At 37.5% G+C, this 72,089-nt stretch overlaps 3 protein-coding genes and 2 long non-coding RNA genes across 6 annotated transcripts; 3 read left to right on the top strand and 2 right to left on the bottom strand.

The window, feature by feature from the left end:
* Positions 1-8,997: 8,997 nt before the first annotated feature.
* LOC133830263 (uncharacterized) lies at positions 8,998-11,352 on the top strand. Its single transcript, XM_062260195.1, has 3 exons — positions 8,998-9,278; positions 9,668-9,895; positions 10,015-11,352. Exons 1-3 carry the CDS (start codon positions 9,096-9,098, stop codon positions 11,209-11,211), a joined length of 1,608 nt encoding a protein of 535 aa, XP_062116179.1. The 5' UTR covers positions 8,998-9,095; the 3' UTR covers positions 11,212-11,352.
* Positions 11,353-34,915: 23,563 nt separating this feature from the next.
* Positions 34,916-37,968, top strand: LOC133828895 (uncharacterized). 2 transcript variants are annotated; one of them, XR_009891367.1, is made up of 4 exons: positions 34,916-35,063; positions 35,146-35,224; positions 36,659-36,724; positions 37,776-37,968. It is a non-coding gene; the product is annotated as an uncharacterized LOC133828895 (long non-coding RNA). The 2 variants fall into 2 exon arrangements; XR_009891366.1 differs by lacking the exon at positions 36,659-36,724.
* A 9,253-nt stretch (positions 37,969-47,221) lies between these two features.
* LOC133830261 (tryptophan aminotransferase-related protein 2-like) lies at positions 47,222-53,693 on the top strand. Its single transcript, XM_062260193.1, has 5 exons — positions 47,222-48,526; positions 50,344-50,647; positions 52,505-52,785; positions 52,889-53,196; positions 53,266-53,693. The coding sequence occupies exons 1-5, from the start codon at positions 48,243-48,245 to the stop codon at positions 53,445-53,447; spliced, it is 1,359 nt and encodes a 452-aa protein (XP_062116177.1). The 5' UTR covers positions 47,222-48,242; the 3' UTR covers positions 53,448-53,693.
* LOC133830262 (uncharacterized) lies at positions 53,317-55,003 on the bottom strand. The gene is made up of 2 exons (XR_009891979.1): positions 54,654-55,003; positions 53,317-53,512 (listed from the first exon to the last, which is right to left on the bottom strand). It is a non-coding gene; the product is annotated as an uncharacterized LOC133830262 (long non-coding RNA).
* A 7,795-nt stretch (positions 55,004-62,798) lies between these two features.
* Positions 62,799-63,907, bottom strand: LOC133832037 (uncharacterized). The gene is made up of 2 exons (XM_062262428.1): positions 63,320-63,907; positions 62,799-63,227 (listed from the first exon to the last, which is right to left on the bottom strand). Exons 1-2 carry the CDS (start codon positions 63,905-63,907, stop codon positions 62,799-62,801), a joined length of 1,017 nt encoding a protein of 338 aa, XP_062118412.1.
* Positions 63,908-72,089: the final 8,182 nt, after the last annotated feature.

Genomic DNA, 72,089 nt, shown 5'->3' with positions numbered 1-72,089 from the left:
ATTTAACGAGCATATCATCGACATACACTTCCATGTTTCTCCTGATCTAGTTAGCGAACATGTTATTGACCAATTTTTGGTACATAGCACCGACATTCTTAAGCCCAAATGGCATAACTTTGTAGCAGTATACGTTATGCTCAGTCATGAAGCTGGTATGATCTTGGTATGCAGGGTTCATCGCGATCTGGTTATATCCAGAATACGCGTCCGTGAAAGACATGAACTCGTGACCGGCGGTAGCGTCTATCAACTGATCAATTCTAGGTAATGGGAAACAGTCTTTAAGACATGCCTTGTTGAGATCGGAGAAATCCATGCAAGTTCTCCACTTCCCGTTTGGCTTCGGGACCAGAACGGGGTTGGCAACCCAGATCAGGTATTTTGCTTCCCTGATAAATCCGCATTTAAGTAGGCGAGCTACTTCTTTCAATGCTTTCGACCGTACTTTCCCCAAAGCCTTCTTTTTGGGGAATTTACAGGCACAATCTTGTCCAAGTTCAAAGTATGCATTATTATACTCGGACTGATTCCCACCATATCTTCATGTGACCAGGCGAAGACGTCTAGGTTCTTCCTCAATAATTCGACCAGCTCCTTCTTCCTTTCAGCTCAAAGACTTTTCCCAACTTTTACAACTTTTGAAGGTGTTTCTGGGTCGATACTGATTTCCTCGAGCTCCTCCACATCTTTGAGCTCAGATCTATCTTTGCCTATTCGCGGATCAATGTCATCCTATTGGGCGACCTCGTTATCCCTTTCACGAGGTTCTTCTGTCCCATGGGTAACTTCCATTTCCCGGAACTCCTCACCTTCTTAGTCTATGACCATTGCCTGCTGCCCGGGTTGTGATTTTCCCTTCATGGCTACGCTATAGCATTCTCAGGCGGCGAGCTGGTCTCCACGTACTGTGCATATCCCCGAGGCTGAGGGGAAATTCATTGCTAGGTGCTGTATCGAGATGATGGCTTCAAAAACAATCAGTGCAGGTCGTCCCAAAATCGCATTATACGGAGTCGGACAATTGATTACAACGAACTCAAGTATTTTAGTAACAGTTCGTGCATCATCCCTTAGCGTAACCACCAGTCTGATTGTCCCTATGGTTGCCGTCCCTTCACCAGAAAATTCGTACAATGTCATTGAGGTTGCCTTTAGATTGGTCACGGATAATCCCATCTTTTCTAGGGTGGACCCAAAAAGCACATTTACTGAACTTCCATTGTCTACCAATATCCTTCGTACCCTTCGATTAGTGAGTTGCACGGTACCACCAGCGAGTCATTATGTGGGAATTGAACGTGGCTAGCGTCTTCTAGTGAAAATGATTGGTTGTTTTCCCAACCGCTGTTGTTTTGATAACTGTTGCTCCAGGATAAATTCCATATCGTTATGAGTTTTCAGCTCCTGTATATACCTCTTTTGGGCTCCACTGCTCATGCCTGCCAAATAAGGTCCTCCAGCAATAGTAATTATATCTCTTCCTACTATTGAAGGAGGGTCGACTGGGTTCTGATTCATCTGAGTCCTCGGTTGACCTATCAGAGTTTCCGGAGCTAGACGAGAATTCTGCCCGGTAGATTGATTGGGAGCCACTTGGCTTCGGTCATACTGGGCTAATGGTCTAGCCCGAGTGAGAGTTTCAATCTCATCCTTCAGTTGTCAGCAATCATCGGTATTATGGCCGATGTCATTGTGGTATCAACAAAACTTTGAGGGATCTCTCTTCACCCTCTGATGTCTTAATGGCTCTGGTTTCTTCCACGGAAGGCGATTGGAGTTTGCCAGAAAAAAATGTTCACGTGTATCTATTAGGTCAGTGTAGGTGGCATAAATGGGCTTGAATTTTTTCCCGGACTTGTTTTTCTTTGTGTCGTTCTGGTCGCCCTCACCATTCCCTTTCCTTTTATTGTTTCCCGCTTGGTTATTCTAGGTAACAGGTTGAGCCGTAGCTGCCCCGCCTATCACCGCTCCAGCGGGCTAAATAGGGGCTTGGCTGGTTCCTGCGATATCACACCGTGCCTCTTCCAAGTTTATCCACTCTTGAGCTCGGTCCAAGAACTCATCTACACGTTTAACCCATTTTTGCTGGAGCTCCTGCCATAGATCGCCTCCCACTAGGATTCCTGTTCTCATTGCCATGAGTTTGGAGCTATCATCAACGTCTCTAGCTCGTGTTGCAACATTGACAAATCTGCTCAGATATGATTTCAAGGACTCACTAGGTTGTTGTTATATGTTGGCCAATGAGTCGGCCTTTATGCGAGTTTCTTTTGAAGCTCAGAACACTCTCTTGAACTCGGAAGACAACTTTTTCCAAGAGCTTATTGACTTTTTTTTGTACTTTTTGAACCACTGTCTGGCAGGTCCAATCAGAGTCGTGGGGAACATAATACATATTAGGTCAAACCCGATATTTTGGGCCACCGTCAACATGTTGAACATCCCGAGGTGGTCGAATAGATCTGTGTTTCCATCAAATGTTGGCATGTTCGACATCCTGAAGCCAATAGGATACGCAGCTGTTGCAATGTTCAGGGCGAAAGGTTTGAGCTCCTCATCAGAGTTACATTCATTAGTCCCTTTTCCATATAAGAGCTTATTCATTTGCTCCTCCATCAAGGCCAGTCACTCAAGGGTTGAGTCTTTGATCTCTAGGTTAGTTGGGAGTTATTCACCAGCTCCCATCCTATTGTGCGCGTTTGATGGGTTGTTGTCCCTCCAAGTTCATGCTTGGTTATGTGGGACATTCCCATTGCCGCGTACGATAGACGAACCTCCTTTGTGTCAAGTATAACTCATGTCATCATTGCGAGCTGGATGCTTCCTTTGTGAATTCAGATGATCACGCAGGATGTGGATTGAAACAAGGACTTTGTGCTGAACTAAGACGATTCCTCAGGTCACTCTCAAACCTGCCTCCACGCTGGCTCCCCGTCCAGTAACTTCCATGTGTGAAACTTACATTTCACGGCTGAGGTCGAGGACCTGGATTATCAACACGTTCCCGTGGGACGTAAGTGTCTACTGGCGAGGGAGGATTTCTCCTACTATTTCCATGAGCTCGAGCGTCTCTTTGTGGGCACGGTGGTGTAGGATGTCTAACCGGCGATGGCGGATGTCTTATTGGTGAGGCTATCATTGTTCCATCAGGACGAACTAAATTAACCTACCTTGGTTCTACCTCGATGTCCCAAGTTATCTGTGCCTAGGGTTCTGATCGTGACGCAGGAGGATTCGTTGGGGTGTTTTGTCTCCGTGAATTTGTCCCAGCTTGCCTTGGTGGGTTGTTATAGGCATTCCTGGGAATCTGTATGGAAGGCACAGAGTTGGGGGTCGTAGTTCTAACCGACCTACTGACATGCAAATGATGGTTCCTGTAACGCCCCATGTCACTATGGTTGCTTCCTGGAATAACATCTGGCCCGACAAACCAACACAAGTCTTTTCAGTGTGCTTTGTCCTCACTCGCACGCTTCCTGGGAAAACTTCCCAGGAGGTCACCTGTCATAAGATTGCTCCAGGTCAAGCACGCTTTACTTTGGAGTTCTCAAGTGATGGGCTATCAAAAAGAAGATGCATCTTGTTGGTATAGGCAGTACCCATCAATCCATTTAAGCCCTCTTCAACTGTGTAGTTCCATACCTACACAGTCTTAGAATCATCACACTTAACCTTCCCTAGGCGGTGTGGGATTGCACAACTTTACCCGGCCTTTCCCCCTACGAATCATGAGATACTGAATGTCACAGTTCCTGTAACGCCCTGGATAGCCAAGATCGTTACACTGTGTGTTTATAAAGGTGCAAGACTTGCTAATCTAGTCACTTAGTTAGAAACGTGTTACTGAAACTATAATTGAACTATGGTTAAAAGATTAAGGTCACAAAAGTTACATTTCATATAATCAAACATTTTGAACATGGGATCCCAATAGTAATAACGTTTAAAAGACAGTTTACAAAATTTCAGGATAAAAGTACAGCTACTAGCCACTCTAAGGGCAAAACAGACATTTAGGCTTTCCCCGTCCTGTACTACTCCTCGGCCGTGGCAGCCAATCAGCTGACTATGTACATTCAGCTTCAAAGTTCTCCTGCTCAGGACTGGTCCACTTTACCCTTGCCTTTACCTGCACCACGTAGCACCCATGAGCCAAGGCCCAGCAAGAAAATAGAATAACATAGCATAATCATCAATTAAACAATCAGATAACTCATATAGTATGATCATATATTCAACAATCCAAAATATTCACATAATCAGGCATTCAGCATACCAAGCTCATCAATTAACATTAATAACCAATTCACATATATTAACCAGGGTCGACGCCCTTAGGTCGCACCCTTTATTTATCCCACTGACTCCGGCCCGCTTAAACCGAGCTTAGTGAATATTAAGCTGTCCTCAGCTACCAGTGGCCGAGTCGCGCCATGTGCACAAATATTGATTCTGGCACTTTAAGGTCATTTATCATATGTCCCATGGCATAATACCATCTATGACATCATATAGATATAGGGAGCTCTTAGTCCCAACATCATCACAAAACTGGGTGCAGTTTTCTTACCTTTGATTTCGTTAGCTTTAATAAATGAAACTGACCTCCAAGCACGATCCCTTCCGGGCCCTAGCGTACACAAAGTCACAGCCATAAGTTAGAACCATCACTAAAATTCAATTCCAAAACCTAACCTTGGAACCAACCCCGAGTCCTCGGAAAGCCCTAATTCCACCAAACGGGGTGGTGGAATCAAACCCCGAGCCCCCGAGCAAAAACCCTAAGAAATAACTCAAAAACCCTCTTCTAGAAACAAGGTAGCGCTACAGCGCCCTAAAGTGGGCGCTATGGCACTACAACCAGAGCCAAAAATTCCCCAAGCACCCAAGCCTAGCGCTGTAGCGTCCAAGGGCTAGCGCTACAGCGCTACTTCCAGAGCCAAAATGCCCAGATTTGTCTCCTTCGAATTTCCTCAAACCAAAACCCCCTAAAACCTTTCCAAACTTCAACCAAACATCAAAACAATCCTACCATCATCTATAACTCACCCCATAAGTCCCAACCGTATGAAATTCAACCACATGCACCCAAAAATAAAGAAGCTACCATGATTGAGCTGAAAGCTCAAAACTCAGCAGAACGACAGAAATTTCAGAACTTCAAGACCAGAACTTCATACCTTTGATGGAGAATTTTGACCTAGGTTATCTTCCACACCTCCTTAGCTTTGACTCCTCAAAACCTCAGCCTTAATTCCCTAGAATTTCCATCAAAATTCAGCTCAGAAGACCATTTCAACACCAAAAACTAGAAACTGAAAAACAACATTGAAACTTACCTTAATTGGATGACTAATTCCTGCTGAATCCTCAAGCTTAATCAAGGTCCCAAGTGTGAAGCCTTAGCCTAAAGCCTCCTCTGAATTTTAGCTTCAAATTCCAGAAGAATTGGTGAAGAAAATTCTAAACCGCATAAGAGAAAAGACCCTGTTTTTCCCTTCTTTTCTTTTCTTTTTGTCTCTTTTGTTTTCCTTCAGCTTCTTAGATATTCTACACATTCCACTAAGGCTAAAAAGCAGAGTATAACTTATCCCTTATTAAGACAAATGACCACATTACCCTCCCAATAATAACTAAACCTTTAAATCATTCTAAGGGCATTTTGGTCATTACTCCAAATTCCCGCTAATTCCTCGAGTGTCTTTAATATTTACCGCTTACTTCCTGACACCTAACTAATCACCAATTATATTCCTCAATAACAAGTGGTCTCCAATATCTTTCCTAAATTCCCAGAAATACCCCCAGACTCACCCCGAGCCGGGTATAAATTCCCACCGTGACTTTTTCGCTAAACCGCTCACTAGGATCGCCTCGAGTCACAAGCTGTTACTATATCCACATAATAATGTGGTCTCAACAATTTATCACAAATATTTACATTTATGCCCTCAATGGGCCAAAATTACGAATATGCCCTTATAACCTAATCAAGGCCTACATGCATACTAGTACACATAGTCATGCATCACATATATCCAAATAATCATATAAGCATGCTTATCACATAATCATGCATTTAATAATTTAAATCATACATAATCCAGTTATGCCCTCCCGACACACTAATCAAGGCCCTTAAGCCTTATTAGTAATTTTGGGTCGTTATAGTTCCTGTGATGATTAGTGGTCTGAGCACTCCGGTGATTTCGCTCTGAAGGTACAGAGCTCGGAGTGGCGGTCCTGACAGAACGACTGGGTTTGGACCCACTTCGCCTCTTTCTGACATTAGCATCGCTTGCAAGAGGAGGTAACCAAGCTAGGATCTCCTCAATCTGTCTGTTTATCTTAGCGAGATTGCTCCTTAATTGGGCATTCTCCATCTCGATGGCTGTTAGATATCCTGGATTAGGATTTGGTGGGCGTGACACTGAACTCCCAGTGTCGTCTTGGCCCACTAGTTGCTTCCCAGGACATTGTTGAACATCCGGGCCCTTTTCAGTGGGAACAACTCTATGATCCGCCTCTTGCCCACCAGGCTGTTCCATTTCATTGTCATGTATCGATCGAGTAACCACCATGATGAATGTCGAATGAAACTTGTAAAGGATTAAGCACTAATTTCCTCTCAACGAAAGCACCAAACTGTTGACGCGATTTTTCGGCAAAAGTGGATTTAGAAATCTAATAAGAGTATTAGTGTTTATTTGCAAATCGTTATGAACTTATATGAACCCTTTCGTACACACATAATTTTACGCGGTTCAGTGGTTAAAATCCACCTAGTCCACAAGACAATATTATTTCTCTCTCACAATTTCTGCAGAGTTTCAGTATTAAAAAAAAAGGCAGTCCTTTTTCCTATCTATAATCCCTGATATTTATAGTGGAATTTCCTAGACATGTTTAGGTAACCAAATGCATAAATATGGTATGCATTTAATACAGATTTAATTTACATTTACATAGGGATACTATTGCCTAACAGATTATACTCCTGCTATCTCAAACAATAAATGTGTCATACAACCTGGACATTAATGAGCGTATAGAGTGCCTCCGAATCTCCCAGGACCCTTCAGTATGCGTCATGACCAGGTTTCCACGTTCTGAACATATTCAGAGCGCCCTAAAGGGGATTTAGTCACTACATGTCTCGAACTAGACTATCATCCTAAGAGGCGACCTGTCAATTACCTGAATGTCGCGCTGCCACATCCTAACTCGAGCTGCTCACATCATCATTAGCTAGATGTTCTACTCGTATGCCTTTTCCATATATTCATCTACCAATTGTATCCCTAGCTGAGTGCTTAAGCCCGTGCTAATTTTTAGGGTACAACATATTCTTTAGGATTTTTTTTAATAACTTTTAAACAGAACATAAGACTCTTTTTTGTAACTCACTAAGTTAGTTGGTTGCATTAAATTTGTGTTATATCAAAAAATTTAGTCATATAAAAGGTGAGCAATTGATATCTTGAATGATTTTAAAAGTAACAAAAATGTTGCTTTTAAAAGTAACTATGTAGTATACTAAATCGCATAATTTTCTAATAAGTTATTCATGGTAACTCGGAATTATAATAGCAACTTTATATACTATATGATAAGTAATTCGTTTCTGAAATAGGTTTGAGGTAACGTAAAAATATCTTAAATAATAAGATATGTAGATTACATGAGTGACTAAAAAACTCTTTTAAAAGTTACTGTGTGTATACTAAATTAATTTTTATTAATAAGCTATATTGTAACTTGTTATACTATATGACAATTCATTAATTTATAAAATAAGCTTGATGGGCACCAAAATGTATTTTAAATAATAAGACACTATAATATAACCTAAAAATAACTGAGTAGTACATTGAAACGTCTCCAAATAAGTTTTGGAGACAATCAAAATAAATATGAAATAATATGATCTAAAAATAAAACTTTTTATAAAAAAGTAACATATCATTATCTTATTCATTTGTAAGGAATCAAACGTTAACGTTTTACAACCTATAAAAACAAAAAAATTTGGGAAGTTGGATTTTTTGAATTCCATTGTACTTTGCTGACATGGCACGATGTATCTCTTTTATATAAAAAGTGTGTAAATAATGAAATTTTTTTGTTTTAATGATTTTTTTATTTTTTTTCCGTTAACTTTAGCATAATATTCTTATATTTAACAAAATATTCTTATATTTAACAATATATTGTAAACATGACTTAAACTTAAATAAATGAATAATTAAACAAATTAAAATGGGATATTTTTTTAAATATTTTACAATAATAATTATTTAAATAAAATTTAATTGGACTTAATATTATATTAAACATATAATATATAGTATTTTGTTGTCACTGCCCAATTAAAAAACTAGAACAAATATAAACTTAAACAAAAATTAATTAATTAAAATATGATAATTTTAAGATAATAATTAATCATATTTATTTAAAAATAATAAAGACATACATATCATTTTTTTTATCTTATAAATTTGTGTGATAGTTTGTTTTTTATCAAGTAATTTGAACTCTTTTTTCATCATCAAATTCGCCAAATCATACTGCAAGATATATTAGAAACTAAAAATAATTAATACATATATACTATTGTATACGCAATGACTTTTTTTATTCTTATTTTATTTATATTATTAATTTCTTTTTAAGTATTATAATTTTTATAAATATATATTTATATCAACATGTTTAGATATTATATATGTAGATGTTATTGATATAAATATTTATATATTATAGAGTATATAATTATAATTCATTCTATTATATATATATTTTTTAAAAAATTCGCCAATTAATTTTGATTAAAATTAATGACAATATTTATAATTTTAAAACTAAATAAATTTGCATTGAACTTTGCTTATACATAAATTTAAAAAAAAAAATTATGACTTTTAGAGTAAATATCCCAAAATACAATAAAACAAAAAAAATATGACCCAGAAAAAACAAAATGACGGACGCTGCTTGAGACACGTGTCATTGAGTCGATTGCATCCGCTATCCCTTTTGTTCAACTGAACCTTTTCCGTTTGGTTTCTCGGAAAACGGAGGAAAATCTCATGGGATTCGCCGGTGAAGATATGAAATCGTCAGATTTTATGGATAAGCGGATTGTGGAACTTTCTCGATCCGATTCCGACGAATTCTCATACGAAGTAGGCAAGGACGATTTCGATTCCAACTTCGAATTTCACTCTACACGACCTATCGTTCCACCCCGCTCACGCGATTTCAGCTTCCAGGTTTGCTTTGAATTCCATCGATATACTTTCGCTTGAGTTTTGATCGATATAATCATTTTCGTGCTATAATAATTAATAAATTTGGAATTCGGAATTGGAAATTTGCAAATTCAAGTAAAATTGTTGAATTGGGAGTCAATACCATGTACTGAAGAGATGATCTGAACTTGAATTAATCCATCAGATTATGATATTAGGATTTATACTTTGAGCTTGACTAATACAGAAATGGAGGGATTTGTTCACTTAATTTGATTTTCTTCTAAAACCCATATTCAAGTTGTTAAATTTATGTTTCCTTCATTTGCAAGTAATAGCTGTACTTGTTTATTAAAGAATCATTGTTTTATGGGTTATATGTTGAATTTGTGAAATCTGGATTTGAAAAGGTTGGGACCCCTAGTGATGGAGGGCTACTATCTGTGATTGATCTCAAAATGGAGGAGCATTTTAAGAATTTGATACATGTTGTGGAAGGTATTAGTGTTCGAATGTGTCAACTAGAGAATAGAACAAGAAAAATAGAGTATTCCGTTGAGGAATTGAAAGGGTCATCTGAGTTTAACCATGGAAAATCTGGGGCAAAGTTGAGGGAGCTAGAGAATATTCTCACTGAGGTATAATTTTATTGTACTGTTTCTTTACACATTTTTGTTTTCATTAATTTGACCAAAATTAAGGCGACCTTGCTCCATTCTTAACACAATTCTTCTGAATTGTGGGTAAACTGTCACAGGTTCAAGGTGGTATTCAAGACTTTAGAGATAAACAAGAGACATCACAGGTGCAACTGCAGTTGGGAAGGCTTCAAATGTTAAAAGATTACCAAAAATCACAAGACCAGAAGACCAAAATTCACACTAGTTCATGTCAAGGTCTGGTATCAACTGTCCAGCAGCATAATAACCAAACAAATATAACTGCTGAAACTCCTCCACAACAATTTCCTGTGCTGTCATCTGTCCAACAACATAGTAACCAGTCAAACCAAAGTATTGTTACTTCTCTGCAACATTTTCCTCCCGAACATCACAATGTTCCTCAAATCCAATCTCATCAGAATTTGCCTCCTATGCCAACAGCAGGGCAATTTCTAGCCCAAGCATATCAGAATCAAAACACTTCTGTTTTGCAGGCAGAATCTAATTTCTCACTGTCACCACCTGTGTTTAATTCAGAATCTACACAACAGCATCACCGTATGCCCCCAATTCAGCAGCCACAGTCAACATCTATATCACCATATCAACCTTACCAACAAGCTCCACAATTTCCTCTGACGTCACAATTACAGCCATCGCCTCTACTAAGCCCTTCTCATGATGTTGATCCACAAACCTATCCTTCATTGGCTCACATTTTTAAAGAGGTCTCTTACATGCCACCTCAAAGCTACAGCACAAGCATTCATGAGACCTATAATGCACCTGGCTTTGCTCCTCCCACCAAAGAAAGTTATTCTAGCTCTCACCAGAAGATAGGTAATAATCAACCTTCAAGAACTTCAGAGTACTACTATCCTGAGCATGTTCAACCAAGCAGAGATTCTAGTTTTAATGATGTTTATTCACATTCTGGATTTCCTTCCCAGTACAGCAAATCAATGATGAATTCTTCAGAACCCCCACCATTTCTTTCGGCCCGTGATAGTGAAAACAGATTCTCACAGCCACTAATTCCCAAGGCATTACCTCGTGCATTGCCAATGGCCTCTGAGGTGGATAGTGGATCAGGCTCTAGTGAGAATGGAAACAACATTCCCATTGAAGATGTTATTGACAATATTGTAGCAATGGGATTCCGGAGAGATTTGGTGAGAGCGACAGTCAAGAAAATAACGGAGAATGGGCAGTCAGTAGACCTTAATGTCGTTCTGGATAAGCTCATGAATAATAGAGAAGTCCCCAATGAGATTCATAAATTTGGTCTCTAGTTGTATCGATACCGATACTTGGATATACTTGTACAGGGTATTGAACAATATATAAACTTCTTTTACCAATTACTGTAGGTTTTTTAGAGAACGTTTTGATGTAATATGCAACCAATGCATACATATTTGAAAGTTAGCATATGAGTGTACGTTCTAGCCTGTTGCTTTAACTTCCAATGAACAATGTCAATGAACTAAAGCTCATAACCACAGTGACCATGGCTCAAAAACTACAAAACCTTGTCAAACACCAAAACCACTAAGCCATTTTAGTGTCAGTTACTGAGTATGGACCATTACCTTACCCTGCAACTTGAGAAAGACTCATCATTACTCTTGGCCCAATAAATCATTCATTCCTTAGGAAATAGCATTCTCAAGAAACGAAATACCCTTTTTCTGTAATTTCACATTCACAGATACAGGACCACTGGCTGGTGACCCCGCTATGATGAAACGCAGAAAAAGTGAGACGTAGAACCATGTGAGCTACAAACTTACAAAGGGCTGGGGTGGGGGGTGTAAATTCACTGGAGGAGATTATTGTGACTGAGCTCTCAATATCACAATATCATTAATACAAAGGTCCCAGTTCGTTTCAAAGGCCCAAATTTGTTTTTCTTCAGCAGAGCTGGATTTTGTGGACCCTCAATGATCAGCAAGAGGTCCAGGCCTTTTTGAACTATGGGAATGTAGTTGTTTCATCCCTTTCATATATTTATTTCATGCAATTTGTCCACAGAGACTAGACTTATTGCCTTGCCAATTTCTGAGGCCACCAAATTAAATCGAACCAAAAAAAAAAAAAGAAAAAGAAAAAAAAAACCCACTGACACTGTTTAGTTGGACTTGGTAGCAGTTGACAGTTGACAGTTGACGGAACCCTTTTATAGCATTATGCAATTTTTACATCTTTTCTCTTATCTTTTACTAGGTGACTCCTTGAGGAACAATAAAATATAGATTAATTATGATTTGATGTGTAAAATGATAAAAATAAATTGTTATTAAGAACCAAAGATATTTACAACTCATTTCATGAAGAAAAAAAAGCATATGTGAAATCATAATCAGAAATATGTTAGGTAAGTGGTTCCTAAATGGTTCGCTGAATTCAGACAATGTTCTGCATAGGACTCTTTATCAACATGGCTGAATATTGACTTATAATGACCAACATCATCATGGGATAATCATCTCTATTAAAGTTTTATGTTGTTTATAGTATTTTTCATAAGTGGAAAAATTAGGTCCAATGCTTACTTTGGCTCAATTTCTTCTAAAATCATTCAACTTACTCATCTCAATAACCATTTTCTGTTGTGTCCAATTAGGCTTCCATATTGATTTTGCAATACCCAATACGTGTCTCAATTTGTAACAACCTATAGTGCATTTGTTTTTGGGTTTGTTTTCACTTTTACATCTTAAAGAAATGTCAATTTCCTTAATCAAACTCGAAATGATGCCTAAGTTATGCTAATACTGTAAATTAACTATATAATCACAACACGTAAGCTCTAGTTTAATTAAATATCATTGATTGACTATTCTCTATTTGTCCTTATCTCTTAAGTTTGTCATGTATGCTACAACAAATTAGCTATGATTTAGTTTTGACACTTATAATTAAACTATAGTATTCTGTTAGGAATATTTACTTGATAACAACGTTTCCTATTACCACTAAGAAGTTAAAAATATATTAATAAACCAAACAATGCATTCAACTAAATTAATCATAAAGATTTTTATAAGGCAACATTACATAAATTGTGCTTGTTAAATTTAATTATTTAATTATTTTAAATTATAATAAATCAGATTCAATTTTAAATTCAACAACACATAAAATGATACTTCTATATTGTTAGACAATATTTAATTTTCATTTATATTAATCTGTATATGTAATCGTTAATTTAATAGGATATTTTTGGATTAATTTTTTTAGTTGAAATATTAAAATATAAGTATGAAGTAGTAATCTTCCATAGTAAGGTGAATCATAAATTTACAATCTTATAACAAAATTTTAAAATATATATCTAATATGTATAAATAATTAAGTATGAGAAATTTTAGCTAGTGATTGTATTTTAGAAAATCACTTCTTTTTTTCTAGGTCATTTTTCACTATTTGCATAATGATATCTGTCTAAAATTTCGAGCAGCCGTCTAAAAATTTCAACCAGCTTTCTGGAGTGTCGGATACTATTTTGCAAAAAATTATCAATATTAAGTCAGATTGCAAAATGACTTCAAAAAATAAGTCATTTTGTCAAGGAGCTTGTTTTTAATCACTATTCATATGTATTTTTATTAGTATTTTTGGTATATTGATAAGTTGTAAATTTATTTTTTTACATGACGATGTATAATGTAATTACAGAAAATCTCGCGCGTATAAATATTGAAACAAGCACACGTGCAACAAGCTATTTAAATCTTGTATCATTTATTCAGAATTTCCTGAAAATTTGTGGGAGGTCCTCTCTAACTCCATCATACACCTTAATATAAAATTTAGAGTTGCAACTTATTTTATATACCCATTAAGTATTATAAATGTATATATTTCCACATCCACATGTGTGAATTGAATTTGATTTGATTTATTCAATATGAAATGAGATAATGATTTTCTGATACTGTTTTCCATGCTAAGAAAATTTGCAAAATATTATCGAAAAACACTTGGAAAAAAAAATAGAAAGAGAGTAGGACAAAAAAACATTAACTTATTATTTTTTGCCCCCTTCTTGCACCGAAAAAAAAAAAAACTTACTGATTAACGCCCAGAGGATAAAAAGGTTTAAAGCACAGAGAGATCGAAATTAGAGGAAAGAAAAAGGTGAAGATAGAAACAAAATAAATTTTCTCGATTGCCAAACAGAAGGTGGAAAGTTAATAATGCATGCAAAGAGGCAAAAGGGAGTTACAAATACAAATGGTCAACTTTGGAAGAAGTAACTGATTTTGAAAGATGGCAGAGAGAGAAAGAGGAAACTTTTGATTCATTCATAATTTTGGATTCCCATTTTTTTTTTGTTTGACAAAACCAAATACTTTTTTTTTTAACTTGTTAGTAAAAATATTATTTCTATTTAAAAATATATATATATATATATAAAAAGGATTAATACTTTTATTTTCGCAAAACATATAAATGTTACTTATCTTTGTTAGTGTTTATACAGATGCATACGTAAATCTAAATGAAAGAACAAATAATGAAATAATGTGTACCAGTCATGCGTTTCTATATGCTCAAAAATGGTCACTATACTTAGATTTTATCCATATATAGAGTTTTATCATAGCTTAGTTAAATTAAATTTTAAGAACATATGTTTCCCTACATTGTGATATTAAAATCTAAACCTTGAATTTAGATTTTTTTTCTTCTTTGAAATTACTTTTTGTTGCTTATGAATTACAAAACTATATTCCATAAACAATGAAATGTAAAAAAAAAAAGTCTACAAAAATGTGACAAAATGAGAAACATTGTGATAGATTTTATCATGCTTTTGTTGTTTAGTAAGATTAATTTTCGGTTACAAAGTTACATTTACATATATATTTTTTTTGCAGCAATATTTTTATTCATTTTTATTAGTTACATTGACCTAAAGAAATTTGAAAGAAGAAACAAATTCAAAAGTTCCAATGAATATTAAATATCCTGAAATACTTTTTTTTTTCTTTTAAATGTATGAATTATCTACAGGGTCTCGGAATTTTACTTAGCTAGATAATAGTAGTAGTAGTAGTGGTAGCTTGTAGTATTTTAGTTTTCGTGATTATTGGTTCAAGCTGGAATTTAGTTGGAAACTCATAGAAATAGTTATGGATTTTACAAGTTTAACCTATAGTTTAGAAATATTAATTTTAACATAATGTTTGATTAATATAGCTGATCCTAGAAATATTATTTATTGTAACCTAAAATTTGGATAGAATAATTAAGAACGTGACACTTGACACATGCATGTTTATTAAGGATTTAAGGATTTTAGATGAATAAATTAATAAAAAAAAGAAATAGAAGGTCTAGAACCTTCCAAGAGCTGTTAGGATCACGTTTTATTCAGTCAAAGCTGTTTTAACAAACTTTAAGTGTACTGAATGTGCAAAAACGTGTTTAATATATCAGTGTATGCCGATATATCACAACTATAGGGGTCAATATGTTGCCTAAGGTTGATATGGAAAACACGTCGACTTCGCACGAATGAAACTACGAAGGCTCGGGGCATAAGGGTAGGCGATATATCGTCTATAGGGGGGCGTTATATCGGCCCTTTGGGGTATTTTTGAAACTTTGTGGAACCGAATTAGAAACAGCCTCAACAACTTAGATTTGCTCCTGAACATTTTTGACTGAGTTATGGGCATCTGTTGAACAGATAATTCAAATTTATTCCATTAATATTCATTTATTTATTCTTTTTAAAAGGGGTTAGTTTCACTCCTTGAACTCTATAAATAGGACCTTTCACTAAATCATTTCATTCATCATGCAAGCATTCTTCAGAGCCTCCAAGCTGCTAAGTTTAGTCTAGAGAGAAAACACTAGGGTTTTGGGATTAAAAGCTTTCCAATCTAAGCTTTTCTAAACACTTGGGAAGTAAGATAGAGTGACATTTCAGTATTGAGGTGTATATTGAAGTTCTAGTCTATCCAAGGTATTCTTATCCTCAGAGTAATTTCATTATAGTTCTTTTATTTTCTTTTAGATCCTAACTTGTTATTATGGCTTTTGTTAGGTGTTTACGTTTCTTGAAACTTAAGGTTTTCGGTAAGTTACAATCGTGATGGTTTAGATCTTCTTTTCATCTCCAATATCCCAGGTTTTGGTAAGGAAAATAGGTTAGATTGTATGTGTTATGATATATTTATATGCTATGTTATGTTTATGTATATATGTGTGTATATGCTTTATGTGTAGTTACTTGGGAAATATAGTTGCTGTAACGCCCTATTTCCTTAGAGCCGTTACTAAGTGAGTTTAAAACGTGTAATTAACTCTCTAATCGAGATTTTCAGTCAAAAGTGTAATTAAACCATAAACAAGGTCTTATACGTTGAAAATAATTCCATTCATTGAAAATCATTAAGCGTTTAACATTTGGGATCCCAAAATATAGTTTAGAAATATTTACAACTCAAAAATATAACTAAAGTCGGCTAAACGACAAAATCTTGGTTTAGTACAATCATCTCCCAAAAATACTCCTGGCCATGGCAGCTAGGCAGGCCAAACATGTACGCGCCGCTTCACGCTCTCCGTACTCATGGTTGGTCGACTTTTCCCTTGCTCTTACTTGCACCATAGAGCACCCGTGAGCCGAAGCATAGCAAGAATACTCACACAAGTAGATAACATATTCATTTCTATCATTCAACATACAAATAAACTGCCAATGGGCTAAACATAAACGGCCATGCCATCCTAGGCACTTTACCTGGCCCTGGGTTCGCGGTCTACACCGTGAGGATATCCTAGGTATCCTATAGGGTCTCACCCTGGCAACTCGCACTCCGCGTGCTAAACGCTGCTCCCGGCCCCTTGCCGTTCTCGGCCCTCGCCGTTCCCGGCTCTTGCCGTTCGTTCACATATATGCACACATAGCATAATTAAAAAATACTTAAACATGCATAAGCACAATCAATGGGGCTATGCCCTACAACAAAATCAAAATAGGGTCGTGCCCTGCAACATAAACTATAGGGCCTCGCCCTGCTCTACGAGTACAGTAGTTCTCTTACCTGTGTCTCGAGCTTTCCAAGCACCGATGTCCTGAGCACAGTCCCCTAGTCCGAGCCTCGCTGAAACCCTAGTCACAATGCATCAACAATATCCATCCATCAAATTATAACCCATTAAATAACTTGGACCATAGTTCTAGTCTCAGGGACCTTGACTTCTATCAATTTGGGTGATAAAATTCATCCCGAGCCTTAACTTTTGGATTCCTAAGCCTAAAACCTCATTTAAGCCCAAAAGCACACTAAGTGCCGTGGCCCCATGAACCCATGTCGCAGCTCCAAGCTCAACTAGAGGCCCAGGCTCATTTTTGCCTACACGCGTCGTGGCCCTGCCTGTAGGGCGCCGCGACGCGCCTCTATTTTCAGGCTGCCCAAATGTTCTAAAGGGCCGTGACTCAGCAAGAACAATGCTGCGACCCGACCCCTCGAACCCAGAAAAATCCTCCATTTTTCTACCAAAACCAAGCCAATTTACCCCTCAAATCAATCTAACATATCACAGAAGTCCTAGAGTAGTCTCAGCAACAAAACCTAACAAACTCTAGCTTTAAAAACTCATCATATCTCAATTCCAATCTCCAACTTTAAAAGCTTAAGAAATCTAGAAACTCAGCCAAATAATCACATAATTCAATGGTTAGAATCACAATTAAACATTTACCTTAGCCTCTGATTGAATCCACAAGTTGAAACTGAGCTAATTCCCAAGTTTAGAGCTCCAATTCCTAGCTTAATCTTCAAAGTCTCCCCTTGGTATTGCTTAGAGAAGATGAGAGAAAAAAATTGTTTGGGTCGGTTTCTTCAAGTTTTTGAGTACTTCCTTGGTTTTGTTTTATTCAACTTAGTCTCTAAGGTTACCTCAAAGGCTCGGGGTACCAAAAACGTCCCCGAGGGAAAAATGGTAAATTTCCCAGATATCCCCTCCTAAACGCTCTAACTTCAAATATATCTCCAAATATTTATTTTCATAACCCGATAACCCAATAAAACATCTATTGCCCGAAATACCCATCGATTCGCCCCGAGTCTGGTATTCGACCCTGTTGTGACTTTCTAGCTAACCGCTCCCTAGGACTGTCTCGGATCATGAAACACAAATATATCCCAAATATATCACAATATTCACATTTATTACATTTATGCCCTCAACGGGCTAAAATTATAAACTTGCCCCTAATACCCAAACGGGGCCCTCATGCATATTTGATTCACCTAAACATGCATTTCTAATCACATATTCATTAAATTCACAGATTAAGACAATAAATCACTTATTTCCCTCCAGGCACACTAATCAAGGCCTTAAGCCTTATTAACAAATTCGGGTCGCTACAACTATCCCCTCGTCACAGAAATTTCGTCCTCGAAATTACTTGAACAACTCAGGATACTACTCCCGCATCTCTGATTCAAGTTCCCATGTCGCCTCCCTAACTTTGCGGTTCCTCCACAGCATTTTCATCAAGGTGATGGTCTTGTTCCGCAAGACCTTACCCTTCCGGTCAAGAATCTGAACCAGCTTCTCCTCATAAGATAAATCCTGGTCTAGCTCCAAATTCTCATAACTCAGTACATGCGTCGAATCTGATACATACTTTCGGAGCATGGATACGTGAAAAACATTATGAACCCCTGATAAGGCTGGAGGCATCGCCAACTTGTAAGCTACCTCTCCAACCCGTTCCAGAATCTCGAAGGGGCCAACAAACCTAGGGCACAACTTGCCCCGAACACCAAACCATTTCACTCCCCTCAAAGGTGAAACCCTAAGGAACACATGGTCACCGACCTAAAACTCTACGCTCCTGCGTCTCAAGTCCGAGTAACTCTTCTGGCGACTTTGGGAGGCGAGCATTCGAGCTCTAATCTTGTCAATCACCTCATTGGTCCTTTGAACCATCTCAGGACCCAAATATCTCCTCTCACCCGTCTCATCCCAATGGATAAGTGATTTGTACTTACTCTCATAAAGCATCTCATACGGAGCCACTCCGATAGTCGCCTGATAATTGTTATTGTACGAGAACTCAATCAAAGGGAGATACTTACTCCAAGATCCCCCAAAATCTAGTACACAAGCTCGTAGCATGTTCTCTAGTACCTGAATCGTCCTCTCGGACTGTCCATCTGTCTGAGGATGATAAGCGGTACTAAACCGTTACTGCGTTCCCATAGCATTCTGCAGACTCTCCCAAAACTTGGAGGTGAAGGTGGGGTCCCTGTTGGATACTATCGACCTCGGAGCCCCATGAAGTCAAAAATTTCCTTCACATACAATTCGGCATACTGCTCCACAGTATAAGTCGTCCTGACAGGTAAAAAGTGGGCGGACTTGGTATACTTATCCACAATCACCCACACCGAGTCATGTTGTCCCACAGTCTTCGGCAAGCCAACCACGAAGTCCATGGTGATATCTTCCCACTTCCACTCTGGCCTCTGATGTTCAGCCTTGGCCTGCTGACAAGTTAAGCACTTGGCCACATAATCCGCCACATAATCCACCACATCCCTCTTCATGCCTGACCACCAATACAAAGCTCTCAAATCTTGGTACATCTTCATTGTACCTGGATGTAAGGAATAGGGAGTGGTATGCGATTAATCCAAGATCTCCCACCGGATATCAGAATCCATCAAAACACAGATCCGACCCTTGTACTTCAGTAACCCCATCTCCAAGATAGAAAAGTCCTTAGCCGTTCCGACTAAGACATTCTCTCTGTATCCTCTCAACTGGGAATCTTTCCCCTGTGCCTCCTTGATCCTCTCAAGGAGTGTAGACTGAAGAGTGATGTTGGCTAACCGACCAACCACCAACTCTATACCCGCTTTAGTCATCTCCTCCGCTAGCTTATCAGATATCTGTCTCGAATTGAATAACTGTCCTGGGCCTTTCCGACTCAATGCATCAGCCACTACATTAGCCTTCCCAGGATGGTATAGGATATCACAATCATAATCTTTTACCAACTCCAGCCACCATCTTTGGTGCATATTCAGATCCTTTTGAGTAAATAAGTACTTCAAACTCTTATGGTCAGTGTATATCTCGCACTTTTCGCCATATAAATAATGTCTCCAAATCTTAAGTGCGAATACCACCACTGCCAACTCCATATCATGCGTGGGATATCTTTGCCCATACTCCTTTAACTGTCTCGATGCATAGGCTATTACCTTACCAGCTTGCATTAGCACACACCCTAAACCCTGTCTGGAAGCATCACAATAAACCACAAACTTCTCATTATCTGTCGGCAAACTCAGCACTGGCGTGGTGATCAGTCGCCGCTTCAACTCCTTGAAACTGTTCTCACATCTGTCTGTCCAAACATACTTAGTCTTCTTCCTTGTCAATTCTGTCAACAGTGTAGCTATCCTAGAGAACCCCTCCACAAACCGCCGATAATACCTTGCCAATCTCGAAAAACTTCTAACTTCAAGAACACTGCTCGGTCTAGGCCAATCTCTCACTGCCTCAATCTTACTTGGGTCAACCAGAATCCTCTCCTTACTAACGATGTGGCCCAAAAATGTAACTTGTGGTAGCCAGAACTCGCACTTGCTGAACTTAACGTATAACCTATGCTCCCTTAACTGCTGCAATACCAAACGTAGATGCTGCTCATGCTTTGTCTCTAACTGAGAGTACACCAGAATGTCGTTGATAAATTCAATTACAAACTTGTCCAAGTAGTCCTTGAAAACCATGTTCATCATATCCATAAAAGCTGCTGGGGCATTGGTTAATCGAAAGGACATAACCAGGAATTTATAATGTCCATACCTCGTGCGGAAAGTGGTCTTTGGTATGTCCTCTTCTTTGATCCTTAACTGGTGGTAACCTGACCGGAGATCAATCTTGGAAAACACTATCCTTCCCTGTAGCTAGTCAAACAAATCATCGATCCTAGGCAGTGGATACTTATTCTTAATGGTTAACTTGTTCAGCTCTCTGTAGTCAATACACATCCCAAGAGATCCATCATTCTTCTTAACAAACAACATTGGAGCACCCCATGGCGAGAAACTCAGTCTAATGAACCCCAAATCCATTAACTTCTGCAACTGAATCTTCAACTCTTTCAACTCCACTGGGGCCATTCTATAAGGTGTCCTAGGTACTGGCTCCTCCCCTTGCGCCAACTCTATAACAAATTCAATCTCCCGCTGCGGCGGCAACCCTGGCAGATCTGCTGGAAATAAATCTGGAAACTCACATACTAATCTAGTCTCCCCCGGTCCAACCGACATAACCCTAGAGGTATCCACAACATTCTCTAGGAATCCTATGCAACCTTCCTGCATCAGGTCTCTAGCTTTCAGTGCTGAAATCATAGGTACTCGCGGTCCACTAACTGTCCCGACAAATACAAAGGGTACCTCCCCTTCTGGTTCAAAAGTCACCATCCTGCGCTTGCAGTCAATCGTCGCCCCATACTTCGATAACCAATCCATCCCTAGGATCATATCAAAGTCATCCATCGCAAGCTCAATCAGATCAACAGACAACTCCTTACCATCTACCTATACTCATAAAGCTCTAATCCATCTCCTAGAGACTACCAGTTCCCTAGTCGGCAGCAAAGTCTGGAAACCCCTAGCATACAAAACACTAGGTCTACATAGCTGATCTATCACTCTAGTAGATATAAATGAATGAGTAGCTCCCGAATCAATCAATGTAGTGTAAGAAAACCCACCACTAGAAATCTTACATGTCACAACCGAGGGGCTAGCCTCCATCCACCTCAGTCTGAGTCAAAGTGAACACCCTGGCAGGAGTGAGACTGTCGCCCTGCTTTGACTCCTCTTTCCTGGCTTATGGGCAATCCTTCTTCAAATGATTGGCACTCCCACAGATAAAACAGGCCCTAATCCTGCACTCCCCCTGATCTCGTCGCCTGCACCGAAGACATACTGGAAAACTCCTCCAGTTGTCACCTCCGCCCTGACGACCACAAAAAGCACCCGTGCCCTCCTATCCGAGCTAGGAGGAACAAAATAATCTGGGGTCTTTCTCTTCTGCTCACTGGAGCCACTACCCCGACTGGATCCAATAAAATGAGGAACCGTCCTCCTGGCATCGCACCTCACCGCGCTCTCTCTCCAAATCTGATCCTCGACCCCCTCAGCTGTAAGGGCCTTGTCCACGACCTGAGCATAAGTAGTAGTCTCTGGATCTAAAGTAATCTTCACATCACGGGCAATCATAACATTCAACCTCTGTACAAATCTATCTTTTCTTGCCGCATCAATCGGCACCAAATCTAGCGCGAATTTCGCCAACCGGTACAATTTCAAGGCATATTCTGTAACGGTCAACCGGTTCTGAGTCAGGTTGATGAACTCGTCAACCTTCGCAGCTCGTACTGCAACACTGTAGTATTTCTTGTTAAAGATGTTCCTGAACTCTTCCCAAGTCATAACTGCCACATTCCTTCTCTGAGCTACTACATCCCACCAGATGCGGGCATCTTCTCTGAACATGTAGCTAGCATAAGCTACCCTCTCGTTCCCTTCAACCCTCATAAAATCCAGACTAGAGGAAACCATATTCATCCACTTCTCTGCCCGTAGTGGGTCTGGTCCACCCTCGAAGGTGGGAGGATGCTGCTTCCTAAACCTCTCATACAAAAGTTCCCACCTGTTCTCCATAACAGGCTGAACCGACACTGGCGCCACAACCTACTGAATTGACAACCTAGTGGCCTGTGGAGGGGCCTGCTGCCTCAACTATCAAAGTTCTTCCTCTGTTTGTTGTAATCTTGCTTCCATTTTGGCAAACATCTGTTGCCAATTCTGTGGGGCAGGTGGAGGGTCCTGACCCTGGTTGTCATCCTCGGCCCTACTACCGCGGAGTCTCGATGATTGTCGAGGCATCTCAACAAATATGCCTGCAATCAACGGCGCCGCTCATTAGGCATGACAACAACATCCAAAACCACCTCCCAATCACATTAACCAACCATAACAACAATCCACAAAACATACAAATAACATATAACACTCAACGGGCCATGCCCTGAAATCATGCATATGTTAACTCATTCATCATGCTCTATATAAAATAAGCAAGCAAATAGGGCATTTAAGCACATAATCAGGCATATAAGTCAATCATTACCAACCAACCCTGAGTCGAGCTTGTCACTGACAGCGAGCGTACATGTTCGGTCAATCTCCAGGAACCATAAACCTTGGCTCGCTCCGATACCAAGTTGTAACGCCCTACTTCCTTAGAGTCGTTACTAAGTGAGTTTAAAACGTGCAATTAACTCACTAATCAAAATTTTCAGTCAAAAGTGTAATTAAACCATAAACAGGGTCTTATACGTTGAAAATAATTCCATTAATAGAAAATCATAAAGCGTTTAACATTTGGGATCCCAAAATATAGTTTAGAAATATTTACAACTAAAAAATATAACTAAAGTCGGCTAAACAACAAAATATAGGTTTAGTACAATCATCTCCAAAAAATACCCTTGGCCATGGCAGCCAGGCAGGCCAAACAAGTACGCGTCGCTTAACGCTCTCCGTACTCATGGTTGGTCGACTTTTCCATTGCCCTTACCTGCACCATAGAGCACCCGTGAGCCGAAGCCCAGCAAGAAAACTCACATAAAGAAGATAACATATGGATTTATATCATTTAGCATACAAATAAACCGCCAATGGGCTAAACATACGCGGCCATGTCGTCCTAGGCACTTTACCAGGCCCTGGGTTTGCGGTCTACACTGTGAGGATATCCCAGGTATCCTATAGGGTCTTGCCCTAGCAACTCGCTCTCCGCATGTTAAACGCTGCTCCCGGCCCATTGCCGGACTCGGCCTTGCCGTTCTTGGCCTTCGCCGTTCCCAGCCTTCACCGTTCTCGGCCCTCGCTGTTTTCGGCTCTTGCCGTTCATTCACATATATGCATACATAGCATAATTAAACAAATACTTAAACATGCATAAGAACAATCAATGAGGCTATGCCCTGCAACACAAACTATAGGGCCTCGCCCTGCTCTATGGATACAACATTTCTCTTGCCTGTGTCCCGAGCTTTCCAAGCACCGATGTCCCGAGCACAGTCCCCTAGTCCGAGCCTCGCTTAAACCCTAGTCATAACGCATCAATAATATCCATCCATCAAATTCTAACCCATTAAATAACTTTGGATCATAGTTCTAGTCTCCGGGACCTTGAATTCTATCAATCCGGGTGATAAAATTCATCCCGAGCCTTAACTTTTGGATTCTTGAGCCTAAAACCTCCTTTAAGCCCAAAAGCACACTAAGCGCCGCGGCCCCATGAACCCATGCCGTGGCCCCAAGTTTAACCAGAGGCCCAGCCTCATTTCTGCCTACACGTGCCGCGACCCTGCCTGTAAGGCGCCGCATCGCACCACTATTTTCAGGTCGCCCAAATGTTCTAAAGGGTCGTGACTCAGCAAGAACAATGTCGCAGCCCGACCCCTCGAACCCAGAAAAATCCTCCATTTTTCTACCAAAACCAAGACAATTTACCCCTTAAATCAATCTAACATTCCAATTCATTTATCACAGAAATCCTAGAGTAGTCTCAGCAACAAAACCTAACAAACTCTAGCTTTAAAAACTCATCATATCTCAATTCCAATCTCCAATTTTAAAAGCTTAAGAAATCTATAAACTCAGCCAAATAATCATAGAATTCAATGGTTAGAATCACAATTAAAGGTTTACCTTAGCCTCTGATTGAATCCACAAGTTGAAACTGAGCTAATTCCCAAGTTTAGAGCTCTAATTCCTAGCTTAATCTTCAAAGTCTCCCCTTGGTGTTGCTTAGAGAAGATGAGAGAAAAAAGAATTGTTTGGATCGGTTTCTCCAAGTTTTTGAGTACTTCCTTTGTTTTGTTTTATTCAACTTAGTCTCTAAGGTTACCTCAAAGGTTCGGGGTACCAAAAACGTCCCCGATGGAAAGATGGTAAATTTCCCCGATATTCCCTCCTAAACGCTCTAACTTCAAATATATCTCCAAATATTTATTTTCATAACCCGATAACCCAATAAAATGTTTATTGCCCGAAATACCCCTCGACTCGCCTCGAGTCTGGTATTCGACCCTGTTGTGACTTTCTAGCTAACCGATCTCTAGGACTGTCTCGGATCGTGCAACGCAAATATATCACAATATTCACATTTATTACATTTATGCCCTCAAAAAGATAAAATTACAAACTTGCCCCTAATACCCAAACGGGGCCCACATGCATATTTAATTCACCTAAACATGTATTTCTAATCACATTCATTAAATTCACACACTAAGACAACAAATCACTTATTGCCCTTCAGGCACACTAATCAAGGCCTTAAGCCTTATTAGCAAATTTTGGTCGCTACAGTTGCTTAGATAGCAAATAAATCCCAAGATTTTTATCATTATCATAGATTAGAGTTATGATTAAACCTACCTCGATTAGTAGACAGAGGACCTAGATGATTTTATCACATACTACGGTAATGAGTTAATGACCATTAATATTGTAGCCCTATGCTTATATGATATACATTTCTATGTCATATGTTTTTATGATGTATGTTTTTAGTCTTATGTTTTATAGTATGTTTTAGTAGATTTTTCTTTGCTAGGTATTAGGCTCATTCCTTTTATTTTAGATGATGCAGGAAAATAAGCTTGGAAGGCGGGACAGTTTCATGGCAGCTTTGACATGTGTATTGGGAGAGGATTGATTGAATGGACTACTGGAAAAGATCAAGGATGAAGTTTATATTTTGAGCTTTTTTTTTAATTTATGTATTTATTTTTCCGCATTTAGTATTTTAACGATTATAATAAAGATTTAAGTTTTATTTATGTTTTTATGTTATAACAATGGGATCCCGTATTTTAGATTTTTATAATAAAGTTCTATTATTTTATGCATGTATTCCAAAATAGTAGTTATGATTAGTAGTTTTAATGGTCCGATGTCTTAGAGTTAGTCGGGGCATTACATTATCTAGGTAAGGGAGAAAAAAAATTCAATTCATACAAATTCAAGTTCAACAATTCAGGTCAACTTTAGAATTCAAATCATAATAAATTCATTTGCTCGTGATTTGAAATTTAAAGAGGCGTCGCTGTTTTTAAAAATAAAGGTAGATCATATAAGTTTAACAAAGAGATAAAAAAAAATAAAAATAAAAAGAGGGGCAATAGAAGAAGTTCACCAGTGTTGAGAAACCTTCTAGTAGTAGCAGGAGTGCCTTTAGTTAGTTAGTTGAGTCTGTTATATTTTAGTTGTAACACCCCTTTTCTTCGGAAATTAGTTATAATATGTTACAAAGTTGTTAATTCTCTACTTATAAATACAATCATTTACTCTTGTGTTTCTCACAAGAGCTTATTCAATATCAATTCCTTCTTGAGTTTCTCGTCTCTTTTTAGTTTCTTCACTTGGTATCAGATTCCAGACGATCATGGCGTCCTCATCTTCATCTCCCGCTTCGGCTTCTGCTGCTACTTTTGGGAATAGTACCCTTAAAGCAATTGTAGTTGCGAAATGTTTTAAATGAAATAAATAATTGAATTGAATTATTATATATATAGACTATGTCCGATATTATATGATAATATTAAGTGAATATCAGAAAATTCCAAAGTTTATCTATGTGGTCTTAATCTCATATTGGTATGGGAGGATCGAGATTAAGATAACAAACTTAAATAGTTCGCAGTAAAATAAAGCTATGGAATCTTTAGATTAATTACTGCTAGTACGGTCCACTAGTATTATGAATACACGTGACCTAGATTCGGGTTAGTGTAGTAGGACACTTTAGTGGAGGTACTTTGCATGCTGAGAGTATGTAGAACTTGACTAGATGTGATTTGTTAATACTTTTTTAAACACTATTTCATAGTATTAATCAAACACATCAAACGATGATCATATACACGATGATCTTAATCCTGAGGTTACTATGAACTCTTATATATGCCATCTGATCATTTGATTCATGCGTTAAGGTTTGTCAGAATGATTAGGCTAAGAACAATTGTTTTGGGGACTCAATGATGTATATGGTTGGGGACGTAGTTTAACAGATATGAAATCTATACCTCTTAGAGATTGAATAATGGTTCCCTATTGTGTTGACTTTTGGAACTGAAAAGGTTATGAGCGCTCACGTCACAAACTTTTTGTGACACAACCTTCATTAGTAAAGTCAATGGTACTCTAGGAACAATATATAGCTAAAAGGGTAAAACGATAATTTTATTCCCTTTTAATTATATACTATTAATAGAGGATTAACTCTGCATGTAATGATTATATCAATGGACACTTTATTTTTAATAAAGTACTCAGTAAATATATGTCTATAATTATCAAGAGTTCAATCTCATACTTTTAATGGAGTAATCATGAGATTAATAAATATGATTATTTAATCAAAGAGCTTTGATTAATAATGTAATAATTATTGGAGTTTGATATTATAGGTCCATAGGTCCATTGAGTGACTCTATCAACACCATATCAAGGTAAGAGTTGATACAAGAGTATAACTGTAATTTGAGAATTTGAGAAGAATTTTATTCTTCGGGTCAAGTATGCAATTATATGATAATTGAGGTTGAATAATTAATCTATAATTAATTATTAATTTTTGAAAATATATTTATTAATTTAAATATATAAATTTTCGAATTTCATATATAAATAAATGAATTAATTTTTTAAAATTAATTATTTTATTTGAGTGGGAGAAAATAACATTGGTAAGTCAAAAATAATTTTTATTTATTTAATTTTAAAAGATGATGATAATGATGATCATCAATTTGAATTTTGAATTTAAATTTTGAAACATGATTGTCATCTTTTCCTTAAAAAAATAAACACCTCATTTTGTGGGATATTGGTTTAGTTAAATAATTAAATAAATAAAAATACAAAATCCATGAAGAAGGAATAGCAGTACACGCCTGACACAGTCCAAGGACTATGCCATGTGTGTACCACTATACAGATATTGTATATGTGTAGTTTTTTATTTTATTTATTTAATTATTTAACAATTTTGAAAATGGTTTTTTCAAATATGGTAAGTTAGACATTTACCTAAAATCAAATCCTATCATCATTATTATAATATATTTATATTACTATTATTATTAAGAATAATAAGGTAAAATAAATCTCTCTATATATATGATATAGAAGGAGGGAAAAATAAGGGAAATATACACAAAACACAACAATATACAATTCATAATAGTTCTCAGAGGTTTTTGTTAGACAAAAACTCTCTCTGTTTCTTCTTCTATATTCTAGTCATTCTCAGATCATAATCCAAGTTCTCATGTGTTGAGAAGTATTTGTGATTCCTAAAATATAAACCCATATACTCTATGTGCCCACACACATCTTAAGGTGTAGAGAACACTCCGGAAGATCGTGGTTTGCGTGCTCAAAGCTTTGGATAGGAAGATCGTTAAAAATACAAAAAGACTCAAGGACACTTGATATGTTTCAAGAGGTAAAAGTTTATGTTATTGATTTTTTGTGTTTATATATTCTATATAAATATATTGTATATTTATATACATATTTGTTGCATGATTAATAGTATTGTATGATAATGTTTGTGGATTGTTTTCTTGGTCATATACATTATTTATATGATTAATGAATTTTTTTTTTATTGTTGTTGTCCTGTTGTTCATAAATAAACAAAACAATGGGCCCACCACGCGTGAGTTTTTTGCTGCGTGCTTTGATTGGGTTTCCACAGCTACTTCTTCGCTCCCTTCACCTACTTCTCCTGTCTCCTTTTCACCTTTTGCCTCTACTCTCACTATGGCCATCTCTATCAAGCTCAACAAGTACAACTACATATCGTGGCGTGCTCAGCTGGTTCCGACGATCTGTGGGTATGATCTTGAAGGCTATGTGTTTGGTACAAAGTCTCCTCCACCGATGAGAAGGGAAAATTGGTGACCATCGTCAATTCGGAGTATACGCTATGGGATCATGAAGATCAATTGCTCATGAGTTGGTTACTTTCCTCTCTTACTCCGTCGATTCTAAGTCAAGTGGTGAGGTGCAAAACCCCTAATGAAGTCTGGCGTGCTTGTGAGTCTTTGTTCTCATCCAAGGGAAAAGCATGGCTTATGCAACTTAAAGATCAGCTTCATGCAACCAAGAAAGGATCCTACACAATTTCTAAGTATTGTGCTCAGATGGAAAACATCTCGGATACGTTGATGCTTGTTGATTACGTGTGCCAGAGGAAGATCTTGTGATGAACATCCTCAATGGCTTGCCTATGGAGTACAATGCTGTGATTAATAACATCTTGAGTAAACCAAATCTGAGTTTGCATGAGGCTCAGTCGATGCTACTTAGCCAAGAAACTCGACTCCAGAAGTGGTCTGCGACAATAGTGGTAGATATTTAAGCTCACTCTGCCAATTTTGCTCAGACACACAATAATGGTCGTGGATCCAGTCCTAATCGTGCCCGTGGGTTCAGTGCTACTTGTGGTCGTTGGCGTACTCGTGGTCCATACAGAGGCAGTGGTTCGAAACCGATTTGCCAGATCTGCAACAAGCCTGGCCATACGGTTGTTACTTGGTGGTATCGTCATGATGAGGATTCTCACTCTTCAACAACCAATCAAGGCAAACCTGATAACAATGGAACCAAAGTTGCATTTCTTGCTTCACCAGAGTCTGTTGCGGATCCTTCTTGGTATGCCGATAGCGGCGCAACCGATCATATCAGTGCTGATTTGTCCAATCTCAATGTGCATAATGACTACTGTGGCCCATAGAAGCTAATGGTTGCCAACAGTAAGCTCATTCCAATCACTCACATTGGTTCTACATGTTTACATTCCATATGTTCTGACAAGTCTCTATGACTTCATTTTGTTCTTTGTGTTCCTAATATTAAGAAGACTTTGATTTGTATTTCGAAAATAACTACTGAAAATGATGTTTATGTTGAAATTCACTCTAATGCATGCTATGTAAAGGACAAAGCCATAGGGGTGCGTCTTGTGGAAGGGCATCTTAAGGATGGGCTCTACTCATTGTCTCAAAAGTCAGTTCGTTGTTCCTTTGAGTCATCTTCTGCAGTTTAGTCTCCATGTGTTGTTTACTGTGAACTCTAAATGTAATAAAACCTCTCAGTTAAGTTGTTTTCATTTTGTCAAAGCTGATGTCTGTACTTGGCACAAAATACTTGGGCATCCTATCTCTAAAGTCATATACCAGTTGTCTCCTAGCTTACTTGGTTGTACTCACAAAGTATTAACTAATAAAACTGATTTTTGTTCTGCTTGTCAGTATGGTAAAAGTCATACTCTACCATTTCTTAGTCTGACTTTGTATCCACTCAACCCTTGTAGTTAATTTTCTCTGATTTCTGGAGACCAGCTCCAATAGCCTTTACTACTGGATATGGATATAAGTAATCTATTGCTTTTGTCAATGATTACACCAGATATACCTGGATTTTTCCTTTAAAACTAAAATCAGAGTCTTTGCTTGTCTTTCAAACTTTCAAAACTCAAGTTGAAAAGTATTTTGACCTACCAATTAAAGTTTTCCAAAGTGATTGGGGTGGTGAATTCCGTCCATTCACTAACTATTTATAGATCCAAGTTATTGTGTTTAGGAAACCTTGTCCTCATGTTCATGAACAAAATGGAAGAGTTGAGAGGAAACATCGCCATATTGTTGAAATGGGCTAACTTTGCTTGCTCAAGCTACCATGCCTTTAAGATTTTGGTGGGAGGCTCTCCATACATTTGTCTATCTTATAAATAGACTTCCCACTCCTATACAAAAAGGTAAGTCACCTTTTACTTGTTTGTTCAATACAGTTCCTGATTACTCATTTCTCAAAGTGTTTGGATCTGCTTGCTACCCTTATCTAAGACCCTATAACACTCAAAAACTTCAGTTCAAGTCCTCCAAGTGTCTCTTTCTTGGTTATAGTTCAGAACAAAAAGGCTATAAATGTCTCCACCACTATTGTTGAGTCACCTGTTTATGATTCTTTGCCAACTGTCTTTTTTTCTCCTTGTCATGTTGATAATATCAGGTCTGTCTCCATGGAGCCTCAACCAAATTGCCCTTCTGAGCCTATCCAAGTAGCTGTGCCTTCCCACTCTTCACCAACAACTCAAGTGTTACCCACTACTGTGCATACTGTCCCATACTCGCAGGATGCTTCTGTCGCAAATGTTGGGACTCTTTCTCCTCATTTCAATGCATCAACTTCTTCTTCTACTGGTGATGCTACTCTGTCTTCAGCAAGTGCTCCTAATTTTTCCTCTAATTCTCAGGTCCTTACTAGTGTCTTATCTACGCCACTTGCTGTAGCAAGTTGTAACACCCTGGTTACTCTGAGACCGTTACTGTGAACTTTGAACTATGCTTAACTCGCTAATCGAGTCATTCGGTTATAAACGTGCATCTAGGTGTTATTATCAGGCTAAGGTGAAAAACTAGAACAAAAGGAAAGGATATATTTTATTTAAAACACAAAAATGTTCATGGGCCCATACAAGCATTTACAAGTTATTTACAATCCAAAATGGTCATTACAGTGTAAAAATTACAACCCGCTGACCTAAGCGGCAAAATATAGTGTTAACCCCTAGTTCCTCTGAGAAACTCCTTGGCCGTGGTGGTCAAGCGGCTACATATGTACACATCACCACCTAAGCTCTCCACTCAAGGCTGTGTGAGCTTTTCTTTTCCTTTATCTGCACCACATAGCACCCATGAACCAAAGCTCAACAAGAAAACTTATTACTGCATGAATATAATATCAAATGATGATCATGATAATCATAAAGAGCTTATAGCTCTGAATATATGAGTGAATATCACTTTGAGGTTATGTTTAACCATGATGGGGCTTATGGCCTTAACCAGATGAGTGACTGACAAGCAAGTCACTAACGTAAACCAGATGAGTGACTGATGGGTAGTCACTAGCTTAAACAGATGAGTGACTGATGAGTAGTCACTACGGGCTCAACACCCATAGCCATGTGATGATGTAGTCACTTGGGCCTTTTGGCCCTGGCTCTAAGTGACTAGCCATAGGCTAGACAAGCGATTTTAGTTATCATCGAACTTGAGGTCAGTCCGACATTAATGCTCACTATGAGTCATTCAATGCAGATGTCGATTAGATCTAATCTTTGTCAGCTTGCGTTAAACACGCTAAGACCATTCTTGACTTATTAGTCAATACCATGTGACTAGTGTTCAGTACTACTGCCGAACTTGACTAGTGAGTCACAGCTTCATAGTTAATACTGACACCATTGCCAATTCTGACTAATTAGTTAGTGCCATTCACAAGTGAGTAAGATTTGTTAAGCATTTAATATGCAATCAATGTCCACATTTAAACACTCAACATGCCTCAACAATAACCATGCATGTCACATATGGGGTGCAGTTTTTCTTACCTCTATTTCGAGCGAGAAATAGTAAAAGAACGACCCTTGAGAACGATCAGTCCTTTGATCCCTTAGCGATTACCTAGTCATAACCAAATGTGGAATTTTATCAATAAAATGAGTAATAAAAGGTTCCTAGACCAAGACCTAGCCTCCAGGATATCGAATCCTACTAAACCGGGTAGTAGGAACGATCCCGAGGCCTAAGGTTTGAGTTCCCATGATTAAAACACAATTTTGGCCAAAAATGTCCTTAAGCGCTGCGGCCCCACACAAGACTTGCGCCGCGGCCCGCCTCCAAACAGAGGCCGAACCCACTTCTGCCTGTGCCTAGCACCGCGGCACTCCTCCTTGCGCCATGGCCCTAACTGCCCAGACAGCAAGCCACCTCCTTCATCAAGCCTAGGCCACGAAGCCCAAGAACAGGGCCTCGGCCCGACCATGATCCCAGCCAAAATCCTCGTTTTTCCTCTTTTAAATCCTTCCAAAAACCTACTCAAAATCCAAATCCAACAATCCAAAAATCAAAGTTCCCAAACATCTCAATAATCCAAAACTATCAAAACCCGAGGCTCAAACAAATCAGAAACTCATCAACACATAAAATCCAATTCAAAACTTAGAAATTCGAAAACTCAAAACTTAAAGCTTGAATTACCTCAAATTAAGTCGTTTCTCGCTAAATCCTCTGGTTAATATACTTCTAATCTTTCCTAGAATCGCTATACCTCAATCCTCGCTTGAATTCGAGTCCTAAAACTCAAGTTTCCTTCGAAAATGCGACGAACAGTAAAAAAGGATAACGGGAGAAAGAGAAAAGGTGTTTGAATGTAGTTTTCCTTCTGACAGGTTACTTCAAGCTTAAGTAACCTCAAGTAAATCCTAATGCTCGAGGTCCCAAAAACATCCCCAGGGCAAAATAGTCAAAACTCCCTGAATTTCCTCCTGATCTCACTAACTCCCAATATATCATCAAATAATCATTCTCATTACCCAATATCCCAATAATTGACCCCGTCATGACAAAACTGCTAACTTGTATCCTAAGATCATCTCATGCCGAATATCTCGAACATATCCACATAATACTGGGATCTCATCCATAAATCACAAACATGCACCAAAATATACAAATATGCCCTCAACGGGCCAAATTACCAAAATGCCCGTAGGAAGAAATGTGTACCCACATGCATGTATTTAACATCATATAATAATATAACTCACATAATCCTGCACATAATCATTCAATGGCATGATAAAAAAATTATGGCCCTCTCGGCCTACTAATCCGACCATTGAACCTCATTAGGGATTTTGGGGCATTACACAAGTGCTTCTCCACCTACTTTGGTTGCTCCTTTGTATTACAGACCAGATTCTTCATCGACTCATGGTATGCAAACTCGCATCAGATCTGGCATTGTAAAGCCCAAGGTACTTAATGCCACGAAGCATCCTTTTCAAGTTCCAATTGGTCCACAAGAACCCATTTCTGTTGATCAAGCTTTAGCTAGTACCGAGTGGAAGCATGCTATGGCTCTTGAGTATAACACTCTACTAAAAAATCACACTTGGGACTTGGTACCTCCTGATCCTTCTTTTCATGTTGTTGGAAATAAGTGGGTGTTTAAGTTGAAACTTGGTCCAGATAGTACAGTTCAGCGGTACAAAGAACAGTTAGTTGCAAAGGGATTTCACCAAACCCATGGTATAGATTTTTCGGAGATGTTTAGCCCGGTTATAAAGCCAGATACTGTTCGCATCATGCTCACTGTTGTTGTACACTATGGTTGGGATATCCAACAACTAGATGTGAATAATGCTTTTCTCAATGGTGTTCTCGAAGAGTCCGTGTATACGACTCAGCCCGAAGGCTTTGCTCATCCTGTAACGTCCTGCATTTTCGGGTACCTTTAAACGACTCGGGTCGGGATTTTTCCCCCGGGTTAAGAATATTATTTTAAATAATATTATATTTTGTTTGTAAGTATTCCATGAGTTATTGCTAGCCAAAATATGAATTTTGTGATTTTAAAAGTCAAGATAAGACTTTCGGTCCTGGACCGACACAAAAACCCTGATCGGGTAAAAATCTCGGAAAATAAAACGAAAAATCATGGAAATTATATTTTGGGCATAAAATACATTCATAAAAGTTAAAGTTTGGTAAAAAATAATATACCTAAAAGAAAATGGAAATTGTAAGGCATTTTGTGGTAAATGCCTAATTTTGCCGAAATGGGGAATTTTATTCCATGAATGGACCTTAAGTTAAATTTTATTTTGTGGTTAATTAAATTAAATATGAGAGACATTTAATTTAATTAATTAATAGTAAGTTTGGTGATTAAAACTTAATGAGAGTGAAAAAGGGGTAAGAAGTCAAGTGGGCAAGTGGGTAGAAAAGCACTCAAGTGTTTTGTGATATTTTGAAGAGTTGTGTGAGCCATTCTAACCCCCAAATCCGACCACTCTCCCTCCCTCATTCACTCTCATCTGATTTTTGAAGACTCTCTCAAGTGTTCTCTCCATTTTCAACCCCAAGAACACCAAAGAAACTTGGAAGCTAAGTCTTGGTCTAGGAAGGGTTTTCCCTAAGGTAAAGTTTCATTAATCTAGACTTTTGTCAAGTTTTAATCATAGAGTTTCAAATATCTAATTACCAATGTTGTTGGGGGAAGTTGGTTAGGGTTTTTGAAAGGTTTTGGAGGAGCCAAAGCTAATAGGAAGGTCCAAACCTTAAGCAAGAACACCAAAGAGGTAAAAAGTTTACTTTTGATGATTTTGTTGTAGGGTTTTTAGTTTTAAGCATTATTTTGTATATCTAATGCTTAAAGTTTCTTGTTGGTGATGTAATAAGGTTATGGTAGTTGTTTAATAATTTTTATGATGCATGTGTATTGATTTTTGAAAATGGGAACCAAAACCCCCAAGGGTTTTGTAGGATACCCTAAAACAAAACATGTTTTGAGCTGTGACTTCCAAGGGGTCAAGCAGCCACTGTATATTGTTTTTGTAAAATTAAATTGTACTGTGATGTTGTTGAGATTGAGTACATAAAATTGAGCTTTTGAAACACTAAAAAATGTTTAGAAATGAGTAAGTTATGCTATTTCAAAGATTAGGTAAAAAACTGTTTTTTTCGTATTCTTATTTTCGGAACCAAGTTTGGACAGCCACTGTATAGGGAAAATGAACCCAGTTTTTTCTAAAATTTTGTGGACATATTGCTGGTATAACCTATTAGTCCACTGTAAAATTTGGTAAGAAAATATTAAACGGTTTGAAAGTTATTAACTGTCAAAGTTTGGAAAAAAAATAAGGACTTGAAAATAAGGTCATTTTTACCTCATTGTTGGAAAATGATTTCACCAATCAAAAATGCTCATTTTGACCTAAGATTTTACAAAGACCTAAATGGCATAACAAAAATGGAATTGGGAAATTTTGGTAACAATTGGGTAAGTAAATTTCAAGTTATGAACTAACGAAGTATGTAGTTAAAAATGTGAAAATTAGGTTTTTCACACTTAGTGTAAAAATGAGATTTTGGGACATAAGGTAAAAAGTAAAATTTTGTTTATTTCAAGATATAAATTGGTAAGTCTTGAAATCATATTTTTACTAAAATTACTCCTTTGAGTTTAAATGAATTATTTTTCTAGTAAGTAAAAATGATTAATTACTTTTGGAAAATTAATTAGTCAAGATGAGAAATTTATAACGGTTTTCCTAATTAAGACAAATTAGGCAATTTTCTTAAAACGGTTTTTAGATATTAAAACCTTAAGAAAAATGAAAGGAAAATTTAAAGAGTTTATTTTCTTTAAAAATAATTAAGGAATTTATTTGTATTTTCTGGATATAATACCGGCTAAAATCTTACATATTTTAACCGACTAGTCGAAAGTGCGGGTTAATAGAAATACCTTGAAAGAATAAGATTTTTAGCGGGTTGTGGGGAAATACCATTGTGATACTCGAGCCTAGGTATCGAGACCTTAGGATAGGTCTCCCCGAGACTTAGGGTTAGTCTCGAATATTTTGTATGACTTTCCTTAATAGGTTTAAAACCAAATAAGGATTATAAATCCTTACAAATGACTTTTATTAAAATGACCAAACTGCCCAAAATAATAATAATGAATTATTAGTGCCATAATTAATCCGAGTATACTGTATGGATAACTACAGTATTGGCTAAGCGTAATTGGACTGAACGTTGGAGGGTGAAAACTTGCTGAGCGCTAAGGACTCCAAGTAAGTCAACTTATATTGTATGGCTGCAACATGAAATGATTATTGTCTTGTATGTTAGTATAGGGATACATGCATATACATAGGCTGTCATAGAAAGTTGCTTAGAGACGTTAGTCTAGTGAGTGCTGATTTAGAAAATATGAACGGTAGAAGTCCGTCATATCCTAGACGGTTGATCCCCGTCACACTGCTTGATTTTATTTATGTCCGGTTCATTACCAAGTCGAGTGGCCATGAGATGAGGATAAGCTGGTTAAACCTAGGGGCGCCAAGATAAATGGGACCTAGGGGCCCTCATGCTTACTTAATCATTGGACGGTTAGAATCCGAGCAAGTGCTCTGATAAGTTATTCCCGGATAGCAGCCGTGAATATTGGCCATTCCGTGAGAGTGCCTAGAGATACTAGGGGTTGCCAAGATAGAGTGAGGTTGAACACCCTAGGGGCAGCTGCTCACCAGCACCACTGATTAACATAGAAGTCTCCGTAAAACCGTGTAAATTGGATTACACTCTTGAATAAGTAGCGATGCCCTAGGTAACACGATAGTTACCCTTGATGAGAATATTTATTGGCTAGATCTTAGTGTGGAGACTCGGTTCTCTTTTACAGATTAGCAATTATGTTGGAGGGCACGTTACACCTTAATTGTTGGAAATTGTCGAGCGTTGGTCTCGAATTATATGGTGATATAATATATCTGCTTGCTCTGGGATTTTCTGAGTGCAGGGATATAATTGTTGATAAGATATAGTTGTGATATAATATATCTGCTTGTTCTGGGATTTTCTGAGTACAGGGATATAATTGTTGATAAGATATAGTTGTGATATAATATATCTGCTTGTTCTGGGATTTTTCTGAGTGCAGGATTTTTATCTAGATGTGAATTAATTTATCCTTGGTTATTAGGCATGACCATAAGTTTGCCAGGACGCTTTAGCGTTCTTGAAATTGATTGTGTAGGGTCCGGATCCCTATTTCTCTACATGCTTTGTTTGAAAGTTGATCTTACTAAGCGTTTTCGCTTACCTAGTTGTTTCATGTTGTAGGTAAAAGCAAGGGCAAGGCAGAGCAGTGAGCGCTGGAGTCTTCCTTGCAAATGTACATGTGGACCGACCTTTTGGGAAGCCTTTTTATTTTTGGAAATGTTGTGTAATTTTCCTAAACTAGGCTCACTCTAATCTTTATAAAACATGTTTGTAACTAAATGTTAAGTATGGCCATACGACTTTTTAAAAAGTTTTTTTTTCTATGGGTTTTTGAGACATTTTGTTAAATGAAAACATTTATATTTCCGCATTATCGAGTCTTGAAAATCCGGGTCGTTACACATCCCTACATTCCTCATTATTTGTGCAAGCTTAACAAGGCTCTGCATGGCTTACCCCAGGCTCCGATAGCGTGGTTTGATCGTCTCAAGTGTGCCCTTCTTAGCTGGGGTTTTGTTCCTTCGAAAGCTGATATCTCTCTATTCATCTATCATCAAAACTCTTCTGTTATTCTTTTGTTGGTCTATGTTGATGACATTCTTGTCACTGGTACTTGCTCTAAGATTATTTCTCACCTGATTTCAGATTTGAATGGCATGTTTGCTCTCAAATAGTTGGGTTCTCTTCATTACTTTCTCGGCATAGAAGTCTATCGTGATGCTTCTAGTATATACTTGTCCTAGTCCAAATATGTGGCTGATGTCCTTCTCAAACTCAACATGACTTGTGCAAAGGGTTGTTCTACGCAAGCTGCTCCTCAAGATACCCTGTCTAGGGGTGAGGGGGAACCAACGGCTGACCCAAGTCTCTATCGCAGTACCATCAGAGCCTTACAATATTTGACCATAACACGTCCTGACATTTCCTACATAGTGTCAAAGGTTAGCCAGTTCTTGCACTCCCCAACAATGGCTCATTGGCAGACTTGTAAAAGAGTGTTACGATACTTGAAAGATACAACTACACATGGTGTTTGCTTCAAAGCTAACTCAGCGAGGCCACTCACTTTACAAGGCTTCTCAGATGCTGACTAGGCAAGTTGCCCAGATGACAGAAGATCTACAGGAGCTTACTGTGTTTATCTAGGACCAAGCTTGATATCGTGGTGCTCCAACAGACTATAGTTGCTCGGTCTAGTGCCGAGTCTGAGTATCGCGCATTAACTCATGTGGCTGCTAAAATTGCTTGGCTTCAAACTATTATTGGAGAAATGTGTATACTTGTTCAAGGAACACCAATTATATGGTGTGACAACCTTGGTGTTGCCTCTCTTGCTGCTAATCCGGTCCACCACGTTCAGACAAAGCACATAGAGATCGATGTTCATTTTGTGAGGGACAAGGTACTTCAAAAACAAATTGATATACGCTATGTATTAAAGTTTGAGCAGATTGCAGATGTGCTAACTAAATGATTATCAGTGGAGAGGTTTCTTAGATTTCGGGACAAGCTTAAAGTGGTGGTCTCCCCTTTCAGCTTGAGGGGGAATGTTGAGAAACCTTCTAGTAGTTGCAGCGGTGCCTTTAGTTAGGAAGCTGAGTCTGTTATATTTCAGTTGTAACACACCCTTTTCTTCAGAAATTAGTTGTAATCTGTTACTGAGTTGTTAATTCTCTACTTATAAATACAATCATTTACTCTTGTGATTCTTACGAGAGCTCATTCAATATCAATTCCTTCTTGAGTTTCTCTTCTCTTTTTAGTTTCTTCACTACCAGTAATTTAAAATTAATAGACTTGTATCTAATTAAATTCACTTGTGACCTCATATTTTAAATGTTTTAAAATTTTGGCCATGTCATTGCCAAAACAAAACAAAATTAGCTCCCTTTAAAGATATTGTCAAACTTAATTTCTTACAATCTGCTTAATTATATAATTTACTCTACAAACCCTATTTTTTTTAATCATAGTCAATATCCACTTTTAAGGCATTAACCCTTTAGTTTATTGCATGAAAAACATGTGTTAGGATCTAATTAGAACGAAACATGCATGCCTAAGTAATTATTATATTTTCGTGTAAGGAAGTTCCAAAATTGCAATGTGCTTTTTTATTGTTCCTTTAAAGGAAACATCAAGTTATTTATTGATTATTTGATACAAATTAAGTATTAAAATTAAAATAGTTAAAAAAAAAAATCCAAAATCCATCATTAGGGTGAATGTGATAGTCATAAATATAATCTAATGGCACTATATTTCTCCTCACAAAAAAAAAAGTTTTAAGTTCGAATCCCTTCAAAGTGTCAAAAACATCAATTTTAATAAAAAATAAATCTTTTTTAATGTATATCACCACATTCACACTATCATTGTCTTTACATAAAGATGGAATCAAATTGATCCAATATATTATTGTTTGTTTAGAAATAATTAGTCTTTTAATATAATCATTGAATTATATTGTGTTAAAATATTAACTGTAAATTTTTTAATTGTTATTAATTTTAAGTATTTTTTTATAAGAAATGAAATTTTATTATTGAAACTATAAAAAGACTACCATATCGGCTAAGAACACCTATTCCACTTGGCAATAGACCCTCTCAAAGGTTAGTAGAACTTGATTATCAATTCTCCAAACCATTAGTCTCAGTCTTTCATGCAATTTGGACTAGCCGATAAGCCTTTCTAATAGAAAGGATCCATTAGCATTATGTTGGGATTATGACTTTATAAGCATAAAGTAAATATTGTAATTTAAGAGAATACACAATATAACAATATACACAATGCAAAAATAATACAAATTAGATCCTGATAAAGAAATGACTTTTGTAAAAAGAAACCCTAGTTACATAAAATCATAATAAGATTATATGATAAACAATGGAGATGACAAAAATGCTTGACACAATTGAAATTATTTAAAAAAAATATCTATTCCTAGCCTCCCATATGAGATTGCTTGAAGCTGCTATAATGGTGGAATGAGATTGAGATTAACAAGCCTTGGTCTTCAAACAAGTCAAACTTTCTTGATGAAGATCTTGGAGAAAACTAGTAATCTTGATGAGCTAGAGAGAGAAAGAGAGGGAAGAGTGATCAATTCACTAAATTCTCATAGGAACCTCTTAAGTAGTGTAGGAACAATCATTAGTGTTAACCAATAAGATTAGAGCATTTTGAAATGGGTTTTGGAGCCAAAATAGGTAACTGTACGTCTCTGTATGGACGACCCACACGATGCGACTTGTAACACCCCAATTTGCTAATAAGGTTTAGGACCTTGATTAGCGTGCCTGGAGGGCAATAAGTGAATTAACATGTTAATATATGAATTTGAATGAATATGTGATTAGAATGCATGTTTAGGTGGTATAAATATGCATGTGGGCCCCATTTGTATGTTAGGGGTAAATTGGTAATCTTAGCCCGTTGAGGGCATAAATGTAATAATTGTGTAATATGATTAGTACCACGTGTGAGTGGTGATATTACTGTGATGCACGTGCCGAGACGGTCCTAGGGAGCTAATTAGTTTAAAAGTCACAACAGAATTAAATACCCGACTCGGGAGGAGCCTAGGGGTATTTTGGGAATTTTACACTTTGAGTTTGTGAGCTAATGGTTAATGGTGACTGAGTAATTTGAGTGACCATTAGTAACCATTAAGAGTAACAGAATTTAGATAAGGAAAATGGTAGAATTGTAGAAAAGGTGAAATGGCAAAAATGCCCTTGAGGTTTAGTTAGGAAAGGATTTTGAGAGAGGGGTAAAATGGTTTTTTGGAAAAGGTTAGATAGCTTCAGCTGAGGGAAAGGATGAATCACGTTTTACACTTAGTCATATTTGGTTTATGCTGGAATTTGAAAGAGAAAACTAGAAGGAAAGGGAAACAAGAAGGAAGCTGAAATTTGGAACCTAGAAGGAGAATCAAGAAGCTTGAGGCAACTAAAGTCAAGTATAGGCTAAGATTGTTCAGAGGTAAGAGTTTATCCTCTGTTTTTGTTTAAGTTTAAGCTTGATTTTAAGAGAGTAAGTGTGGAAATTTAAAGATAGTATGTCTGGTTTTGCATGGAAACTCAGTTTGGTAATCAAGGGGAGAGTGGCTTGAAGCTAGGATTGGAGAGAGTTCAAGCTTAATTCTTGATTGAGATAAGAGTTTTTAACATCTTTAAATTTTCGTATCTGATGTGGTTTAAGAATTTGGAAGCCTGGTTTACATTTTTCAAGCTCTGGTTTAAGTTTTAAAAGCTATGGTTTAAGTTTCTGAAATCTGAAACTAAAGTATGGAATTTGGGTGTGATTGTGTGTTTGAGCTTATTGTTGGTGTTTATAGGTTGTGAAATGGTTCATTTGTGGTTTTAAATTGGTTTTGGGATTTAGGTATGTGTTTGGGTTGAATTAGAGGTGTTTTGGCTCGGGAAAAACGCAGGGGAAAACCCAGAATTTTGGGTTCGCGAAGGGGCGCTGCGGTCTTGTTCTTTGGTGCCGCGGCGCAGGGCTGCATCAGGAGCAGGAAAGTTTCTGGGCGCCGCGGCCCTTAAAGGGGAGCGCCGCAGCCCTAGGCAATTTTCAGACAGTGAATTTTGCATTTTTTAAGGCTTTTACCCAGGGGCTCGGGAGATGTTTCCGTTGCATTGTTTTAGGGAAATAGGGGTCCCGAGAGTACGGGATTGGTTCTGGGAAGTGGTTTTGGTTTGGTTAGTATTAAAGGGTGTTTTATATGTGTTGTGACTAGGTTTTTGGAGAGGCTCGGGATAGAGGACCGTGCTCGTGACTTTGGTGCATTGGAAAGCTCGGGATACAGGTAAGAAAACTGTAGTGCCCGTAGAGCAGGGCATGGGCCCATAGTATTGTTGCAGGGCACGACCCTAGATTGTATTACATGTTAGGGTGTAGCCTTGATTGAATTGTTATATGATTGAATGTTGTTTGAGTTAAGCTATATGTGGTTATAATTGAATGAACGGCAAAGGAGCCGAGAACGGCAAGGAGCCGGGAACGGCAAAGGGCCGAGAACGGCGAAGGCCGAGAATGGCAGTGGGGCCGAGAGTGACATTGGGCACGCAGAGTGCACACCACTAGGGTGAGACCCCAATGGATACATGGGATATCCTTACGGTGAGGACCGAGATCCCAGGCTTTGGTAATGCTTATGGGACGGCATGGCCGTATACGTGTTTAATCTGATGGACTATCTGTTTATCTGTGAGTTATCTGTTATAATGGTTATATAATATGCGTATGTTATGTGCTGTGTGAGTTTTCTTGCTGGGCTGCGGCTCATGGGTGCTCTGTGTTGCAGGTAAGGGCAAGGAAAAAGTCAACCAGCCATGAGTATGAAGAGCGTGGGGCGGCGCGTACATGTTTGGCCTGTCCGACTGCTTTGGTTGGGGGCATTTTGAGAAATGGCTGTATTAAACTCTGATTTTGATGGTTAATTACTTGTAAACCTATTTTGGAATTGTAAATATTTTATAAACTGTATTTTGGGATCCCAAATATAAGACACTTGAAATTTTCAAAGATTACAGCTTTGATTTCTGTTTAATCACACTTTTGTTCTAAAAACCTCGTTTAGCGAGTTAATTGCACATTTTAAACTCACTTAGTAACGACTCTAAGGTAGTAGGGCGTTACACGACTCCTGGCAGGCAATGCATCACCCTCATGCATGTGACATATCGCCTCTTAATAGGTGATGCAACGCCGTTGCCACTGACTTTTAACCTCGTACATCGACCCAAAACACACCCAATTTTTTGGGTACTCTTATATACTCCAAAGAAATACTTTCGACCCAAAAAAAGATAATTTTTAAATGGCTACAACAAAAGTCAACCTGCTCTTGTTGACCTTAGTAAAATCATAATGGTTTTTGCACATCTTTATACTTGACCAATTTCACTATGTATATAACAAATCTTAACATTATCCCACTTGTTTAAATACACCCTCCTCTAGCTTGAACGATATTAGTGCATAAAATAAAGTACATTTCGGTTTGAACTTTATCTTAGTGAAAATACTATAAAGATTTATCGAAATACTTAGTAGTCTTAAAAGATTGAACCATGCACTCCTAGTGATAAAATCAGTAGTATCTCACACACCTCTACCTCATTAGTCATGTGTTCCTACTTTACACTCCTAGCTCTTTTTATGACATTGTTCTTATCCATTCGCGAATCATTCGGAGGGAAAACTTCTACTCTCTTGAGAGGTAGCATTGCCTCTAAATTCACATAGGTTAAAATTTTACAGCTTCTTTGCTACCTTTAAAGATGCTTGTTGCACTCAACTGAATTTCATTAAAAGCCTATGACTTAAGCCTTATGCCTGATAGCAGCCAACATTAACTATTCTAGATGAGACTCTAATTTGCTAATGTTGTCAACTATTCCCTTATCAACAACTTGATTTTACCCTTTGAACTCTACACTTGATGTATACGAGCTTTGAGTTGGGTTGCCATCATTAGGGAGTCTATTTGTTAAGGAGTTTTAGTCTCATCCCTTTATTTATAGAATTAACCAAAATTCTCTCTAGATGTTTGGTAAATGGATCCGCTAAGTTTTCACACGATTTGACATACGATATTGATATGACTCCCTCATTTATCAATTGTCTTATATATTCATGTCTTGGACTTATACATCTAGACTTCCCATCGTATATCATATTTTAAACTCTAATCAATGCGGCTTGACTATAACAATGTATCGAGATTGCTGCTACATCAACCACGGTTAAATGTATCTCCATCATGAGATCTCTAAGCCACTCAACTTCTTTGCTGATTGTCGCTAGAGCTACAAAATTGGACTCTATGATTGAGTGACATAGTCTTAGATCCCAAAAAAAGCACCCCTCCAAGGGTGAACAACCATCTAGTTGTAGATATATTATCTCATACACTGAATATCCAATTAGTGTCGGAATATCTTTGGAAACTTTAAATATTGGAGGTATAAATTTTTAGTCATTTTGAAATATAAAAAAACTATTTTTATGGCCTTCCAAAAACATAGAACAATTTTACTAACCAATAGATGCATGACCAATTTTCATATTTTTGAGGAGAGTAAAATTAAATTTAACACCTTGGAATTATTTAATAATTTTTAAATTTGAATAAAATTATATATTTAATTATTTTTCTTATATATTTAATTAATTTTTATAAATAATGTAATTTTAGATTTTGACGCAGCCTCTCTTAACCCAAAACTGATCCTAATTAGTTGGAAAAATAATGAATTTTTTCCCCTTTATTTTTCATAATGATTCCAATAAACGAGTTCATATTAATCATTGTAGATGATACCACACAACTATTTACTTTCCCTTTTGTGGATTCCATTAAGTTATATTTTAAAACAATCTAAATTATTTGTGATAATGCCATGGTAGTATCATTGAGTTGTTATTATAGTTGATTGGTGGATGTATTGTTATTACATACAGTATAATTATGACACAAATAATAAATATTAATAATTAGTAGTTAAAGCATACAAAACTACAAAAAAATTTTTGTTCTATTTGCTCAATAATTTGACATATGTGAAAATTTAAATGACATAAATTTTATAAAATTTTATTTTAGTTTAATCTAAATCATTTTTTAGTTACGTTATTATATTATTGTTACGTTATTATAATTTGTTGGAATATTATGTTATCATTGTATTCTGTTATACAAATCAATATGATTATAATAATAATATTAATTATAGTAAAAGCAAACACAAACTATAAAGATACTGTTTATTTTTTAGTTATTTTAACTTAATAAATAATTTAATTTAACACATTTGTTTTTTAGTTATCATGTAAGTTTGTATTATATAGAATTATTGAGTATGTTAAGATTTGTTATGTCATTTCTACATATTATGGACACTATATTTGGTGAAAGAAAGTAAAATTGTATAAAAATACAATTTTAATTAATCGGTATCAGAGATATAAAATGATAAAATAGTTCATTAATAAAGATTAATTGTTGAAAATATTTTTTTCTAATGTCATTTTACAATATATCATTCTAGATATGATATCAAATAAATTCGACAAAATATCATATGGAGTGTAATTCGCAGGGTGTGAATATATTGAAAAAATAATTTTATAAATAATTATTAAAAAAAAATTATTTTACACAATATTATATTATAAAAAAGAGTATTATATTTTTTCTAATAAAAAATTTAACAAGCATGTTTTATAAATAACTTGCCTGGCCTTTTATATATATAAACAAATATTTAATTAATCCAAAATAAAAAAAAATAATAGACTCTGAACTTCTCACTTTTATCTTACTTTATTACTAAACAAGATAAATTTGCCTCACATTCTATTCATCTTCCTACCCATATAAACATCATTATCATTATATTTTATCATTGACCCGATAAACAATAATAATTATGTTAATCACAAAACTACTTTTCTTTTCCCTTAATTGAATAAATTAAGTCTAGCTAAATATTTTTTCTACAAATGGCACTAATACAATTTTTATAAGAGAAAAAAGTCATTGTTGCACATATTTCATTATTTTATGTTTCCAAATTTATCATGTGATACAATCCATTTAAATTTATTTATTCAGGTCAGGTTTAGAAAGTAGCATTGAATTTGATAATTTTTATTATGTAATTTTGTTATGAAATTTGAAAGGATTTTAAAAATTAATCTATCTAGTATGAAATATTTATTTAAAATAATTTTATTATATTTAATCTCGAATCTCCATAATTATTGATAATAATAATTTTTTTAAAAAATTATAATTTTATACCCAACTTATTTTCTCATACTTTATTATTAGCAAACGATTTAACTCATTTATTCTTTTATTTAAAAAAAAAATTCTTAATCCATTTCTATCAAATTCAACCATAACTTTAGGAGATAAAAATAATTAAGAAAACTACTAGGATATTAGGTAAGCCATATTAATCCAAAGCCTTAAATAATAATACTAATAATAAAAAGCTTTATGCAAAAATATTTTAGGAGATTATATTGATACCAAAAGTTTTATGAAAACAACTAATTTATTTTTTAAAAAATTAAAAAATTATGCTCATACTTCTCTAATTTCTTGTCTCATATTTCATATATATTTTTTAAAATGCATATAAATAATAAATATTTTATATCTTTAGGCAAAATAAATTATAAATAAAATTTAAAAAAACGAAGAGGAAAAAAAAAACTTAACGCAAATGAATGAATACAAATAAAAAGAAAAAAAAATATTAAGAACAAATTAGTAAAATTATTTAATTTAAAATTTATTTTTATCATAGAGTACGTACGTGCAAATATCTTCATTTAAAATTTTGACTTGTTAGTCAAAATTGAAATTACAAATATGTCCCAATCAGCCATTTGAGTTAACAAAAAAAGAAAAAATGTTTCCCTCATAAAACAGGGTTACCAAGTTCGTTTAAAGTTCTAAAAACATTAAATTATCAAATAATATTTAAAAGTAGATATCATATAAAATTTAAAAAATAAACCCAAACACAAAAGGAAAATAAAAGGGAGACAGTCCATGTAGCCAGAGCAGCTTTTTTTATTTATTATTATATTGATATGGAATGGTGTGTGCTATTTACACGATTTTTTTTTTCAAATATGTTATGTTTTAAAACATAACATGAAACAGTAAATTTATGGCTAATAGAAGGTGGGTCAATTCTGTTTTCGAGATCTAGCATCGGAAAACTGCAATTTTCCGGGCAAAATCGTACTGGGATTCATCTTTTTCCCGAGAAAATCCCATGTCGGAGGTGTCTCTATAGTGTGCTCTGTTTCAACTCCAACCAACTTATTATCCCTCTTTCTCATTCTTTCTGTGTCCTTTTTGATTTTTTTATAAAATAGTACAAAATGCAATGTTACATTAGGATTAGGGTCAACCAAACTTTGTTATTATCATTGTTTTTGCTTCAAAATCTCAAAACAGAGTTTTCTTCATAAAAAAAAGTCCATGTTGGCTTTTTCTAATGCCAATTTAATTAGAAGTTCCAAAACGTTTTGTGATGATTTTTAAAATAGCAGAGTAGTCTGGGGCTCAAATTTAATAACACAAAACACTGAACTTCAAAAAAAAAAAAAAAAAAAAAAAAAAACAGAGCCTATAATCTTATTATACCTTTTTTTTTTAAATAAAAAACATCTGGGCTGGACTGGAAACGTTTCTCCTTCGTGTCATGTTGTTCCATTTAAAGTTTTCTTTTTTCTGGTTTGACTGAATATTGAAAAAAGTTGATTAGTAACGCTTCCTTTAAACATTTTTGCATGCAATTGATTTGAGCCGTTCATTTGTCACTCGATAGTTTTCGTTCTCATCTATGTGGTTTTTGCTATAAAATTTCACCTTCTCTGCTTGTGTTCTTCTCTCCTAAAACAGTGTTTTCTCCTCTAAACAAACTGTTTCCTCTCTCTTTCTCTCTCTGTCTCTGTCTCTGTCTCCGTCTCTGTCTCTCTTAGCCTTTTTTTTCCTTTTCCAAATCCTCTGTTTCTGTTGCCTTGACTGCTCTGTTTTTCTGGAGAAAAATGGCTAAAATTCCCAGCTTTTTCTCACTGAAGCACTTGCTGGTGCTATCACTTGCTCTGAATGTGAGTTTGATCATGAGGGTCGTCTTTGAAGATGACAAACAAGGCCCTCTTTTCGGCTTCTCTCTGATGAGGCAAAGAGGGTCTTCGATGGCAGACGCTGAAGCTAGCCAGAGGACACTACTGGCTAAACCACCACCATCATCATCATCATCTTCTTCGTCGGCCAAAACGAGTATTGCAGAAGTTGAAGATGGCAGGGAAAAACTAGTAAATCTTGATCAGTAAGTTCAACTCACTCTCACTCACTCACTCTTAAATATTTTTTTGTCGTTTTGTTATTTTTATTGGAATAAATAAATCAACTCCATTGAGGTCGTTCTGGAAGTATCAAATGACCTCACATGAGCTCGTTCGGTGTTATCATCCACCACTCTGTCAGAACAGAACAGAGCTTTTTTCTTCTTGGGGTGTTTAGATTAGTTTTGCTCTAAAGTGAACCCTGTAAAACCAGGGGCTTTTTGGTCTTTTTACACTGGCTTTTGATAAAGAAAACTCAAGCATGCTCTCTTGAGTTGAGGTAAAAAATAAAAAAGGGACTGTCCTAAAAAAAAGTTAAGAGGTCAATCTCCATCGCCCACTTCAATGAGAATTTTTTTTTGTTTAGAAATGTTTAATGGAAAGTCACCATTTTATTCATTAATAATTTATCTTTTATTATTTCAAGTGTCCTTATATTTATTCAATTTGCCGATTACTGAATCTCCTAACGTGCGAAATGGGTTACGTTTTCCCAGTTCTGTGCTATGTTGCATTTATGGTAGTGTAGACTAATAATAATAGTAACAGTATTATTAAATGTCAATATTGTCGTTGTTATAATTTTAAGGGTATAGACAGAGACAGGTCTTGGGGTTGGGTGAGAATTTTCCAATGGTATAATGCTTAAAACTTGAAATTTGGAAAAACCTAATTCTCTTTCGTTTTTTTTTGTTTGGTGTTTTTGTTTTTCTCTTTTGTCATTTCTCTGTTTCCAACTTCAGAGTGTAAGTATATAGGGTGGGTTTTCTGTTTTTGTTTTCTTGTTTTTAAAAATTTCTAAACTTTGCCACTAGAAAGTGCTCATTGACATTTGACCAACACAACTCAGCACAAAAACACCATCATTGTGTTGTTGAGTCAAAACTCAACTTCAAACACAATGGAGACAGTTTCAAGCCCAATAGTTGGAGATCCCTCTATTAAGTAGTGGTGGTGGTGCATGTTAGCACAAGGCACTATAGTCTTTTAGAGAGGAGGTTTTTAAAAATCTTTGTTGCTTTTGTCAGGAGGAGAGGAGAAACCCAATTTTAATTTTTTCTTTTAACAAAAAAGAAGCTTTTTAGAAAGATGTAAAAGATTAATGAAGTGCTCTTGTGGGTTGTCCAACAAAAAAAAAAAAAAGACCCCTTTTGGCCGCCCCTCCACAATAAGTTGTAAAAACTACAATATTAACAATCTTTTCTTTCTTTATTAATCTATGGTTCTGTTTTAGTCCCCCCCTTAAGAAAAAGTAGGGGTTTTCTGGATCTACCACTTAGTGGGTCCTAAAAAGATATGAACACAAGTCTCTAGGTCTTTGCCACTTAGTAACACATGTTGAGAACCTTTCCCTTCCTCTGGTGTAAGATTTTCATTTCAATCTAATCATTGATGACTGATCCCTTATAGGGGAAAAGGGTCTTTGATTTGGACCCCACTCCACACCCTCTTCTCCATCCCATACCTACCTCCATGCAATTCAAGATACCCATATGTCTTGTGACAGATTTTCTTATATTCCTTTCGTTTCTTTCTTTTGGTTTTTCTCACTAATGCTTACTATAAATAATGCTCCTCTATTTCGCAACTTGAATCCAATGAGAAAAGATCACAAACGTAAAACCAAAAGTTGGTCTTTGCTTTGTTTAACTATATGCTTGTGAAAATGTCATTTGATATGTTATTGGAAGACTACATTTACTCATCACGCAAAAGATTTGCTTACTTGTGGACATTTTGCATTCTATGTGAGTCGTTTGGAAACTTTTAATGTCGTTTTTCTTTGTTTTTGTTTTTGCAGTGGTGACCCTACAATGTATGAAAACTACTGGGAGAAAATAGGTGACAAGACCACAATTGTGATCCGGGGATGGCATTCCATGAGCTATTTCTCAGATATCAATAGCATTTGCTGGTTTTTAGAGCCCGAGTTTGCCAAACAAGTTGTGAGGCTTCACAAAGTCGTGGGAAATGCTGAGACTGAAGGTCGCCATATTGTGGTTGGTACAGGCTCTTCTCAGTTGTACTTAGCAGCTTTGTTTGCTCTATCTCCTCAAGAAGCAACTGAACCCATCCATGTCGTTTCTGCAGCTCCATACTATTCAGTAAGTGTTTTATATTATATCATATTTTGTTTTATATATTATATTATGGTATCTGATTCTGTCTGTCTAGTAATATACATATACCCTCTTTGCCTCAATGTATATATACGTATTATATGTGGTGCTTTGAATGAGGAAGACACTTTGCATATTCTTACTAGCAAATCCAAGCCAAGTCAAATCCCATTAGTAGTGCATAACCATATGGTTTGTTTCCTTTGATTTTACACTTGTTTTGTTCAATCACTTAACTAATGAACCATTCCTTTAACAAAGTTATCTACTTTTTCTCTTTCTTTCTTTCGTTTTGTCTTGTTATATAATGTTAATGTGATATTATGTGACATTTGGTGGCGTCATTCTTTTCACTAATTGACCTATCATGCATATACCGTTCATTTCTTTTAGTGGCGGTTTTGTGTTTTGGATTTTAATATTTGGAACCACTTCTGCCAAGTATATAATTAGTGCTATAAAGATGATGTTAACTAGCATAAATTCTAGACTACTTCATCAATCCCTCCACTTATCACTTGATTTTTTTAGACAATATTATTAGTTTATGTTCTGTATTGTTCCTTTGCTTTGTCTTATAATAAACTTATTCTAACAACACTTCCAAAAAATTGACTTTGGCATTTTATTACTATGCTTGTTTTTTGGGGTTTTTTTTTTCAGCAGTACCTATTCTTTATACTTTATAATACTTACGTCATAAAAGTTGATTTCGTATCAGTTGGATGCTCAACCTTCTTAAATTGTATCATTTAAGTTCATAAATGCTAATTTTATTTCTTTTTTCTTTTTAAATACATAAAATAATTACAAAATAAATGATGAATCAATTTTAAAAAATTTGGACACTTAATAAATTGAACACTTAATTTATGACAGTATTTACGACATTGAAAAAAAATATTGTTGTTTTTTTATGTCAATGCTTGCTTATTTTATAATTTTTTTCAAAATAATGATAAAGTTATTTATGTGCATATATATATATATATACTTAGTTATAAGGTTGCTATAAAAATTTACAAAATAAAAATAAATGTACATGATATAATCAAAGGATAGTTTAGTTATTAATATTAAAAAAAATGTAGTTAAATCTTTTTTTCAATGAAAATTTAATTTAATTTATAAAATTATTAAATATTTTTAAAAATGGCATGACAATATTTTTTTTTTAATGTTATGTTTGATTCAACAATTTTTTTGTATTTTTTTCAAATGAAAAAAGAAATACAAATATTATTTAGAGACTTAAATTATATGATTTGAAAAAAATTAGGGACTTAATTAATACAAAATTAATTTTTAGGACTAAGTGTTATAAAATGTAAAAAAATGACTTCAGCCGTAAAAAACAATTGTTTTTTTTGTCTTCCAACTTTAAATTTTCACTAAAAGGATTTGACTCCTTGTCTTCTTTTATAATCGTCCTTCATGTCCACCCAAAACATATATAAAGATATTATATTTCATATATTCTCTTTCTTTACCTTTCAATCCATAAAATATGCACTTAAAGGAGTACGAAGTCAACATAAGAATATGACTTCTCTTGAGATTAGGAAAAGGAAATCTCTACTAATGATAACCATTTTTTTTTCTTCCCAATATTTTTGATTAGTGGTCATGTGCATCAGATAACATAAAAGACAGAAACATAAGAAAAATGCATGTACTCTAATTGACTTTGAATCTTCGTGTCTTACATAAGCTACAATACATACATTACAATTAGTTGACTTTACATATTAAAATGATATATACATGCTTATCTATAACAACAGCATTAACATGTCACATTTGTCACTAATAACATTTTTTTTAATATGTTATGTTTTGCAGTCGTACCCATCTATGACTGACTATCAAAAGTCAGGGCTTCACAAATGGGCCGGTGATGCAAATAACTTCACCAAAATGGGGCCATATATTGAGCTGATCACTTCACCAAACAACCCTGATGGGTTTGTGAGACACTCTTGTGTGAACAAGAGTGGTGGAGCAATGATATATGATCTTGCTTACTACTGGCCCCAGTACACACCCATATCTTCCCCGGCAGACAACGACTTGTCGTTGTTCACAGTCTCGAAGAGCACCGGACACGCTGGCATTCGTATTGGGTAAGTCAAGTGTGTGTGTTTACGACACCAACATAACCCAATGTTGTTTACTCTGCACTCCTTGTCGTTTGGTACTCATTTTTCCACCGTTTTGTCTTTGCAGTTGGGCTCTGGTCAAAGACCCCGAGGTAGCCAAACGAATGACCAAATTCGTGGAGCTCAACACCATAGGTGTGTCCAAGGACTCGCAGATCCGAGCTGCGAAGATACTCGAAGTTGTGGCGGACAGCTGCGAGGAATCTGGCAGCTCGGAGTTTGAGGAGTCCTTCTTTGAGTTCAGTTACCATCTCATGGCAGAGAGGTGGCAACAGCTCAGAGAGACTGTGAGCAACAGCGGTGGATTCTTCAGCTTGCCTCGATTTTCTCCTGATTTCTGCCATTTCCACAGCCAAATCCTGCAGCCTCATCCTGGTAATGAAACAATCAAATATTTTAATACATACGCAATTTTGCATGAATTTTAATTGATGTGATACGCAGCTTTCGCATGGCTAAGATGCAAGGATGGCATCGAGGACTGCGAAAGCTTCCTTAGAGGCCACAGGATATTGACAAGAGGAGGGAGGCATTTCGGTGCGAGCTCGAGTTATGTTCGGGTGAGCATGTTGGATAGGGACGAAAACTACAGGTTGTTCCTGAAGAGACTGTCCACTATCCGCTGAGACATCAGCGCTGGATGCCATGTTTCCCTCCTCATGTGGTGCAAGAGAAATTGCTGGAGCTGCAACTGCCATGGGGGAAATAGGGTGTCAAAAAAATAAGGGATTTGAGAAAAAGAAAAAGAAAAATTATTTATTTGTAGAGCAAAGAAATTAAATACAGTTTTTAGTGTTATGTGTATCAGAGATTGTAAGAGTTGATCTCTCTTAATGAAATTTTGTAGCTCAAATACTATCTAGTTTTCTACATCTGTTATTTTCTTTCTCTAAAATTTTTTCTTCAAAATAATGATTACAAAAAAAATACTAGAGAGAGGGACATAATAAAAAATACAAAGAGAAAAACAAAACAAAGAAAAATTCAATATGGCCAACAATGATAAATCTGCTATATTTATTTTGTCAAACAATGATAAATTTAAAATTCATTTATTAATCTGATATATATTTAAAATAAAAAATAAACATAACACATACATTCAAAAAATAAAATTAAAATTGCACACTTCTACTATCTATTAAATACCATAAAAATTCCAAATGAACGAAAATATAATAAAAATAAGATAACGAAAATATTTACCAACCCTATTTATTTTTAAGCTTTTTTTTTTTTTTTTTTTTTTTTTTTTAATTTTCACATTTCCATAGACGGAAGCTGTACCTAGGCTATGCTTGGATTGTGAATTTTTGAAGATGAAAATACTAAGAAATTGCACAGGAAAAAAATAAATAACAATTTATAAAAGTTTTAACAAAAAAAATAAATTGTATGCGTGTGCGCCCCAATAATGAATGAATGTAAATCTTTCAAAATTTTCATTAAGAAAATATTCTCCCAAATTTCTCACTTTACTTCAAAATCTATTAGAGCCAAAAAAATCAAACAAAACTTTAGTATGAGCATGAGTATAATACCGAGCTGTATAATTATATATTATTTTATAAATGAGTAAAAATTTAGTGCCAATAAGAGATTGGAAAAGAAGAAGACCAGCAACTAAGTATGTCTACGGTATTAGGAATATCTATGAATCTCTAACATATATTATTCAGGAGAGATTTTTATGAAAGCAATAGGCTGGCCATAAAATTTTCAAATCATACAACTTTTAAGGCCGATTTTAAGAAACTTAGTAGTGGAAGCTAGACCAAATACAGAAATGAAAAATCAATCCAATAATGAATATAACTAGAAAATCTGTATACCTGAGTTGCCGGAAGAAGTCGGGTGAAGCCCCCATTACGTCTTTAATTTTCCCATGCCACTCATTTCTAGCTGGTATGTCAATAAAATAATTTATCTAGTAATTTTAACTTCCTTTCCAGCTCCAAAATTAATCTTTTTTTGGAGAGTGGAAAACCTCTAAAATTAAGAATATTTTTTCCTACCATTTTTTGTTTTTGAGAAGTTTTGGATTCTATATAACTAGAATGAAAAAAAGTTAAAAACAAGTTCTATTTTGATGTATTTTTTGATTGAGAACTGAGGTGGCATTTATAGAGAGTATTCGATGAAACCGATGATAAGATTGATGATTTCTTTATAGATAACTCCGTCGATAAAGTCGCTGGTAAGATATTATTCAAATATGACAGATACTTTCACGTGATTCACATATGTAGTATGGTACTCATATCAGTTATAAAATAATAACACTCTAAAAAAGTATTTGAAATAGTAACATAATTAGTGTAATAGTTTGATAAAATCGATGGTAAAATTAATTATTATTTAAATTAGTTGGGCACTTTCACGTGTGGTATGATACTCATATCAGTTATAAACATGCCAACATTTAAAAAAAAGGTATATTCATATAGTGGTATTCAAAAGGGTAACTTAATTAGTGTTATAGTGGATTGAAAACAATGGTAATAAAATTAACCAATACTTAAATTAGAAAAATACTTTATTGTGATTTTAAACATGTGGTATGATGTAACATATATCAATTTCATGTTACTTAAATTAGACCAATGGTAAAATATTATTCAAATGAGACATCCACTTTCACCAGTACCACTGCCGAACCTGACTAATAAGTCACAGTTGATACTAGCACCTTCGCCAAATCTGACTAATGAGTCAGTACCACGCACAAGTGAGCAACATATGCTAAGCATTCTATATTCAACCCATGTCCATATTTACACAACCAACATGCCTCATGAATATCCATGCATGTCACACTTGGGGCGCAGTTTTCTTACCTTTGATTCGAGCTAGAATGAACAAAAGAACGACCCTTGAGAACAGTTTAGCTTTTAGTCCTTTAGCAGTTACCTAATCATAACACATATAGGATACCGTCAATAATCAAGATAATCAAGGGTTCTCAAACCATTATCTAGCCTCCAAGAGATCAATCCAAACTAATCAAAGTAGTAAGGACACTCCCAAGGCCTAAAACTAGGTTCCCAGGGTCAAAACGAGCAAACGGGGCGAAAACAGGGCAAGGGCTGCGGCCCTAGCACCTTGGGCCGCGACCCCCAGGGTTCTCTGAGGCAAGGGCCGCGGCGCCCAGCAAGCATAAGTTCTCCACCTGCTTCTTCAAGGCAGGGCCGCGACGCCCCAAGAACAGGGCCGCGACCCTTCACCCTGGGCCATTCCCAACCGCGTTTTTAACACTCCAAAACCTCCAAAATCATACCGAAACATTCCCCAATCATCAAAACAAAGTTCCCAAGCTTCCCCATGCATCAAAACCCTCAAAACCCAAGGTTTAAACGAATCAGAAACTCAACAATTCACAAAATCAATTCAAAGCTTAGAAACTTGGAAAAACTCAAAACTTAAACTTCGATTACCTTCAATTGGGTTGTTTTCTGTCGAATCCTTCAGTTAAGAAGCTTCTAATCTTTCCTAGGATCGCTATACCTCGATCCTCACTTGATTCTGACTCCTAGAACTCAAGATTTCGTCAAATAGGCTTAAACGGTAAAACAGACTTTGAAAAGGAAGAACATGAAGTTTTCTTATCGTACGTTCTATCTGACAGCTACTTCAAGCTTAAGTAACCTCAAATAAAACCTAATGCTCGGGGTCCCGAAAACACCCCCGGGGACATTATAGTCAAAACCTCCAGAATTTCACCCTGATCTCAAATATTCCCAATTTATCATCAAATGAACATTTCTATTACCCCAGAATTGACCCCGTTATGACAAAACCGCTAATCCACTAAAAATAACCGTCTCATGCCGAATAGCTCGAATATATCTCCATAATAATGGAATCTCATTCACAAATCACATCATGCACCCAAATACACAAATTACCCTCAACGGGCCAAATTATCATCACACCCCTGTAATTAGAAATATGGACTCACATGCATGCATTTCACATCATATTATAATATAATCAACATATACATGCATTTTATCAATTAATAACATAATTAGGCAAGTATGTCCCTCCCGGCCTACTATTCACGCCGCTAAACACATCGGAGAATTCGGGGCATTACACATCAAGAGAATTTGTGCACGCAGCCTCTGACAGCACCCAGGAGCCTCTTAAGCAAGTCCCTATGATCCACAGGATCGTAGAACTCACTGACAATCAAGAGCATATCACCAATATCCATAAAAGGATGGAAGAACGAGTGAAGCGATACAAATCATTAGGCCACATGGTCAATCTCGTCACTTCAGAAGACAGAAGCTACCCAGCCTCTGCAATCACCTTCATTGATGATAACCTGAAGGGCGTACACTTACCCCATGATGATCCACTCGTCATTTCCCTACAGGTTGACCATTGCCAGCTGGGCTGAGTTCTGATCGACGGGGGCAGTGGGGTCGACATCCTCTTTTGGGAAGCCTTCCAGAAGATGGGGCTAGAGGAAAATCTGATCCGGCCCTCCATCACGCCCATTTTGGGATTCAACAGCCAAAGAGTATATCCGAAGGGCGTCGTTCGATTAACTGTGGTGGCCGCAAAACGCACCCTGCCAGTAGACTTTCTCATTATAGATTCCACCACAAGCTACAACGCCATCATGGGGAGAAATTGGATCCACCGGATGCAGGGGGTAGTCTCAACTCTACATTAGGTGATGCGGTGTCAATCACTCAACGGGCGCTACACCGTCGAAATCAAGGGCTGCCAGAAGCAGGCCAAAAAGTGCTTCCTTACCTTGAAAGAAATAAATAGCTCTGGCACTGCTTCCCATAACAACTCCCCTGATAAATAGCAATTACAACAGGACCTACCAGCATGACTAAAAGGAATCGATCTAGAGGAAGACTAAGAAAAACCCCTAGTTACGCTAGATACCTTAGAACAAGTGGGTCTAGACGACGCTGACCCCTCTAAGATAGTGCTAGTAGGTACCAAGCTCTCTAAAGAAGAAAGACAGACCCTCATACGATTTCTCAAGACCAGAATGAGAACTTTCGCCTGGTCTCCACATGACATACCCGGAATAGACCCCTCCGTCATGAGTCACAGCCTAAATATCTCCAACAACTTCCCACCTGTCAAGCAGAAGCAGAGGATGTTCGCTCCAGAGGTGAATCAAGTCATACAAGAGGAGGTCCAACGGCTCCTGGGCACAGGGGCAATCGAAGAATGCTTATATCCCAGTTGGCTTGCCAACCCCATCGTGGTCCCAAAGAAGAATGGGAAAAAGAGAGTATGCATAGACTACACAAATTTAAACAAAGCATGTCCCAAAGATAGCTACCCTCTACCGAAGATCGATCAGATGATAGACGCCACGACAGGATATGAAAGAATGAGCTTCCTCGACGCTTACTCTGGATACAATCAGATCCCCATGAAATCAGAAGATCAGATTCACACGACTTTCATAACAGAAGGTGGTTTATATTGCTACAAAGTTATGCCCTTCGGTCTAAAGAATGTAGGCGCAACGTACCAAAGGCTGATGCACAAGCTGTTTTCCTCATTGCTCGGGAGAAATATGGAGGTTTATATTGACGACATGGTCATCAAGTCCAAACAAAGCTCTTCACATATAGACGACTTGACAGAGTGTTTTGACATCCTTGATGCTTATAAAATGAAATTAAACCCCTCTAAATGCGTCTTTGGGGTGTCCTCTGGACAGTTCTTGGGGTACGTCGTCAGTCAGAGGGGCATCGAGGCGGACCCAACACAGATTGCATCCCTCTCAGAAGTCAAAGAGCCCTGAACCATCCGAGACATACAGGCTCTGACGGGCAAAGTAGTAGCATTAAGTCGATTCATATCACGAATGTCTGACCGTTGCCAGCCCTTCTTGCAGTGCACAAAGAAATCTACCAACACCACCTGGGGACCGGAGCAAAGAAAAGTGTTGGAAGAATTGAAAACTTATTTGAGCTCCCCTCCTATATTGAGCTCCCCCATAGCTAACAAAGATTTATTCTTGTACCTGTCTGTCTCACAATTCGCTGTGAATTCTGTTCTCTTCTGAGAAGAAGCTAATTGTCAGAGGCCAGTGTTCTACTGCAGCAAGATGCTCCTGGACGCTGAAACTCGTTACAGTATGATGGAAAAACTGGCACTCACACTCCTTACGACAATATTTTGAAAGCCACACCATCATTGTATATACGGACTATCCATTAAAGCAAGTATTGAGTAAACCCGACCTCTCTGGAAGGTTATCTAAATGGGAAATTGAGCTGGGGACGTATGATATTTAGTTCTCGCCACGAAAAGCAAAAAAAGGACAGGTACTAGCTGACTTCCTAGTCGAAATTCAATCGTTCACCCCTGACACTCTGCCAGAATTGTTAGAGTTAGAAGATCAATGGGTGTGGACGATGTATACTGATGGAGCATCCAATTCCCAAGGGGCTGGTATTGGCATCGTATTAGAGGCTCCCTCGGGCCTCAAAATCGAAGAAGCAATTCGTTTAGAGCAATCCACGACGAATAATGAAGCAGAATATGAGGCACTAATCTACGGTTTAGAACTAGCGCGAGAAATGGGCATCCAGCGTCTGAATGTCAGAGGAGACTCACAGCTTATGATAGAGCAAGTGGCTGGAAATTTTGATACTAAAGCACCCCATCTGGCTAGCCTTCTACAGAAGGTAACTGACTTGCGATCACATTTTCACCAGTTCAAACTCATACAAGTACCTAGGGAGCAAAATCAGAAGGCCGATGCCCTCGCCAAATTAGCCTCTGCAGGAGGTTGCACACACCAGTCCTCCATATCTATAAGCCGATCAAGCAAAGACATGGAAGTCTAATCAACATCATCCGAACCTGAATGCTGGATGGATCCAATCATAAGATACTTGTCCACCTCCGAACTCCCACATAATCCGAATGACGCAAAGCTTCTGTGCCTTTGGGCACAACGTTATTCCATAATCCATGGGACGCTATACCGCAGGTCCTTCAACGACCCCTACCTACGTTGTTTGCGTCCATTAGAAGCTAAAAAATTGCTAGAAGAGATACACGAGGGGACATGTGGAAATCACACAGGGGGACGGAGTCTGGCACATAAAGCACTTACAGCAGGGTATTACTGGCCATACATGATGACAGAATCACGTGACTATGCCAAAAAATGCGACAAGTGCCAACGATTTGCACCCACCATCCATCAACCTGCTCAAACCTTACACTCCATCGTTGCACCTTGGCCTTTTGCAAAATGGGGTATGGATGTGGTAGGCGAACTACCTAAGGCTGCCGGAGGAAGATGGTATGCTCTAGTGGCCACTGATTACTTCACGAAATGGGTTATGGCAGAGGCATACGTCATAGTCAGCAAAACAGACATTATGTCCTTCATTTGGAAGCATATCATATGTCAATTTGGGATACCATGGGAGATAGTCGTGGACAATGGAACCCCGTTCCAAAATGCGAAGGTACAAGAACTATGTGACACATACAAGATCAAGCTGAGCTTTGCCTCTGTCACTTACCCACAAGGCAACGACCAAGCAGAAGCTTCCAACAAAGTTATCTTTGCCAACATTAAGAAGAACTTAGAAGATAAAAAAGGAGCATGGGAAGAAGAACTACCAAAAGTGTTATGGGCATATAGGACAACAAAAAGATCCTCTACGGGAGAATCTCCCTTCGCCATGGTATATGGGACAGAGGCCATCATCCCAACAGAAGTGGGCCTACCTACACTTCGAACAGAGATCGCATCTGATCAAACAACAAACCACATTCAACTATTACACAACCTAGACCTTCTGGAAGAAGTACGTACAGTGGCGCAATTACGAATAGAACATTATCAAAAGGCTGCAGAACGCTACTACAACAAAAGAGTCCACTCACGCACATTTCGAGAAGGTGATTGGGTTCTGCGTAAGGTCACAGGCAACAAGAAGAAGCTAGAACCTAATTGGGAAGGGCCTTTCGAAATCATAAAAGTACTAGGCAGAGGGTTTTACACCCTAAAGAATGTACGTAGTGGGAAAATCGTACCCCGTACTTGGAATTCAATGTCTTTGAAACAATATTATTGTTAATAGTTGTACTGTGCAATTCAAAAGTAATACAACAACTTTCCATTTTTTCACATTATTTTAAATTTCTCTTGTACATTCAATTTCTTGGCATTATTGTCCACCATATTACACCAAGCCAGACACGTGACAATTAACATTTTACTCGCAAGGTTTTCTCAAATATATCCCCACCTACCCTTGTTCAAAAATAACATTATTCACGTGCACTCAAAAACCACCTACCACAATGGCTATAAATAAATAATTATATGAATGCTTGAAGTTATCAACCTCCCCTAGCAATACACCGTATGTCTTTAGTCTCAATACATACGTTACCCACACCTACACTCCAATAAACAAAGAGCAATAATAATGCACGGTGAGGACCTGCCCCCGCATGTTGGCACCAGGCTGAATCTCAGCAGATCGTGGTAGTAAGGCCACTACGCACAACCTGCGTACACGATCCTACCACCTTTGCCGCTTAACTGGATATTGTGCCACATTCTAATCTGAGTTGACTAAGCTCACAGGGAGCTACGACCAGCCATTTCGCAGTCTAATTTGCCCTGACTATGCCGATCTGGTCGTCTGACAAAGGTGCACTGCAAACCCTACCCTCTTACCTGCATAAGAGGAGCACCTCTTGCTGTCTACTCTGCCCTGACTATCGCAGCAGAACCATCAACTGTCACGCTTTAGATTCTTCACCAGTACATACTAACTGGTTTGGCAATCCAAGGCCTGGGAGGAACTTTTCCCGCAGTCGCACCCATATCCTACACAATGGGTGCCTCTGACAGGATACAAGACAACCCAAACAAGCCATCGCTATACCACACGGTATGGGTGCATTGGAAAGATATCTACCTCGCACTCTTCACCCTTTAGCCTCTGCCTCGACGCCCGATTCTACGCTTTGTCCCCCGAGTTCGGCCAAAATCACATTAACCCCTCTGACCCTGTGGGAAAGTATCAACCACTAGAGGCCGAACCCCCTCGGATCAGACCGCTACATAACTCCCTACGCGTAAGAAGGTCCACCACTCAACAATAGTCATGACGTCGCAGGAATATAGCACTCTTTCCACTATAACTTAAATTGGCAGATGCTAAGCGTGGGCACACATATTTGCTCAATTCCTTTCTTTATAAACAAAAATGAATATTTGTACTATGCACGATCAGAAGGCGACGTGTAATGGCAATAAATCAGGAGTTGTTATTTATAAATTATGTTACATTAACGACAATATTAATTCCTGATTTCATAATTAATCTATTCTCTATGGACAAATATTCTCTCGCCCATAATTAATCCCATTCAATACGACGCATGTACTCTGCCATCGCACTCTCTAGCTTCGGATGGCCTAACCCATAACGTTCACACGATATGTAGTACGGTATGCCACTTCTTATAAGTTATTCCATAGCCCACATTGAGTAAAGCCACTGTGGGTTATCAAAGATCCTCCTCAAAAAGGGAACCTTCGTCTACTCACGGTGCTCACCTGCAACAACAATGTTGTCAGCTCCAACCCATCACCAAAACACTAAGATGGATCGTTCACACAACACTTAACTGGGCATTCTCTCCCACCATCTGTATCATCTTTTGTTGTATCTCGCACGCAGTGGCTTGAAGGGTCTATGAAGCTTCTAATCCGAATAAACCATATGACTCTCACCTGTCATCACGCCTTCAATTAAGTCCTAAACGAAAACGAACACATCCAATACACACACCAAGACATCCAACAGGAAACAACGCTCAATTTGTATTGATAATTTGCTCTATTACAATCATCTACATACTAACGGCCAAAAAGGCCAAAGAATGCATATAAAAAATTTAATTCAAAGCAAAACATGACAGAATTTAACAAAGCGATAGTGTGTCATTCATTCTACGGTACCTCTTTCACCATCTGGCTTGGCCTCTGCAACAGGCACGGATTCTGCTGCCTTCTGATCAGACGCCACATTGACCACACTATCTTCAACAGCTTCCCCGTTGGCATTATACATCAACCCCAGCGCGTCGCCCCTCAACTTCAACTTCTCCAGATGACACGACGGATAGGAAATCTGCAGATCCCTAAGTTCATTCAAATACTTGTCGACATCATACTCTCCTATTTTCACATCGACGCTTTTACAATACATCTCCAGTTTTGCCCATTTCTCCTCTGGGGTATGCTTCTTATTGCGTAATGCCAGATCCAGATACTTCGCAGTATCTACCTTAGCCACCCTCACAAGTTTGCGTTCGGTGATCTCGCGATTTCGAATGTGCTGCCTTGTGGCTTCAATCGCCACCTCTGCTGCCCTCTGCAAAACCAAAAACATTATGAAATCAACACACATGTTTTATGGGCCCATTAATTTTCCAATACATTAATAACAAAAGAAGAGTCACATACCTCTGCCATCTCCTCCAACTGTTTCTTGGTTTCGGCCACCGTCTCTTCTGCTTCCTTCAACTTCTTCCCTAAATGAAGTTTAGCCTCCAACTTCTGCTTCCTGGCGTCCGCTGCGCTGGCCTCAAGATCATTTGACTTTCGCTCCAGCTCTTTTTTCTCTTTTTCTAAGATCTCCTTATCAGTCTGCAATGACACTATATCCTCCTCAAGGTCGTTCATCATACTGCTAAGCTTCTCCATGAGGGCTTCATGTTGAACGCAGACTTGATTTTTCTCCATCCACTTATTGGTCATATCCACCAAGTCAGCTTTCAGTTTGTCTCGCTCTACTTTGAGTCCGAAAGTGCCTACCAGCTTCTCCTTTGTGGCAGTCACCCTCTTTTTTGCCTCTGCCAGCTCTGCCTCTAACTTCTTGATGGCTTCCACAAGCACGTCCCGATTTGCCTCGGCCATCATTCTTCCTGCCCGCTCCTCTTCTAATTTCGCCATCTGCTCCGTTAGTTTAGAGCCATTCTGTATAGCCGCCACATATTCCCACCTTGCAGCAGACGCGCATACATAGCTCTGTGATAAATCAATTACGCCCATTAAAAATAACATCATATACATATCACAAGATATAAACAAGGCCTAATTTTTTAACCAACTTACCATCCAGATGTGGTCTGATACTTGCTGCAGCAAATCACCTTGCCCGCTCAAGGATCCAATTGCTTATGTAGGTAGATGGGGTTTGCTTATACGTAGCATTTCATCCATAACTTCAGTAGACGCAGAAGGGCCATATTCCGACACTACTCCTGCTCTGTCACTTGCTTCTCCCCCTGCAAATGCAGCCGCAGAAGCAACGGGGGCAGCTGGCTTCCCACCTTCTGCTAACGTCGATACCATAATGCTATCCGACGCCAGCACAATTGTCCCCACACCAGAAGAATACGTCTTCGAAGGGCGTATAAATTAGCTATCATCTTCACCCAAATCACTTGGGAGGAACACCGACGTCTGCACGACAGAAGACGTTAGCTGCTCCAAGAAAGCGCTAGGAGATTCAAAACTGCTAGTACCCTTCGGAGACACAACAATGACATCTCCTGGATGAGACTCAGAAGCAGTAGGCGGTAATAAGGAAACGTCAACACTGAGAGTATCAACGCCTGTTACTTCGACAACCCCTGATTCTTGACACCCAGGGGTAGTTTTAGATACAACGGTCTTACTTGGCTTAACTAGCAGAGGAGGGGTATCCGCAGACTCAAAACCCTCTCCGAAGGCATCCTCTAGAAGCTTATTCTTACGAGAGGCAGAAGAAGGGCGTCTCCCCTTTGAGCCACGCTTATGGCCAATTTCAGACCCTTCAGCCAAAGCAGAAGCAGAGGGTAATGCCTCTGACGGCTTCATACAGACAACATGAGACTTCACCTCAACTGGTAAGCCACCCTGCACTCCATCTCCAGTCACCACTCCTGATAATTTGTACGGAGAAGAGGAAACGCCCTCTGCATGAGCCATCCCTTCTGAGCCTGCCGCCAAGGAAGACCCAATTGTGTGTGAAGTAGGAAACGCCCCAGGTAAATGCTCAACGGGGACAGATCCTCGTGGCTTCTTGCATAATGAGAGAGCCTGACCTGTTGGTAATTTTCCTGGGGTAAGTTTGGGGATTGAAAAGGGAGATCCTTGAGCAGTGGAGACAGAACCTTTTGGGATCCGAAGCTTGGACGAAATGCACTTCCCGTCGTCCGAATATTTTCCAGAGGACTCCTCACGCTCCTTTCTTTTTCCTAAGGCGTCTGCAGGCAAAGGCACTTGTTGGAGAGGCTGAATCTGCAGAGCGTCAGAAGGCATGGATGATCGCCCTTGAATACGGGAAGATCTGTGCGATAAGCCGGACTTATCAAGGGATGACTCTGCAGCAGAAGCCAGACCAGAGCCCTCTTTCTTTTTACCTTCTGGGACCCCTTGACGCTTGGGACACGCAGCGTAGGTCTCAGAACACGCCCTTTCGCACTCAGTCTTCGTCAGCGATAGAGTTGAAGGAGTAGGAGGGGATTTCTTCATAAAAGCTCCCAGCTGCTTCGCGCATGCTGTTGTAATCTTGCTAAGGGTCATGTCACCCTTCTGCGATCTAACTCGCATGGCGCTAGGATTGAATGAATCCACAAAGCAAAGCCGAGTCATAATCTGCATACAGTAGGGGTTCAGTACACCCCTGATACTAATAGCATTCTCCTTAGACTCATGCAGAAGCCATTTCTCCATTAGCTTGCTCTGCCTTTCAAGACTCATGTTAACTTGAGGCCAAGAAAAATCTGATACAGAGAAGAGAAACAGTAATACATAGAGTTAAACTAGCAGATAATCATCCAGATATGATTAGTTCACATTAAAATCAATAAGGAACAGAATGAAAAATGTGACTCACCTTTTATAAACACCTGGCAAAAGGAAAAATTTCCTGAGGCAGGTATTCAGGATACCACGCTCCTCCAACAAAAAAGAAATATTTATCCCAATTTCGATGGGAGCTATCAAAATCGGTGAAGATTGTCCGATCCTTTTTGGGAGAGAGGTAGAAGGTTTTCCAAGGCTTTCCCTCTATCGCCTTGTTCGTAGACTTGGTGAAGCACGCGTAAATGTCGTCCGATTGAATGTTGACATTCCTGAGGCTCCCTATCATCTGAGCCCCGACTATTGACTGAATATCATTTGGGAGAAATTGCGAAATGTGAGCCCCGGAGTTTGAAATTATCTGAACAAGTAGAGTCGGGAGAGGGAAGCGTAGCCATTCGATATGTCTCAGACTCATGACGATCTCGGAAGGCTTCACTACGTCCTTAAATCACCATTCTCGAAGCTCAGCTTCCGAGAGCATCCTCATCGTGACGTTGTCAGGAATGTCGAACGATTTGCGCATGCGTTCATACGCATTCTTGTATCCTTCACGATCCAAAGGCTCGGGAGATGAATGAGAAGACATTATTATGCAGGATGAGATGATTGTCGAAGGATTGAACTGAGGGAAATCTCTAGGGTTTCTTCGGAGCTTCTCTCTGGAAGTTAGAATAAAGTTTGGAAATTTGAATGAAAATTATTTTAAAATAAAACTATTTAAGTGAAAGGTAAAATTCTGAACCAAACGCTTCACTTGATAACTGTGTTTGCATTAAGTATAGCTTGTCAGGCAATCAAATGATCATGCACCTACGGATTACCTCGGTTTACGGAGAATGACGGCTCTAGGCAAAATTTTTGGTGTTGAAGAGTCGGCCCAAGATTCAAACAGATTAAGCACGCCTCGCCCGTTCGAAGCTTGGGCCAGGGGGCATCTGTTGGGCCCAAAAAACCCTTTTCTCATTTATCGAATATTCAAAACGGAACATTTTGGCGTATAGAAGCTCCGAAGGCAGAAGCTGTGGGTCAGAGGCGATCCGCGCCTCTGACCCCTAAACGAGACATTCAAAGTCAGTATTTTTGGAGGGAAATTTAGTTATTTCTTCCCCTCCATTCCAGGTTTCTCTTGAACCAACTAACTGCTTTACATATTTTGTCCTATAAATATAAGATTCATAGGAGGGAAAGGGGATCAGACTTTGAACTGACTTAAGCATCGGAGTGTCTTTCTTGCAGGTGATCCCGACGAGTCAAAGGCAAACTTCATCACCAGAATAGTGACAGGTTATCATTCATCGTTGGGTTTTACCTCCAGATATAGAAAGACAAATTGTTGCTCCAACAATCATACTGGTTATAAAATGATAACACTCTAAAAAAGAAACCATAGATTTATATGGTTGTATCAAAAGAGTAACATAATTACTGTGTACAAAGTATAATAGTTGACTTACTTCAATGGTCATAAACCACATGTTTATATATATTGTTATCAGAGCCAGTAATATATATATATATTTATGATCATTAATTAGTATAATAGTTGACTTTTAAAATTGATGAAGAATTTATCTATTATTTAAATTGGATAAACAATTTTTTTTTTTTGTATTTTCACATGTAATATATAATGTAACACATCTATTATAAAATAATAACAAGCTAAAGAGAAAATCACATATTTATATATTAGTATTAAAGATAGTAATGTACTTATTGTTGGGGGAGAGTGAGATTACACCACCATAAAATCTAGAATCTACACACAATAATGCTTGACAGAGACCAAAGAAAGATTGAGAAAGATGATGCAAACCCTAGTGTTGGAACACAATTCTTCAGCTTTGATGATGCTTCAAAACCCTTAATGAATCCACCACTTTGAACTTCTTATTCTTCAATGCAAAACACAACCAAAGGCTTATACACGATTCTTATCGCTGTCCTAATTATCTATTTCCTAGCCACTATTTGCTTGAGGCATTTTCTAAGAGGAAATGAGAATTGGGATTGAACAAACCTTAAACTCACAAAGTCAAACACTTTCTTTATGAGTTTTTGGAGAAAACTAGAGATTCTTGAAAGCTAGAGAGAGAGAGAGGTTAGAGAGAGGTTTGAGAGAGTGATCAAGTCTTCCAAAACTCTATGAGGACCATTTTATAGTGTAGGCAACATCATCATGTATAACCAATAGTATTAGAGCTAAAGATCTCGTCATTTGGAGCTTAAAAAACGTGTCCGTACGAACACGTCAGGCGACGCGTTGCCTATCTGTAGGCGACTGTTGTACCCTAAAAACAGGAGCTCAATTATCTTGCTTGGGGTACAGCTTGCAATAAATAAATAAAGGAGGCAAGACTTCAGAGATATTTTGCCAACTCCAGGTCAATCAGCTCGAGGCTATGTCACTGAATCCGGGATGGCCCAAGATCCTTTAGATCGTTTGAAGCGCGAATGACAGAGGTCAAAGTATCCAATGTCCAGTGTACAGATCGCCTTTACTAAGCCCGAGTATTGTCTTAGTCAATTCGTTCTGATCCAGTTACATCCAGTTTGAGTATGGCATCTAGCTCGAGATAGTTCAACGACGCATATGGAAGAATCCCTACAGACTCGGATGCCCGATATGCGGAATAAATGCACACAATCATTATCCACATTTATTGATTGATGTAAATGGCAATATGCTTAATTAGGATAGTTACATATCCATTAATTTAGGGAAGTTACCCAATATTATATGTTACCATTTATAGCGTGGTTACCCAATATTGTCCATCATAATTCCATATAAATATAAGGGGAATGGACAATAAAAGGGACCGACATCTTGTATGCAAAAGCTTTGTTGAAATTGTCATAAACAATTTCTTCAAGAGATCCAAAATAAGAATAATATTGACTCGTGGACTAGGTGGATTTTAACCACTGAACCACGTAAAAGTTTTGTGAGTTTATATTTACGGTTTAATGTCAAGCTTAATCTCTCTAATCAAATTTCTTAGTCCCCTGTCGGCGAAAAACCATGTCAACGATTGGTGCTTTCATTGAGTGTAGATTAAGTTTGAAATTTGCTAGAAAATATTTGACACAACAATCAACATGGTGGTTACTCATTCCATGCGCGACAAAGAATTGGAGAGACCTGGTGATCATGGAGATTACCATGCGGTCGACCCAACTGGAGAGGGCACATCTGGGTAGCGTCATACTGGAAAGCAACATATGAACCAAGACGATACTAGAAGTTCAGCTTCACGCCCACCGAACCCAAATCCTGGGTACTTAACTGTTATGATTGGTTAAATACAAATGATAAAGTGTTAAAATACAAGCAAGGTATAAACACTTTGTAGAATTCACATAGTGAAGATGTGAATTTGAGTTTCAAATTGTAGGCATTTATAAAATGCAAAATTGGGTCCAAAGTGATATATAGAAGTATCTAAGGGTTCCCAAAGAGTTTGGTGGCATTTGGAGCATTTTTTGGACCTTTGGAAGTGTCCAAAGTCAGAGGGGGTGGCGTTACGTCACCACCCAGGAGGCGACACATCGCCTGGAAGCTAGGGTTTCTAGAAACCCTAGCAGGCAACATCGCCTGCTGTATTTCGAGGATTTACGTAAATGCTCAAAATAATATATTTTGCAAGTCTAATCCTATTGGTTAGACCTAATGACGGTGCCTACTCTATATATGGGTCAAAAACAATGATTTGGGAGACTTAATCACTCTCTCTACCCTCTCTAGCTCCAAGAATCTCTAGTTTTATCCAAGAACTCTCCAAGAAAGTGCTTGACTTTGAGAGTTGAAGGCTTGTTCAATCTTAATCCTCATTTCCTCAAAGAGAAGGCCTCAAGCATCAATGGTGGCTGGGAAATAGAGTATTAGGATAGCGTTTTACAATGTGTATAAGCTTTGGTTTGTGTTTTGGTTTGCTCATAGGATTGTTCAAAGTGGTGGATTTGCTTAGGGTTTGAAGCTTCATCAAAACTTGAATAACACCATTGTTCCACTTGGGTTGGCATGTTCTTTCTTAATCTTTTTTAAGTCTCTGTCAATCCAAATTTTGTGTAGATTCTATTTTTTGTGGTGGTGTTATCTCACTCTCCCCCAACATTCTAATACTCTACTATCTGAGATAGCATATCATGGAAGAATCTAACTCTCTTTCAGCTTTAAGATTCATGACATAAGACTTTGTTAGATTAGATAGATTTGAAGGGACTAATTTTGTGTGTTGGAAAGACAAGATTAGGTTCTTGCTCACTACTTTTAAGGTTTACTATGTCTTGGACAAGGACCTAAAAGCATTGGAGGAGCCCAAGGAAGATGATACTCAAGAAATCGTCAAAGAAAGGAAGAAGTGTGAAGAAGATGAATTGATTTGTAGGGGTCACATTCTCAATGCTCTATCGGACATACTCTATGATCTCTACACCAACACCAAGGAGATTTGTGAGGCCTTGGAAAAGAAGTACAAAGTGGAAGAGGAAGGTACAAAGAAATTCCTTATTACTCAGTATATGGAATTTAAATTTTATGATGATTAACCCCTTCTCCCTCAAATTCATGAGTTGCAAATTATTGTGAATAAATTGTCTACTCTTAAATTGTATTTCCCGAACAATTTCTTGTTGGTGCCATTATGGCCAAGATACCTCCTTCATGGAGAGGCTATAGGAAAAAGATGCTCCATAGAAATGAAGAGATTTCTTTGGAGGAAATTCTCAAACACTTGAGAATTGAGGAGGAATCTCGTTCTAGAGATTTAAATGATGAGAAGTCCAATGGAGAGACTTCTAAGGCCAATGTTGTGGCAAATCCTCATAACAAAGGCAAGGGAAAGGGCCAAAAACCCTTGGGGCCCAAGAAGAATGAGGGGAAATTCAAGAGTTCCAAGGGACCTTGCTATGTGTGTGGAAATACTGACCATTTTGCTAGAGATTGTAGGTTCAAGAGGAGCCATAACAATGAAGCAAATGTCAACTCCGCTCAAGAGGAGCTAGTGGCCACACTTTGTGAGGTAAATGCCGTTCATGGAAAGGTGAGTGGGTGGTGGTATGATACTTGTGCCACCATTCATGTAACATATGATAGATCTCTATTCAAGACCTTTGAATCTTCAAAGGAAGGGCATGGAATTCAAATTGGTAATGAGAAAAGGTCCAAGGTTGAAGGAAAGGGAACTATTGACTTGTTCTTCACATCTGACAAGAAGGTTCTACTCACTAACGTCTTGTATGTGCTAGAAATGAGTAGAAACCTTGTGAGTGGAAATTTGCTTGGCGAACCGGGAATCAAGGTTATGATAGATTCTGGCAAGCTCATTTTATCAAAAGACAATGTTTTTGTTGGAAAGGGATATGCTTGTGATGGCATGTTTAAACTTTGTGCTTCTATTGACCATGTGAACAATAAAGTTTCTTCTTCTTGTTATATGCTTGACTCAAATTCTATTACTTTGTGGCATGTTAGACTTGTACATATAGGATTTAGCACAATTAAAAGGATTGTCAAATGTGGATTAATTGATTGTGATAATGTTGAGCATGAAAAATGTGAATTATGTGTTAAATCTAAAATGGTAAAGAAACCTTTTCCTACTGTTGAAAGAAACTCTAAGTTTTTAGATTTGATACATAGTGATTTATGTGAACTTAATGGAATGTTGACTAGAGGAGGAAGTAGATATTTTATTACTTTCATTGATGATTTCTCTAGGTTCACATATGTATATTTGCTTAAAAATAAAGATGAAGCATTTGATGTGTTTAAAATGTAGAAAGCGGAAGTTGAAAATCAAATTGAAAGGAAAATTAAAATACTTAGAAGTGAAAGGGGTGGTGAATATTTTTTCAAATGAATTTAACTTGTTTTGTGAGGAACATGGAATAATTCATGAATGTACAACCCCATATACTCCACAACAAAATGGTATAGCTGAAAGAAAGAATAGAACATTTATTGAGATGATTAATGCTATGCTATTACATTCTAAATTGAATTTTAGTTTGTGGGGGTGAATCCTTTCTATCCGCTTGTCATATTTTGAATTGTATTCCCATGAAGAAAAATAATATATCTCCATATGAGTTGTGGAAATGAAAGAAATCAAACATTGGTTATCTTAAAGTGTGGGGGTGTCTTGTTTATTGCAAGAGCACCGATCCTAAAAGGAATAAGTTGGGTCCAAGAGCTATAAGATGTGCATTTGTGAGTTATGCACAAAATAGCAAAGCTTATAGATTATTTGTAACGCCCCAACTCCAGGGACTGCTACAGTGCACATTGCAAACAGTGCTAAACTCGCTAATCGAGTCGTTTGGCCATAAACGTGTAACTAAGCATGATTAGCGGTTTAGGGGTTAAAAACTTTGGTTA

Source organism: Humulus lupulus, chromosome 4 (assembly GCF_963169125.1).
Source record: "Humulus lupulus chromosome 4, drHumLupu1.1, whole genome shotgun sequence".
Lineage (NCBI taxonomy): Eukaryota > Viridiplantae > Streptophyta > Magnoliopsida > Rosales > Cannabaceae > Humulus > Humulus lupulus.
The sequence above is the reverse complement of the archived record's forward strand: the minus strand, read 5'-3'. Positions and strand labels throughout refer to the sequence as shown.

Bases quoted from the DNA above. Each gene is read 5' to 3' on its own strand.
- LOC133830263 (XM_062260195.1), top strand. From the start codon at position 9,096: ATGGGATTCGCCGGTGAAGATATGAAATCGTCAGATTTTATGGATAAG. The intron at 9,279-9,667 runs GTTTGCTTTGAA...GGATTTGAAAAG, and splicing joins CACGCGATTTCAGCTTCCAG to GTTGGGACCCCTAGTGATGG. The intron at 9,896-10,014 runs GTATAATTTTAT...AAACTGTCACAG, and splicing joins TAGAGAATATTCTCACTGAG to GTTCAAGGTGGTATTCAAGA.
- LOC133830261 (XM_062260193.1), top strand. From the start codon at position 48,243: ATGGCTAAAATTCCCAGCTTTTTCTCACTGAAGCACTTGCTGGTGCTA. The intron at 48,527-50,343 runs GTAAGTTCAACT...TTGTTTTTGCAG, and splicing joins AAACTAGTAAATCTTGATCA to TGGTGACCCTACAATGTATG. The intron at 52,786-52,888 runs GTAAGTCAAGTG...TTGTCTTTGCAG, and splicing joins CACGCTGGCATTCGTATTGG to TTGGGCTCTGGTCAAAGACC.
- LOC133832037 (XM_062262428.1), bottom strand. From the start codon at position 63,907: ATGGGCGTAATTGATTTATCACAGAGCTATGTATGCGCGTCTGCTGCA. The intron at 63,228-63,319 runs GTATGTGACTCT...TTGGTTTTGCAG, and splicing joins AGTTGGAGGAGATGGCAGAG to AGGGCAGCAGAGGTGGCGAT.